The sequence below is a fragment of the Saccoglossus kowalevskii genome, chromosome 4 (assembly GCF_978046115.1).
Source record: "Saccoglossus kowalevskii chromosome 4, keSacKowa6.1, whole genome shotgun sequence".
Taxonomy (NCBI): Eukaryota; Metazoa; Hemichordata; class Enteropneusta; family Harrimaniidae; genus Saccoglossus; species Saccoglossus kowalevskii.
Window position 1 is genome coordinate 23,705,007 of NC_140644.1, and position 72,089 is coordinate 23,777,095.

The 72,089-nt window shown below is 35.2% G+C and overlaps 3 protein-coding genes, 1 long non-coding RNA gene and 1 pseudogene across 5 annotated transcripts in view; 1 reads left to right on the forward strand and 4 right to left on the reverse strand.

Annotated features, from left to right (window-relative positions):
• LOC102804702 (uncharacterized) overlaps positions 1-3,793 on the forward strand; it is a 9,908-nt gene extending 6,115 nt beyond the window's left edge. The window contains exons 2-3 of the long non-coding RNA XR_438266.3: positions 3,315-3,419; positions 3,744-3,793. This is a non-coding gene — a long non-coding RNA (uncharacterized LOC102804702). The remainder of the gene's footprint in view (positions 1-3,314; positions 3,420-3,743) is intronic.
• Positions 3,794-12,687: 8,894 nt separating this feature from the next.
• LOC144361706 (uncharacterized) lies at positions 12,688-15,161 on the reverse strand (annotated as a pseudogene).
• A 19,453-nt stretch (positions 15,162-34,614) lies between these two features.
• Positions 34,615-44,580, reverse strand: LOC144346466 (carbohydrate sulfotransferase 8-like). Of its 2 annotated transcripts, none has more exons than XM_085498555.1 (5): positions 44,493-44,580; positions 41,577-41,663; positions 38,719-38,812; positions 38,176-38,273; positions 34,615-37,878 (listed from the first exon to the last, which is right to left on the reverse strand). In XM_085498555.1, the coding sequence occupies exons 2-5, from the start codon at positions 41,586-41,588 to the stop codon at positions 37,066-37,068; spliced, it is 1,017 nt and encodes a 338-aa protein (XP_085354681.1). In that variant the 5' UTR covers positions 41,589-41,663; positions 44,493-44,580; the 3' UTR covers positions 34,615-37,065. The 2 variants fall into 2 exon arrangements, with proteins under 2 accessions (XP_085354681.1, XP_085354680.1); XM_085498554.1 differs by lacking the exon at positions 44,493-44,580 and adding an exon at positions 43,886-44,117.
• Positions 44,581-62,722: 18,142 nt separating this feature from the next.
• Positions 62,723-65,039, reverse strand: LOC146747201 (uncharacterized protein C17orf113-like). The gene is made up of 3 exons (XM_085498334.1): positions 64,808-65,039; positions 63,877-64,292; positions 62,723-63,742 (listed from the first exon to the last, which is right to left on the reverse strand). The coding sequence occupies exons 1-3, from the start codon at positions 65,037-65,039 to the stop codon at positions 62,723-62,725; spliced, it is 1,668 nt and encodes a 555-aa protein (XP_085354460.1).
• A 6,560-nt stretch (positions 65,040-71,599) lies between these two features.
• LOC146747202 (carbohydrate sulfotransferase 13-like) overlaps positions 71,600-72,089 on the reverse strand; it is a 12,108-nt gene continuing 11,618 nt past the window's right edge. Inside the window, exon 5 of the mRNA XM_085498335.1 lies at positions 71,600-72,089. This exon is cut by the window's right edge and continues 584 nt beyond it. Coding sequence (XP_085354461.1) covers positions 71,867-72,089 — 223 coding nt within the window. The 3' untranslated portion in view covers positions 71,600-71,866.

The following is a 72,089-nucleotide window of genomic DNA, read 5'->3' on the forward strand; positions in this document are numbered from 1 at the left end:
TTTTGAAAAAAATGATCTGCGACATGTACCACGAATTAGTCACAAGATTACTAAGTAAACATAGGTGTTGTTTTGAATAAAAATGAGTTTTGTATAAAAACCGTAGGGGTTTTGTAAAAAAAGAAAGCTTAAAAATCAAGGCAGCATCAGCACCGTCAATGCCTCGGGAGTGTTAGAAAATGGATCGCATATTTGTGTACAATTACATCAATTTACATTTTTTTTGTTATTTCACCCATAGACAAGGAATTTAAAAGCCTTTTATTTTTCATTGCGAGGAGTTATCAAAAAATGCTTCAAGGGTTTTATTCTGTGCCAATACGTTATCAATGTTTGTGAATTTTTTTAGGTTAATTTCTGGACGCACAACTCACTTGAATGACCTCTATGGCGTCAGATTTATTCTGCCTGAAAACGCCAAAAAAACAAAACATTTGTCACGTTGCGCTAATTTTGGACATTTGAAGATTGACTGATTTTTACAACAAAACACAAAATCCAAAACTATAAAGTTTTGGGCCCGTATTCGTCCTCCAAAAAGAAGCGAAGTTGTTTCAGTACACAGCGGCCCCGCATAACGTTGAACAGTTAGAGAGATAAATGACGTCATCTCATTATATATTCAAATCATGTTTACTTGCGAAGCGTGGTCTGTAAAACAAACGCTTGCCTAGTAACCGGAGAAAGAGTTCGACATGCCTAAACGCCAACCCCTAGTGCTAATTAACTCAACAACATCCGACGTTATGTCTTGTTCTAGCTGACACTCGGCTTCCACCACAACTTCGGAAACGGGGTTCTTGTACGAACCTTTGTCGATGGGTGGCCCGGCGGCAATCCTACATAAGACACTAGTTTTTTCAAACCTCGCCGACCTCTCCCAACTGCTCGTCCGACCAATACAGATTTTCGGTTGATATTAAATTGTCTGCCCGACTTTTTGGAAGATGGAAATTGATCATGTTTTGCTGACAAAATTTTACCCCCTTGGTTTGAATACTCAAACTTGAAGTGTGAACCCCATTGTACTGTCGGCAATGCGTTTCTGTTATAGGTAAAGTTTCGCTTCCTCTGAACTGCGTTTTGAGTTTTTCCTTGGGTTCTTCTTTTTGTGTCATGATAAATCTTCGAAACAACGAAAAGATGCAGCAGTAGTAGTAGAACTAGAGATTTTGTTTCTGTTTGTTCGCAGTGATTGATCAGGAGCCGGAGTAGCCCTGAGTACAGTCCTGTAGGTTGGCCTTCTTCGGCTGATAATTCGGCCCCCACAGTCCTGAGAAGTTGCATAGACCAAAAACTATATAGTCTTTGCATAGACCGAGGATTCGACACGATTGTGAAGGAATGCATCGGGCGATTTAGAGGCACTCAGCTTTGCAGTTAAAAATTAAGCAGGTCGATACGTCCAACTATCATAAATTTGTAGGCGGGTCTCAAATCCTCGGTCTAAGTGACTTCTCAGGACTGTGTGCGGAAGGATCAGCGGAAGAAGGCCAAACTACAGGACTGTACTCAGGGCTAGAAGCCGGAGTTGATATGACCGCGTCGTCTTCAGTGTGCACTGTTTCCGTCGTGAAGGGATTATGCAAATTACGGAATAAGTCAATGTTATTGTTTGCGTCCAGACTTTTATCTCAAAAACAAAGTATGCCGTTATAAAAGTAGTTTTTCATATTTAAAAAAAAAGTATTCTAGATGTGTTTCAGTTTTAATTTTAATACAATTATGAGCCCAATAACTTTACAAAAGTAATAACTCTTCATTAACAAAAAAAGCAAAATTCACGAAAATAACTCTACCGCATCCTTAAAAGACCTTAGGAGGGGAGGGGGAGCATAAAACCAAAAAATAACTACAGAAAAGGCTGCAGGAAAGAGGGAAATCTATGCTACTAAAGATAGTAAATAAAAGCAAAGATGTGGAGTACTCGCTCAATAAACGCCCTTATAAGATAGGAAAAGAGGTTTTGAATCTAGGCGGTTTGAACTCTTTGAAAACTAAGTTGGATTTAAAATATCTTTCATATCTTATAGACCAGGAAAGCTTTACACCCGAAGCACAGTCTGTGCTTATGAAAACAAAAGAAACTTTGATTTTTGCTTAAATTTGTGTTGGATTTTGATATTTTACAGAGCAAAATATGCATATTTAAAATTTAAAAAAACAAAAAAAAACTATTTATTTTTCATCATTTATTTTAATTTATATATCAGCATTTTCCCAAATTTAACTTTTTTGATTTGCTGAACACAACCTGTCACTGCTCTTTGTACTAATTGCTGTGTTGTCTTTCCGTCTACTGTTATAATTGGATAAATCCAGTAAATATCTTATACAATGGTGCCTTCAAATAAAATAAAATGATATCAGCAGCACATGGACTTGGGATGTGTTTGAAACTGTATAATTGGGGTTCTAGCCGCATTGCATAATCTGTTAGTTATTTGGCAACTTTAACCTCAAAATATTTAGCCTATAACATTTTTTGCATCAACAAATTTATAGGCAATATAGGTAATAGTTATTATTAAGAACACATTTGTACGATTAACTTTTTTATCTTTTGTTATTTTTTAAAAATATATGCATGAGCGAGTGTGTGAATTCTGGAAAACATAGTGACCCCCCCATTCGCACAATCAAAAACAGGGTAACCCCCTACTGATCCACCGACCCCCCTAGGCCGAAGTAACTGACCAATCCCTTAGACTCGTGAATAAACAATCAGTGTTCTCCAATAATAATGCAGGAGGTGAGAGACGCCATTCATTATTAATTTCACCCCATCGCCAGATATGGATGGTCAAGATGGCCGCCAATACCTAATTTGCATATCGTTTTCATTGAACTTGAGTTGGTATTGTTCGCCTTTACAATTGCACTGGAGTGCCATGAATAAAACGAAAAACAGGCAAAATGTGTACTTGCTTTGTTTAATTCCACTTATGTTCACTCTGAAATAGACACGACTTTGTCATTCACACTCAAGAGAGACTGAATGGTGAAAACTGGACAGAAATGCTGAGATGCATAATTGTCAAGCAACAAAGAAATTCGTCTTTAAAAATGCATTTTTGTATGGCCTCTATTGCAGTGTTTCGCCATTTGTATATCTTGTATGTGTGTGATTTATGCATCAACTCGATATTGTATATATGTACGTTGGTTTGTACTATCCATAAACTTGTTTGGAACAGTGCAACTTGTTTTTAATTTTAGATTTATAAACAAATGTTCCCTTGTCAACAAATGAAAAAATGTACATGAGACACAGTACTTAAACCTTGTTTTATTTTTATATTATATATTATTAGGTGATAGCGAGGACCCAGCATCTGTTAGTGTTAATCCTACAGCTGATCTGAAAGAAGATCCTGATTAAAACACAATTTTGCTAACGTTGGACCAAGAGCATTTGGGTGAGTAACAAATCAGAAGTTAATAGTTTTCATATTTTGATGAATTATTTTTACTGGAAATATAGCCAGTTTAATGTTGCTAGCTGTGAAATAAATTATTAAAATGGGGATGGTCATAACTTTGGCTATTCCGCTTGACTCCATTTGTATCGTAGGCTACGACCGGTATTGTCATTGATGGTACATGTTGGAACATTAACAAAATATTTATTGCTATGCTACCTAAGTGAAAAGTTCATATAATTACATCCTTATACGGGAAATACGTTGATTGACGCTCCATTATAAAAACATTCAAAGTTAATTTATACCCCTTTCTTTAAGGAACTCATGGGAATGACAGCCACTAGTTCATCACCACAGACTGCCAAAAACACCATTGCTACAGAAGGGAAGATCAGTGACATAACTTTCACTATTGCACCGTCTCAACCTACAACATCCACACATAGCACTTACAGCAACAACACCTATTGAATTAGAACATTCAACACTGTCCATACCCATGGAGATTCCAACGGCTCTCATGCCCACATAACAACCTACAGCATCTGTGCCCACAGAGCAACCTACAGCATCAGTGCCCACAGAGCAACCTACATCTGCATCTATGGAGCAGCTGACAACTTCAATTTCTACAAAGCAACCAACAGCTTCCACACAAAGTAGAAAATCATCAAGAAAACCAAAGAAGTCTGCCAAGCTTCAGCAAATAGAGAGAGAAGGTTAACAACGCAGACTTGTGCGAAAGCTTACGGAACTTAAAAGAAGTGGTGACATAGATGACTATATCAGTACATACAGGCCAAGAAAAAAAAGCAAGACTACAATCAGTTTCTGACCTTGCCAAACTGGAGTATAGCCACCCGGACATTTACAACAGACTCATAAAGTTGTATTTTGTGATGAAGACAATATTAATACTGTGATCTCTTTTCTGGCAACACATTTCCCTAATGTCACAAATATTCAAATGGCAGAGAATGTTATAGCTTTTATAATTGATGAATGTAATATTCCTGCAGACAGATATTAATTTTGTTGTGTATTTTTTTGTATATAACTAAATAAACTCAAGACGTCAGAAACATAAAAGTTGATTTGTGTTTTAAAAGAAAACGCTCTCCCAATATACCTCCATCTATAGTTTTGACTGCGGGTTTGACAGATTTTCAACATTGTAAGAAACTAACCCAAAAATGTGCTGTAGAAAATCAATATCTCCATATTTTCTTTCAATATAATTAATAAAGTCTGGAGAGTTGATTGCACATAATCAAAAATAAAATTATTATCTGGTTCTGCAATTTTGAAAAATCAGGATCATATGCTTGTTTTATATCACGCAGAAACCATGCCCAGCTGAGTCATGTCCAAGAACCGAGGAAATATATTACCATATCTAAGAAAACAAGTAACCTGTAGAATGCTGTGTGTGTAATATTTTTATATTGATTTTTGTTGCATTGATTTTTGTTGCATTTGCAGCAAATAGTTACCAAACAATGAGAAATGTATATAGGATTGAATATACTGGATTTATGGCTGCACATGCATAGTTCAAGCTAACCCGGTACAGTGGTGTGTGTACAAAGACGCGTTGGGTTGACAGATGTTTCCTACCACACAGTCCTGCTTACAACTTTAATAATTAATTAAAATTACCTTTCTGTGATCTTTGGATAGGGTGGTAGGGGCGTTGTATAATTTGTTTTCCTGAAGACACAGAATACACAGGAGAAAGGATGTTGGGCGGGGGGTATATCGTTGGATAGGAATCGGTGTCATATAATTTGTGACATAGATATTCACTAAAAAGCTTTCAGACATTATATGTGGACCTAAATTTCACTGTACTGTGTGAAGTCCGATAGAATATAGGGGAAATGGCATTTTCCCCGGAATTTATTTTTGGTGGAAAAGTGTTTTCAGTGAAGATGAAGTATTCAACAGTACTAGAGAGGGCTTTTCAGAATCAAGAGGTATATTTGAGTATGAAAATTATAGTTTACATTACTAGTTACATATACGAGTACAAGTACGATTAATGAAGAAACCATGAGTTTTAAATGTAACATTTTATTTGCAAGTAGAAAAATAAAAATGTTTTATAACTGTTAAAAATTTCAAAACACATGAATTATAAATAAAAAAATAAGATTGTAAACAACAGTGTTGGTATATTTAGGAAAACATGTTACATAATGTCATAATGGAACTTGTGCTTATTTAAAAACAAATAATGAATAAAAACATTATAAAATTGATGATCACATAAGTTTTCAAATAAAACATTCATATTAAGATTTCAATAACCTTGTGAAAAGAACTTTTTCTTAAAATTATCCTAAGGGAAAAAAAATAGTACAAAGCATTTTGAGTAGTAATTGGACAGTTTGATAAATGTTAGGTGCAACTTCAAGAAAAGTTTCTGGTCAAACTGGTTTTTCAAAAATGATGCAGTTTTGTTGTTGTTTAACAAATAACAAATAAGTACGTTCAATCACAGAAATAAATAGATCGTTGTATGCTCAGAATTTGTCAAGGATCTCATTTTACTTTTTAAAATCAACATAAACCATTTTTATTAGTGTTGATGATGACCAGAAACAATATTTTTGTGGTACCTTATATGACATCACAATGAAGACTTCAATAAGTCTATAGAGGGAATCTTAAATCATAAGATTTGTAGTGATGGCCAACCTAATATATAATTGTTGGCAAGTTACATAGCATACTAATAAATTTCAATAAATAAAATATAAACGATTTCTAGTAAAAGTAAAACTACTCCTTATATATATTCTATGGCAAGTTATGAAACCATAAGAGAAAACTTAATAAAACTGTGGATGGAATCTTTGTAAATTTTAAAATACAAAATATTTCTTGTAATGGTAAAACTAGGACAACCTGATAATTTGTTTGGCAAGTTACGAAACATAATAGAAGACATAAAACTGTGGATGGAATCTTCGTAAATTTTAAAATACAAAATATTTCTTGTAATGGTAAAACTAGGACAACCTGATAATTTTTTTTGGCAAGTTACGAAACATAATGGAAGATTTACGGAATGTCAGAAAACGCTAAAAATCTATAAAAACAGATTGTTGAAAAATTGGATAAAACTGATTATGCATGTTTGTAATACTGGTATTTTATGATGTAAATACTCGTTTGAACACTAATGCGTCAATTTTGAAAATTACAATGAAATTGTGCTGGTAGGGCATTCAATATGGCAGTTTCTAAGGTAGCCGGGGAGGTTAAAGCTATAGGCTGTCAACAATAACCTGACATCTGGTAAAAACAATGTGCAATTTTCCATCTTGCTTCCAGGCATACAAACAAGCATATCTGCCTTGGCATAGACTGAAGATGGATTTTCAGTTGTATACTCTCTTGAGCAGTTTGGACATTCATTTGCCTTCAGTTTTTTTGTTTTTACACATGAATTATTTGTAACAAGGGTATATCATCACACTATCCAAACCAATTGCACTGCACTGCACTGCATTCTTTCTTTTGGAATATCTTCTGTCATATCCGGATCAAGAGCATTTGTCGAAAGGTGAATTGAACTGCACTGCAAAGTGGCGTTTTGACTTTAAAAAGGAAAAGAAATAGCAAACTGCCGTTAATGAACTTGGAGTTAATATTTTCCCTGTGCCAGACAAATTGGGCTAAAAAGGGCATGGTCGGGGGAAAAATGGAACTGGCATTAATGAACTTCGAATTACGATTTTCATAATTCTCTCTTCACAGATCGTACTGTCAACGTTTCATTGGAACACATTTTTAATTTTCACCACTGGACAATGCATGACAGAATTAGGTTTTTGTCTTGATCCTACTGTGGAATTTATTCATTTTGGAGATATAACCAAGCTAAAATTACCATTGGGCAACACCTGCTAAAATCAGATATCCATTCCAGTGGTTAATTCATACGATCCTTTTAAAAACATGTATGGAATTCGGTATTCTAAACACTGCAGGTTTTGGAAGTGTATAGAGACGAAACCAGAGGTAAATGTTTTTCGGTTTATATAGTAACCTCTGTATTTTCATAATAGATAGATGAAAACAGTTAAATGTTGTTCCACAGTTTTTTTTAATTACTACAATTATATAGTATAAATCGGCAGGGATAGAAGAGGTTTCATGGGATCATTGTTTTTATTGACCAAAGATGCAGACCGGTCAAATTCATTTATGTCTGTAAATTAGTGGATGAAACTCGCACACAACTCTGACATGGCGGATAAAACATGTTGTTGAAAGTATTCTTGACGAATTGAATATAAATGTAAGAGTGGCAGTTGTCAAAGCATGTCACATCTTCATAGCCATATATACAACACAGATACAATCCATTGTTTACTTACATTAAATTTAATAGCGTCTGCCAACTTGAGTGGACATTTTGTAACCCACATTTTATGTGCAAGTTCTTTCATTTTCAATCCAAATGTGCATCATGATATAATGTGCAAATAAATTAGTTTTCAAATAAAGCATTTGTCTTTCTTTCTGGCATTAAACACACTGTGAGCTTTTCAATTTAAGGTGGGTGTGTAGGTCTGTTCAACAGAAATCTATAGAACTGTTGATATTTCAATGTAATTTGGTATACATATGCATTCTACAGACCCGGTTACGTTTTGGGCTAAATCTGTAAATTAGCTAATTTGCATATTGTTTGTTCATTAAATTGGGATTACCTCATGAACAACGCAACAGATTTTGATCAAATGTGATAAGGATGTACATTGATGTAATCTTTATGCCATGTTAGTATTGGGGGATTTGCATATATGTAAATTAGCTAATTTGGATAATGTGGCTCTTATGGTGTAATTTCATGAACCTGTTACTAAATGTTGCCCAGATTTTGTAATGTATTCTGGATAAATGACAGACCTGCTTATTTTCAACAATTAATACTGGTCCTGTAATTGTTCCAATACGCGGGAGCCCCTTCTAAGCTTTCTTCGATTATAATTGTGTAGCATATAGTAAATCCTGAGAATTGTGACAAATCAATATTATTATAGAAAACCAGCAACACATTATACCGTATTTATCCTGGTAAAAGCCTGGGGTCCTGAACGTTCAAATTGTCACTACAATGTGGAATGGGCCTTGAACACACAAGAGCATGTTTGCATTTTAGTAACATGGAATTGTCAGAAAAGACTCATGGTAAAGTAAAGTCATTGACAGCCCCATATAAGTTGTTTATTTACGTATCACTATGCATATTCCATTTGTATATACAATACAAATGTAGATACATGTGATTTTTTTTAATAAGACCTTTAGTGTTTTATAGATGTATTAAGTGGTTCACCAATCAAAATAACATTTAAAGTTTTAACTACTTGAATCTGATTCATGATACATGCTAGAACTGAAATTGTATTTCACATCATTTTAGTGTATTCATGGTAAAAATAGTGTTTACCTCAATGGTGTATTTCCAGTCAAGTGTGTATTGGCTACAATTGTATAAAATGCCTTGTTTATACTGAGTCATGACATGTGCTGTTGGTAAATGATGTCAACAGAAGGGATATGGTAATGTACAATATAACGAAAAATGGTAAAAACGGAACAATTGGTCAGAATGAAAACATTGTATTTTTTTATGTACAAAACTCAATACTGTGAATTGTCACACGCAACGTAATATTACCGCAATTGGTATAGTACAGGTGTGATGGTTCAAATACCAAAATGGCAACAGTAACAGAAAAACTTCCCTGGCGGCGATGATAAAACACGAACACGAAGCCAACAGATGAGGTTTCAACTGGTACTGGTATTATTATACTCTGCAAACATCAAGTACAATAACGCGGTAAAACTCCACTACTCCAATAACGAGATACTTAAACTCCAATACAATTCAACGAGATCTCCGATCTGAACTCAGTGCTGAACAACTCCCCTATATATACCCCCACTGTCTATAAATAGACCATTATATCAGCATACATAATGAGTCTGGAATTTACTATAAATTTCTAGAATGTTCCATTATCCTTCTATTGCCTCCTACAGTGTTCTATTACCTATTCAACCAGTTTCTAAACAAAATCTAGAATATTCCACCCAGACACAGTACGGTTCTAGAACATTCTCAGTGACACGGGAGTGGTAAATAAGTCGTATGCGACATGAATTAAATTCCTATTGATAATAACTATACACGCATAGATTAGTAAGCACATATTGCATGGTCATGAGGGCACTAGTTTGAATCTACCCCCGAGTCAAGTAATAACAGGTATGGTACCCCACAACTCTGACGGCAGCCAGCCAGGTCGTAGAAGTAGTAGTTCCTATCAATTATCGTTGCACAACACATTTAATTTGTCCTATAAGAATACGTGAAAAGTTGTCCAGTATCAGCAATTATTTATGCACATAACTAAGGAGTCCAGTATCTCATGCAGATGATTGACAAGACTGAGATTCCTGGTAATATGAAAACAATTCAGTAAACACCAGCATGACAGTGGTTTAACGCCCCCAAATTGTGATAGCAACCACACTGAAAACAGTGGCTCATGTAATGTAATGTAGTGTCAATGTTCTCTTTTACTGCTATATTTATGTCTTGACCATATTCATTATTCTCTGCACTGAGATAAACATTTCATCTAATTGTTCATATATATCCCCCGGAAGTTCAACTCTAATGGCTGGAATTTGAAGATGATAGTCTTCTTCCTCTGGGACTGGTGCATGTGGGTCAATTCCCGTTGTAGCATAATCAAGAGTTACCACTTTCATTGTATCCTGTACTGCACGTTCATCACTCCGTTGACCCAAATGGACTCCATCCTCTTTCTGTTCGTAGACCATGCATATTGTACGCTGCTGCGAACTCATCTAGTGAACGGTTAATTCCATTTACATAAACATAGTGCAAACAAGAGGTCAGACTCACTGTTTACATCCAAGAGACTTTGGTTTTCTAATTATATTGAAATTCAAGCCATGTTCCATGCTTTCCCCATATAGTAAATATTGTTGACTTAATTGCATTTATCTTTTTATCACTTTTATGCAAGCTGACTGTGTTTATGACCATGGGAAGGCATTGGATAGAAGCAATTCTGACAGAACTACCCAGTATTTGATAGGATCTCATGATGTGCAAATTTTTACATTATCATGTGTCTTGTAATACAGCATTTCACCTTTGAAAAAGGAATCTTAGACAGGTACCAGGCTACATAAAAGCATTCTATGTTACCTACTGCAATATTGATTTGCCCGGAGTGGACACAGGCAAATTGACTGCCCCAATATTTCTGAGACTTGTAAAGACAATTATTTTAACTAGTACATCTGTGTGCATTTGACCAGTCATACATAATAACTAGTGAAAGACTTATTATTTTGTCCAAGGCATTTTTAATACAAGTTTATGAAAAAAGCCTATTAGTAATAACAAAAACACCAGGAAATAACAGAAATGCCTCAAATATTACTAAAAAGCAATATATAAATAAAACAGGGACATATAAAAAGTGATTTCTACGTCTGAACAATAATGAGAATGTCAAAGCCATTTAATCAATATAATGTCATCACTGGTTTAAACAAAATGAAATATCAACCTAAACTATTTTATTGAAGATGAGTACAAAGATTTTTATACATGAACAAAACAAAAATACATCCACAAAACTAACTGATTTGCATCAGTAACCACTATGTCCGATGTTTTTGCAAAATCTGCTCTGGCATGTTTGGAAAATTGTTAAAACTTTGTGATTTAATTATGTTTAAAAATGTATGCCAGATTGTTAAATTTCATCAACATTTTGAAAGAACTGAATGTATCATGCAACCTATTGTGTCTTACTTTAGTTTTAAAAATAGTAAAAGTCTGTAAAAATGTATCTGAAAATTTGTAAAAAAAAAAAATGAATAAATAGCCACCAGTCGGATATTTTCAATCAAGTAGCCAGAGGTGACAAAATAACATGCAACTTATGACAGAATTGATCAAACATATCGAGAAAAAACAATTGCCTGAACAGACGATATGCATGCACGCACACACACATGTACACTTCTTACTGTCGTTTTAATGACACACATTGAGATTAACTTTTAATATAGTTATCATATGAACTCAATTAAAATGTGTTTGTAAATAGGGTTGCTTTTTAATTGAAGTTTAATTAAACTCAATTACAATGCAATACAACATAAACTTAATTAAAAAGCAATTCTAATTAAATATCCCGTGACTGAACATAGAAATGTTTGCGAAGCTTAGGTTTAGTAATGGGGGAAGGTATGGTACAATTATATTAATATAAATTTGATTAAATATTGAATATTATTACATTATGAAAATAGTCAGGGTCGTCACAACATTAGTACCACACACATACACACAACCCAAAACATCAATTCTGACAGTCAAACAATGAATAACTTTATTCATGGTGATGACATGGTTTTGTTCATAAAAAATAACATTACCATAAAGTTAATTACTGATTGTTTTTCTTTTAACATCAAGAGATCATTAAAGATTCAAACAAAGTGAGATCAAACCATATTAAGGGAGCAAATCATTGTAAATCAGGCATTGTAACTAAATTTAGTCTCGAAAAGGCATTCTTTTCATTTGATGTTGATTAATCAAATTACCTCGTTTGGTTTGTGTGAATTGTTTCCCATTATGTCGCCACCTTTGACAAAATCAGACTAGGTAAGCTGTTCAAAGAAAGACAGAAACTATAAATTATGTGCATCAAAGTATCATAAATGTAATGCAGCAATCTTTGGAAATTTCACAGGAATCCATTCACAGCATGAGAACTGTTCCTGGAAATGAGGTGTATAAATAAACAAAGGTAAGTGAGGCATCTGGAATAATGCAAATTAAACTGCAGTAAGAGTCCTTGTTCTGAAAAGGAAATATTTATATGGAAATAAAAAAAATAAGAGATGTTGCATTCAGTGTCATGGGGATTCATTTGCAGGTCTTGTTGTGGATAGGTGTACAAATTGCATAAAATTGTTCTAGGATTTATTTGTTGATTTGTTCTGTGCTGTAAAATTATAAATTTATGTGAATACAAATTTGCACAGAATTGATTTCATTTAATACAGAAATACCAGGGGTAAGTGAATTTGTTTTCAAAGGCTTAAAAGCTGAAGAAATAAAAAATTGTGTACATTAACAAACATCTTTTGGTAGTCATAAAAAGTAAAAAAAAAAAATTAGTCATTCTTTGTTAATAGATTTGTCATACAAATCCAACATACGGTCCACTCTTCTCATTTTATCCTTGTGATGTTCCTCCATCAAATTAAATAACCTTTTGCTTTTGGCTTCCGTATTGGTAATTGCAGCTAACATTTTGTCTTGTGTGGATATTCTGTCTAATTTAGATTTATATTTTTTAGGGGCAGTTATTGTTGTACGCGTATTTCCATTTATATTTTCGTTTGGTATTAAGGATATATCCGCATTAACACTAGTTGGCGCTATTGAATCAAAAGTGTGTTTGGGCGTTTTACGGTCAGCTCCAGTTTTTTTGTTGTTATCGATTACTTCCATGTAATTTTTTTTAAAAATTTTTCCCATTTATCCCTTGCTTGTGTCATTGAGACCATGATCTCATGTTTTGCCATATCAGAAATTATTTCATGCCATAATTTTTCATGTCTTACAGACGCTTTAAATTTATCTTCCTTCCCTGATCTCAATGACACAATCAGTTTTTCTTCTGGCTCTGTCCAAATATGATTTTCAGTTGGTGTTGCTGGCATTGGTGGTGGTGGTGTTGCTGCAACAGATGGAACTTGTGTTGGTGGCGGTGTTAAATCTTCACCTGATGTAGCTTATAGCTGACTGACTACAGCCTGTTTCACGCTTTCATCTGTTAAATATTTTGAAATATGAAATAAAGTTAATTTATTTTTGTATATAAGCCATTATTATACATCCGACAACAGAAACAATATAAAACTTTTTCTTTATTTTAACTTAGGACACAGAAAAAATGTAGCACATACCAGGTAATTGAAATAAAATCTTGACATCGACACAAATGCCTCTGCTGTTATTTCAGACTTTTTATGTCTCACTAAATTAGCTCTTTACATTAGCACCCAACTTATAAACAATCAAGTTTTTAGAAAATCCAAATGAAGTGCTGGTCGACAATCTTTGATTGGATTGTGACACAGACCAAATTTCATTGATGAGCGGAATAAAAGGTAGAGTTGAGTAGAGTCGAGAACAAGGTGGAGTGGAGTAAATGGTAGAATACAGTGGAGAAGAGCAGAGTGGAGCAGAGAAAACTAATCTAAACTAGAGAATGGATTAGAGTACAGTACTAGACAGATAAATTGTCCAACCCAAAAAGATATACTCACCTCAAATCATGGATCTTACATATTTACTTGTTACCAAAACTTAAATTGATACATAATCAAGTATAAGTGTGTTTTTTTATGAAATAATTGAAATATTACATGTGGACATGAAACAATAAATGAGTCTGATATCTCGTGCATACTATTAACATCCCAATAGCTGCACACTTAGTGGTCTGATCCGTACATTCACTGTACGCAAACGTGTCAAGCAACTGTGTGTGTATAACGGTTTGGCGATCCACATGCAATTTGTGTTCGAGGATGTTTATATGGACACCTGTGTAAATCCGTCTCCCGTATTATTGTATCCATTGCGTACTGCAAAAGGAGCCTATAAACAACATGTATAATAAGCGCAACAATACGAATCACCGAGCACAACTCACTGACAAGGAGAAAATAGTGATACAACGTACAGTACGTAAATTTATTCTATGTACAAACAGGCATACATGACGCAGTACTTATCACAATGGAAAGCCGATTTATGTGCACTAACATGCTCAGTACAACCATGTTACAACATTAGTATAGGAAATCCCTGCCCATCCGCACGCCCGAGACGGATAACTTTCGAATCGGGCTAGTTAAAATTTCCCTGTCCGGTGGTCGGGTAACATTTTACCACATTCTTCCGCCGAAATTAAAATAAAAACAAGTGATTAGCTAAAACAACGATAACAAATACCATTGCCGTCGCACATCGCGACTTGCCGACACGCATTCTCAATCCACATCGAGGAATCCATTGATCTATTAACATAATAATAGATACGTGACCTCGGGTCAGGTCTTATCTCCCATGGTGCAGTGAGACTACTGGTGACCCCTGACCAGTTCTATCGTTGTGTAGTTGTTTACAAAGTTCTCGTTTCGCGCACGTCATGTACTACGGTGTGTACTGGTATAGTTTTTGGTGGGATAGACCCCCCAACAAAGAAACAGAAGTTAAGCACCGATCGAATTGCGGCAAATAAGGAGTATGATCATTCAAAACGACGTATACTGGAAGACTGAGTTCAAGGAATGGCTCGTCACCGATGACACAGGCAATCATTACTAGTACGGTGTATTGCCGTATATGCCTGGCTATTATCAAACTTTTGAAAGTTACCAGCCCCGATGCCTGGTGTATGTAATCCGAACAAATTTCCTATACAGGCAACATTTGAATTGTGCCCAACACTATATAAAGAATACGAGTCATACGTTTATGGTGTATTTAATCTAATCGCTCAGACCGTAAAGACGAAGAACAATATTATTTAATGTCTAATAAACTTACCTGTCTCTTACGTTCACTTCGTTTGACATCTTGTAGTTTTCTTTTTTTTTAAATTGCACAAAATCTAAATAATGTCGAGTATGTAATATTACACCAAACTGAATGTACATATAATCATCGAATAAAGGATAATTTGATTTGTTTACCATATTACGTCATTAATCTTAACCAATAGGGGGGTCGCAATGGTTGTTAATTATTATTTTTTAAATAATAATCTCGCGAATTGATCATACAGCAGACGACTATAGTAAACTTTCGGCGGTTCACACGACAATCAGACAAAAATGGAAATGATCATCGAAAAAAGGATAATTTGATTGGTTAACCGCGTTACGTCATAAATCATGTGACCCCCTATTGGTCAAATATTTTAAAAAAATAATAATCTCGTGATTTGAACACACAGAAGACGACTGATGTACACTTTCTGCGGTTCACGCAACAACTTGTTCATACAGTTTATATTCACAAAAACACACAGCAAGGTAAGTTTGACTTATTAATGCGTTGGAAATACACACACAGAAACTATTTAAACACCATATGTATTAACATACGAATGTGTGAATATATTGTTTTCGAGTGCATATTGATCTTGGGGAAAAAACAATATTCAATATTATTACTGTGTGACGCGTAACAAATGTATTTATAAAAAAAAAACGATTTCCTTTCATCACCTGAAATAATAGGAGGATAGTATTCATGATATCAATGACAATAAACGTTAAATATATAAGCGTTTTTTTTTTACTAACATTGTACATGACTCAAATTATTTGAAAATGTATATTTACAATACAATACGTCGATGTTTGATACAACATAATTTCGTTTTCAGTGTCAAAATACACAAACATAAAATGCTTGGTTAATTAAAAATAAAAAAATACCCCGGAAATTACCAAAAATCTGCAATGAGATGCTAATTTTAAACACCGCGGAAAACTCGTGCACTCTGCGATGTCATCTTGGTTAACTTAATCGGAAACCCCCTCTTCAGCTAGCATGCACCGGTAGCGATATCGCAAACTACGTTGTATGGCCGTGATCGGCGACCTCTGGTACTAAGTAACTCTATGAATGAGGTATTTCCAGAGGTCAGGGTTCGTTAAATTTGCATCGACCTGTCTCGTCTGTAGTTGAATGAAACCTGCCTCGATTTACAATAGTTCCCCTTCCAATGTGACTTCATTTCGAATTTGTTTCACCGGCATTTGGGTGATTGAGTAGTAAAAACTGCGAATAGCCGTTGTGTAGTAAAATATTAGGGCCCATTTCTGTTTGAGGGAAGGTAAATTTAGACTCAACCCACCCAATGGCGATCGCTATGTTTATATAACTGTATGAATATGTCATCGGCTTTACATAATACATTGTGTCCCTCCCTCAATGGAATTGATAACACGACGCCATGACAGTTTTCACGCAATATTGAGACTTCGCCGACGATTTTTCGGCAGTTTCCCTCGAATTGTAAATATTTTTATTTTATTTTTTTACCTGACGATTTGACATCAGCAAATTACGGTGTATGGTGTATTTCGATGAGTTTCTGTTACACATACATATGAAGCGAATGATTCGTTTTAAAACTTTTTTTACAAAATGGCGATTATCTCAGTTTCATTTTTTACTCAAAATTTCAACTTTAAAACTATTTAACTTCTAGACGGGTCATTTGCAGGGGTCATTATTCAGGTCTATCCTAAGTAAATGGCTTCGTATGGTTTCACTGTCTTCACTGGAACAGAAACAATAGAGCGGCCAATTAGCGGCTCAATTCCTTTGATACTTTATATATACCTTTGGAGGACCAATCTCGGATTTGGTCATTTGGTGATATCTTCAGTCCTCATTTTTTACCATATTTTGTACAAATTCATATTTTCGTTATTAAAATAAAATATATAATAGATTAGTTGAAATATACGCATTCATAATAATGTTATTATATTTATTGTGTAGGTATAAGTGAAGGAAATGCTAAGAAAAAATACATTGCCATGTGAACCTTCCATGGAAAAAAAAGCAAAGACAGTGGAGAGGAGCAGTGAGACAAAAAAGTAAATTACTAATATATCAAATATTATTATACATAGTCCAACAATATTTTCAATTAGGCTGGCCTCAACACACGCTATACTGATATATTTTTTTTTAGTCCGAATTTTCCAGGATATCGTTTGCACTTTTATATTCCTTGTTGACTGGATGCGACTTTTGCGACCCAATGTTTATCCAGTTCATAAAGTATTTTATCATACACCTTATAGGTATAATTACAATTTTACGACGGCATGACCTCAAACACACGATGTAATTTAGAATGACGCGTTTTGTTTTTATTGATGAAAGCTGGACGCGCTGGGCCAGGAAATTGTTGCCCTGATATGAGGGCGCGCTTCCCACGGCGTTACGAATCCGGGCTAATGTGATGAGGTGTATAGTAATCGTTTTTAAGCTTGCCCATATTGACCTTAGTTCCAAAAACCGGAAAGTGGGACAGATTTTGAATCATTGAAATACGGCATGTATACACTCACAACCCCTCATCAAGTGAAGAACTGTGATACACTGTATTAATAACGAGGAGATAACCATAGAGGGCGTAGGCGTAGTTTTGGACAGTTCGCGTCAATGCAAAAGATTTTACAAATTCGTTTTTAATATTAATTATCATATCACAATAAAATTTCAGTGGCCAGTATAATTAATGCAATATCTTCATTTAGCAAATATATGCTTCATAAGTATTTCCCTAACTTTTATGAATTATAATGTATCCAAATTATTATTTCAGATGATCAACGAAAGAAATAATCAAAGCCTGTCTTTGAGTGATTTGACATCGAACGTACTTAAATTAGTAATTCCCCAGCCAGTAACACAAGAAGTTTTCGAAGACGCTAAAAGGCTAGCTATATTTATGGTAGATTCACTCACAGTCAGGTGGCGCACAAGTTATAATAATTTACTAAATGGGGACCGCCATTTTGAATGCGGCATGGAACTAAAATAAAAGACATTATTTTTTTTTCATGCCGTATTCAAGAAGGCGGCCTCCATGTATTAAATATTGCCTTTATTTTATTATAACTTGTGCGCCAGCTGACTGTGGGTTCACTGGTATTTTATTACACACTAAATCCACATTTCATTTAATTTTATGTTCATGATATGTTCGTGTTAGGCTCAGGTTACTAATATAAAAAAAAAAAACTTACTCATAGGGATAATTATTTTTACCCAAAGTAGAGCAGAATATTCTGAAATGTATGACACTTTAGTAACAGTTAAATAATAACACATGTTTGTTAGGGTATCTAGTAGACATCCACCATGCACAATCGCATCTGCCATGATACATCACTCACACTCACTCTCTCCCAAAAAAACAACACTATTCGAAGTATGCAATATTATTTTTTTTGTATTATAACAAGTTTCACATTACTCAATAGCAGACATACATTGTTTGCTGAAAAGAAAGCGAAATACACACAGTAAATGTTAATTTCGATGGATACTCTTTATAGTAACCGTGTTTAGGGCAATGTGAATCAATCAGTCAATTTATAGAGTATAACATTTTCTGAATGAATTGAGGAATTCTTAAATGCCATTAGTTTAACAACTTGCCATATAAAAATGTCAGAGTGTTGTGGAAGTAACTGAAATTACTTTCTCACAAACGTACCACATCTTATATTCACAAGTCACACAGCTTAGAGCGTTTTCGGTTAGCATCGGCGTTGAACATCCCGCAGCAATCCCGGCTGCGACGTTTCAGTGGCGGCTTTGCCGTAAATTTTTTCTTCATATAAAGCAACCTCTTAAAACCTTGAAAGCAACAGCGGCCGGGGCAGCACCAGTGTAGCTAACGACAATTTGTTATGCGTAGTATGGTAATCGTTGCGCAGTAGTTTTCAGTGATTACATCCATGTGATATACCCATGTAATATCCACTTTGCGGGCAATATACTGTGTAACATCCATTTTTAATCAGTGTCATGTGACCGAATCTCAACCAAACACAACATGCGTACCATCAGTGAGATGTGATAAATTATCATAGCCTGTGGAAATAGACGAAATCTATTATTGTCTGTCATTATTGATTGTTGTCGTCATTTTGAACATTACGCTGGTAAATAATTATTATTATTTGAAACTAAAAACTATGGTGAAACAATCAAATTCCTGAAATATTCAAATTCGAGACTTCCCATGAGAGGACTATTGCGTAATGATTAAAGATACACAATAATTTGAACTCCTGTGCACTGAAGATATTGGAGGCATTAAGTACAAATACTATAATATTAAAAACACATTTCCAATACACAAAGGAAATATTTGGTTTATTGCATGCAACATCATTGAAATATGTCTCATTTTGTCCATTGTTCTTATATTACATTACAGTTATGCATATTAAGAAACACATGAAATTAATTAATATGCATGGATTTCAACCCTGAAGTAATCAGATTTGTGGATTATTTAAAAGCACCTATGTCTGTGGAGCGCCTATAAATTAGGTAATTAGTAAGTACAAAATGTAACCCTAAGCTGAACATGTAAATGGATTATCCCTAAGTATCTACATGTGTATGTACCAAGTTTTATTGAAATCTGTTTAGTGGTTCTTGAGAATAGGTGAAATGCTTAAAATTTGCTAATTATTATGCATTATCATTATTACCATCAGCATTATCTCAGAGCATCCATGTACCAAATTTCATTGAAATCTAGTTAATTAATATTAAAATTATGCACAGAATTTTAAACAAAACTAGTCAAAATCTGATAATTAGTTCTTGAGATATTAGTGGAACACACATACTAACCGCAAAGACTTGTTTTATATGTGCTTCACACATGGAAGTCAACAATAATATAGTACAGAAATTACAGATGTAGATTACAGATTATATTACTACATGTACATACTAATAATTAAACTGGTAATCAAGGACTATTGTTAAGAGAAATCTGTCATGTGAATAAACATTATAATTATCGTCATGAATTAATACTTTCTTCTCATTAAACACCAAGTGTCTCTCTATAACCTGTTTTGCAAATCCGGAAACAATCTTGCATGTTGTTCCTTCACAGTAGTGAACAAAGCTTTCTGCCTGCAGTGTAGATTTAAATGGAATAAAAACTTGATAATTCGACAACTCGTATGGTCTACAATGGTATTCAGTTATGCTGGTGGTATTTGCATTTTCTTCTTATTGATTTCGAATCATCCAGTCACTAATTGATGGATATATTTCATGCTCTGAATTATTCATGATTCGCAGTGCTGCAACAAATTTGGCATACTTTATTTGCAATGTATAAATACATAGTAATTTGTGTTAAATTGTTGCTCTGAATATATGAAAATACAGATTGTAGACCAGATTTGATCACTGTAGATGGATACATATTTACTTTTATTCTAAAAGAATCGATGTTAAAGGGATATTCACTGACTTTTTGAGGAAACAATACATACTACTATGAATGAAATGTATACATATACATTCAAGCTGTATTTTCAAACATGGGGTCAACAAATGTTCATATAACAAGTTGCATGCTGTTGATGACACTGTTCAATATACATTGATGAAAATGTACAAGGGTTGACATTTGTGGTAAATGAAAGTTGCAACTTGTTGACTTTGGTATCATGGCTTTTAGTTATATTTCTAAACACTGCAATCCTGGCATCTATTTACTGTTTTACATTCAAATTCACTGAAGGTTCTTGTGTTTTGCCAATTGCTACTAGAAGTTGGGTATCAAATAAATAATGCTTGTGGGAGAACCTGGGCCTTTAACTTCTGCATTGTTTAAAGAAAATGCCAATATTTGTGAATTCGGAGAATTGTGCCAGTATGAAACAGTTTTCTGAAAGATTTTTATCAGATCAGATGAAATGATACACAAGCAAGTTTTGCTTTCAAATTCACTAAATGTCTGAGAGTTTGATTTCGTATCGATATTTTGTGTGAGATGCAAACATGTTTACAATGGCAAGTGAGCTTATCTCATGGAAACCATCATTAAATATGCAAATGAAATATGAACTTAATTAACGTAATTATTTACCTCTCCATGATCATTATATGAAAAAGAATATCCTTGATTCAACAATTCCATATCACAAGACACTGACTTAAAATTCTTTACTTTTCAGTGATTCCACATTTCCGGGCAAGTAATCTTGGATGTTCTGCAAAAACATCCCACTTTTGGATGGCACTTTCCAATAAGAACTGGTCACTTTCTTTTTTAAGACACTGATAGTGGCCTTGTATTCATGCTGTTCTGGTGGTGGGTGTGAAAAACAATGTTAGAAGGCGTGTCGTTTCATAACACCAACAGTTAAGCTGGTATATGTTTACTGGAGACATGTAATTGAGTTTGGTTACAAAAAATGCATAAATATGAGAAACTTCAAATATAAATATCAAGTTTGTGATCATAACTACTTTGGAAATTTAGAATCAATGTAATAAATCTGATTTTCGATAATACTAGATTCACTCTCAATTACTGACTATACACTACAAATTCATTCAAAAACATTTTACCTGGTCACACGAGTTACCTTGTTTCATTAATTTGGATATCCAATTTTATTGCATATATTATGTAGGTAAAAGCAATAAACGACTTGCAGTATTCTTGCTTTTTGGGCCAAATTACTATCGGCATAAATAACATTACCCCTAAATGTAATTGGACTGTGTCGTTAACAACGAGTAAATGAGTAAACAACAATAGAAATGAACTGTGTGTCATGACTTACTTTGTTAATGTATTACTTACTTTCCATTAGATCCACATTTGCCGCCTAACAATAACATTCGCAAATCTTCATATTTTGCAAAAGATGTACTGATATCCGTGGTGGGAGCCTCTCTATTGCTATATAGATAAGCTAATCACACACTCCCATTCCATGATTCATACCTTTAAAAGATAAGCTTGTATTAAAAATGATGCATATTTGAATGCGTGTACAATTTGTATTAGCTAAAAAAAACAGCATCAATGCACCATTTGTTTCAAAATCCAGAAAAAATATCAAGTTTAGTCTAAAATCATTGTTGAAAAAATTCAGTTTCACCCAACTACTCGTATTCTTTACCTTTCTGTACAGTAATTCAGTGGAGAAGTTCTTCAATATCAACTGCCAGATGTAACTTCACTAGCTATCAAATACACAAGCCTTTCCATCAGCGATCATACATCCGCAATATGATGTTTGTAAATTGCTGGTGAGTAGGCAATTCTTGTAACCTATAAAAACAGATATTTAAGATTAGATAGCAAATTGCTACAACAAATCAGTGAATAAATAAACATTACCAACCAAAGACTGGAACAAGCCATTGTTCCCCAGCATGAACCTGAGAGCAGAACTTGTTCTAATAAAGTGGTATACAATACTGACACTCGGAAAAAAATGCTTCAATGTGGATACCACCCCCCTCATGAAAAACAAAATGTCTTACAGTTGAATGTGCCCCCACATTAAGAACCATAGCCACACAGCAAGTGGCACATTTTTGCATACATAGCACTTTAAACTTTTCATGTTTGCCTGCAAGCATTGTGCATACACCATTAATAGGGCAAATAATTATGATTCAAGTGATTTTATTTAGTGTGATTTTTAAACACAAACACATTACATGTACACAACAGCTGGGCAACAAAGTATTGGAACAGCCAATTGGAAACATTTCTGGCAGCTTAGCAAAAGACTTTCCGTTTTAACTTTAGTGTTCACCACCCCATAAATTCTCAACTGTACCTTCTGCAGAATGAATCAGTCACACACGTGCAAACAGAATTAGAGTAGTATGCTAAGCAGCAATTAATGTTGCCAATTGGCTGGTCCAATACTTCGTAGCCCAGCTGTAACAGAAGACTAAATACACAGATAATAACATTTGCTAAAATGACATGCAACTAATTAAAATGTTTTACAGTATTTGTGAAAAACAGCAAAGGTCGTGGTTGGAATTTTTATTTAACGGTTTTAACCCTTTCAACACAATTTTCCTGTGAAAATTTACAACAAAATTTGTCTACATTTTTGTTATTTTTCACATTATTTTGGACCAATACAGAATAGAATTGTTATATACTGGTCTTAACACAATTTTGTGAAATGATCTCACACAAAACTATTTTTTATAAAGTGACAATAGATTAAAAATGTATTGTCTTGTAATTCTGTTAACACATTTTTTTGAGGAGAAATGAAAAATTTGTAACTCCTGGAAACACCCATTTAAAAAAGTAAGTTCTTAGCAACTTCACAATACATACAAAACTGCAAAATATTCACTGTTATCACAATGTGTTTTTGCCAAATTTAGCTGTGTTATACATTTTTTCATTAGTTTGTAATTTTTATATACATCTTTACATACATCTTTTTCGTAAACATGACGGTTTAAAAAAGGAAGTGACTGCATAATCCCAGAATTACTTTTTTTGGTGGTGGTGGTGGTGGTGGTGGTCGTTTATCCTAGGCATATACATTGATACCTGGACCATACTGTGCACATGTAGGATTGTTCTGTCCATTTTTGCCCCTCTGTTGACAAAATATATTTTCTACAAGATTACTGTTGCATCTTGCTGCAACTACACCACTACCTGGGTGTCTGTTCATTGATACTTTACAGATTTCACGAAATCCTATTATCATAGAATAGATATCAAATTTTGCGTTGTCTGAGAGTAATGTCTTATTTCTCTCAGGTATTCTGAGATCAGTTAGTTCATTAACCTAATGCTCCCATTCAAGAAAGTACTCCAGACTACTTTCATTTTCAGCTAAACGCAGATCATTCATTGAACATACTGTGAACTTTAATCCTAATATCACCGATGTACAGAAATTCGCATTAACAAGGTATCTGCTATGTATTAGCCAAGGCCAACTCGGACAGTGCGGAAGGGGCGTGTAGTTTCACCTCCATCAGTCTGTCGTTTGATGGCATTAAATACAATCCCATAGTACTTAAACTTTCCCCTATAAAATTGTATGAAAGTCAATATTTCATATATTTTCAAAATGTCTAATTACATAGATAATTGACAATGAAAGAGTCTGTATTTGCAGAAAATTTGTTAAAGACATGGTATGTGTAGGTGGTTCATTACTATGTTTTCAATTGACAGTGTAATCAAAAATCTTATCCCAACAAAAATGGTAGAAAATATTTATTATTCCATGAGACAATGCTGCAATATTTTCACTGTATTTTCTTCTTTTCACTGTAATTCACAGAGATCATTGGATACTAGTCATAGTAAACATTAAGACAAACTACAGAATGAAAAAGTAAGTTGCACAATTTTTTTTAGCTCCGCTGTCATAGAAGATGAGGACACCCTTTTTTTTTACCTTGGTCCTCAGGCTTTTTGGACAGACCTGATTTATTTATTTATTTCACCAGTTACATAGGAAATGAAATAAATACTAATGTACAGAAATGCATATATAAACAAAATATTGCTTTGTAGGAATGCAACTGGTGAGGGGCACGGAAATAGTTCGGTATTGAACTAGTCTAGTCCATGTCCCCGCCTAGCGGAGATACATGAATGATGAAAATACATTTTTTCCCAATATCTTTTATGTCCTCGGACCGTGTATGACTTTACCTTTCGAGAGGAGGATAGTAAAAAAATTAATATTTTTTTGGTAAATGAATATTTATTTGGAGAAAAAAATGTCCATTACCTTGCCATAACAAGGCTTTCATTGATTTTACTTTCACTGGAGTCAATGTATTTTAAGCTTTCCAAGCCTCCAGAATTATGAAATTTGGGTTTTCAGATAAACTATTGATTCATTCGTTTCATCATTACAACAAATAGCAGGATATTGGGGTTCAGTTTCTTTTGAAAGCTGGTGGCACTGCACAAAAATAGGTGGACTCGGGCCAATGGGTTAGCGTGAGATATTTTCGAAGAGATGTGTTGTCAATAACTTTTTCTGATTGCGTTCTCTTGGTACCAAAATGCTTGTACAGTTGGATCATTATTAGCACCACCACGATGTCTGTGATTACTAAAATGTGCCTTCAATGGGTGTTGACAAAGTTTCTCACTCAAAAAATATTGCACTCCATGATTTAAAAGATACTTTGTTGTTTCCACAAATGATTTAACTGAAAAATATGAAACATGAAATCAAATTATGCCAGATTAGTATCAGATTCAATTGTGGAAATGGCAAATACAGGACCGTGAGCAACAAAGCCGGTCAACAGAGCCCTTTGAATGTTTGCAGCCAGTTAGTTAAAATATAATGTGCCTTAACAAAGAATGTAGAGAAGAATTTGACAATTTATGATGAAACTGGTCACTATGGACCTTTTCTTATTGAAGCTGTTACAATATTAGAAACCTAACACACAAAACATAATGTTACTGTAGGCATACTTGTAATCTTTAAACCCTCTATGGTTTGTCTGCTTATAAACATAGCACTTCTGAGGTTTGGTAAAATTTCAAGGCTGTTGGGAAATCCTTCCAACTAGCGAAATAATTTAAGAAATCGTGCTCAGGTCACTATAAAAAAGCATGAACAAATTTTATTTATAATTATTTGTTGAAAAAAACAAGCAGATGAATGTCACCAATCCTGTTTCTGGTTTTTCATCAACTACTGGATAACGTAACTGTGAAACAGACAAAATGTTGGGAGGTGTGATTATTTTTTTTTTATTTATTTATTTATAAATTATGTTTTTCATTAATGATGACGGCATAAAGTTGAGTTCGTTCAGTCATAATGAAATTTAAATCTCACCTTAAGTCTTGGGTTATTTATATTTCTATATGCAAGATTGTTTTTTTTTTCTTAGATATTCTTCTTTGCATCTAACGTTCAAACAAAAAAATTGTACATATATCGCACAAATTTGGCAGTCTCTCTAGTATCAGGTGGTCCATGTGTCTCTATGGCATTGGCCACAGTTTTACTCAGCACCCGTGAAAAGTAGAAGGTTCAAATAGTAAATACTGTTAGTTAAAGTTATGACTTTAATATCTATATTTTTTATCAGAAGGGCACCTGCCTGCATAAATATTAAATTAGTCTGCACATGGTGGTTCGTATTTTGTGCATGAAAAATGCAAGTGCACTTCAACATATTTTCATTCACCTAGCTTTCACATATGTAACAGGTGTCCTGGTCTCACAACGAGCTTGGGTTCCGTCATTGATGAAGAATTTTTATCAAATTTTGCAAATGATCATACAAACACTGGCAAATGTTGGAATTTCCAACATAAACATACCCGAGCAGCATGATTAACTCTCATAATTGAGAATGATGTAATGTTGATATGATCATATTCAATTTTATGGAGTAAATTGATGTCTCTGGACTGGTCATCAATCACTAATTTTGGCCGCCATAATATAGGATTTCCATTCTGTTAAAAATGTAATACCCATTAATATTCCATTAACTGACAGGAAAATGTATCTACCTTCACAGCTCCACCATCATTTTGATTAGAAAACAAGCAGCCCCTCAGCTGAGATAGGTCTGCTATTAGAAATGCACATTTCAAATAAGAATTGAAGTTGTTACCATAAAATAAAAAAAAAATCGGAGAGGTCCACATGTACCGATAGTACCTATATATGTAATATATGTAATAAGTTGGAAAATACAGTGAGGTCGGAAATTAAGCGATCGTTTAAAAAGTGGTAAGTTGGGCGAAATGATTACTGTAGTTCAAGTGATATCAGCGTATTTCTAATTTAGTTTTTAACTCAAAAAATATTTATTTACTCACTGTTTACTATAGCTAGAGCGCCGTACATGTTTTCACTTTCAGGTTAGTTCTTCTGCCGATTTCTCGCAACCAACAACGTGATTTTTTTATCTGGGATTTCGAGAAACATAACATGAATCGTTATGGCATTCATACGCACAACATTTCGTCATGTTCCAACTTTTAAGTAGTCAGTTAACAAGGTCTTTCATAGTAGCATTTCTATGGGATTGACGTACCAGCATGAATGGCTTCAATTGTCAGTGTTCACTGATGACATCATCTGACTGGCCCTCTAGAGGCGAAATGACGCCAGGAAAAGCGGACGTTTGTCGTCTGCTTCACAGGCCGTTTTATACCCGATATTTAGGGCATTTCGCAGCACATACAAGTTGTTTTTATCGACAGAATTCATTCATAGATCTCAAATTTCATGTACAGAGTGTCAAAAGCCACACCTCTGCTCCCCTTTAATAATGATTGGACCATGTACCGCAATCTTTCCATTAATTCAACCGCTTCATTAATTCGTCCACCTAATTTAATCATTTACATTCAAAAAAAAAATATTGATATACGGAAATACACAATTTATTTACCGCTCGGTTAAAAAAATATCTGGTTGAAAGTTCAACTTGCCTATCAATCGCACTGTATTGTGGGTAATGAAAATTGTGACTCTGAAAACTTTAAAATAAATGATGAAAACCAAACAAACATGTATTATCACAAATATAATGAAGAATTTTGTAAGAAAGTGTCTTACACATACCAAGGCAAGTTGTGGGATATCAATGACTTTGCTCGACCTGTAACAATGAAATTTTATATTTTTGTTCTAAAAAATTGACCACTTGGGAAAATTATTATTGTTTTCTACTCTAATTGATAGAAGGAATGTGGTACTTGGTTGAGAACAGTAACTCTATTTTAACACTTACTGTTAAAGTTGAAGAATGCTGCGTTCCTAGTAATGTTTGTCCATTAAATTGTGTTGGGAAAATATTTGTGATCTGAATTAAATCTCCAGGTTGAATCTCCATCTCAGAGTTTTCTCGTCACAGTGCAGTTTTCACTATTTTAGTTTTGTCTTTCAGAGCAACATGCCTCAAAGAAATTTCTTCTCCACAACTGTATTATATTGCGTAATAACATCACTCTTGTATTATTGATATCTGTAAAAGTTTTGGCAGACTTCCCGTATAACGGTCATCTACAGGTATAAATGATGATGGAACCTCCAACTGTGGTTGAAGATCAGCAGATGAAAAATATTTTCATCATGTATGTTATAAACTTTTTGTTTGATGGTTTGATGATATTTTATATTGTAAATTGAAACCATTTTTACAGTTGGAAAAAGGCGAGGAAGGTTGTTTGATATGCTTTGATTAGATGCAATTAGACGGGTCTTTAATAAACAAAAATATCATCATTACTTAGGAAACCAACTCTGGCTCGATTTAGTAGTTCTGCATAGCTTGGAACTTTGCATTGTCTGACATTTTCACAAAACATGTTTTGAATAGTTTCCATAAAAGATGACTGTTGCAAACATATGAATGTTTCACTGGTTTGAACTGAAAGAAATCTCCAACAACAATGATTTTGTAGTTTCCAAATGGCAAATCATTATCTGCAATTTCACACAATCTACGATGAATGAAGGTGAGCAAAATGTCGCTCACCATGCTAATTTCATCAATAATAATAGTATGTACACCAACAAAATGATTTCTAGTACGTGATAATGATGCTGATGATAATGAATTATGTGTAACTGGTATTCGTAAAAAGTTATGAATAGTAAAGCCATGAATAATTCTTGCTGCAATGCCAGTAGGAGCACAAGTAAGCACTGGCGACACGCCCTGCACATGAGCAAGAAAAAGCTGTAGGTAGGTAATTAAAAGGGAGGTAAGATGGGTTTTTCCAACACCTGCACCACCTGTTATAAACAAATGAAGTCTTTTTGAGAGAAGAGACTGATAATGTTGTTGGACAATTGAGAAAACTCTTGATTGAGATACAGATAAGCTTGTTAATTTTTGTTGAAATTCTTCAGCAGACATCTCACAAACTTGTTAGGAATTAGTATGAAGTTCTGTGTTATTACAGCAAGTGAGTAATGAATTTCCATCGTCTGTTATATGAGGAGCAACATCACAATACAATTGTGAGTGGTTGTAGCAAAAAAACCGGATTTGTGTTATTATTGTTATCTACTGTACTAGGAGTAACAGTGAAACTTAATTCTTCATGTGACAAACGAATGCGTCTCAGCGCATTTTCCATATCTTCAATCATTGACAAATGTCTGTAATTGAATGTAGTATCTAGGTGATCGTATTTTTTACAAAAGCATCACGGGCATTGCAACAAGGTGCAATGAGAGTGGATTCATTGTGATGAGGAAGTAATAATAACAAAAGTGAGTAATAATAATCATCACTGAAAGTGGAAAAGCGAGGAAATCTTGATACTGCTGTTTTTGAGCGTTCTTTAATCCAGATATTAAAAGTATGCAGAAGGAAACGTTTCAATCTAATTTACCCTCATGTTTAGGTGCTGCACATCTTTCATACCATGAAGCAAAAAAAAGTGAAGTGTGCATAAAATCGGGTCAGTTATGATAATAATCAATGATGTTTGACTGAAATACATCAGTGCTGTCATCTGAAAGTAAGGAAGTTTGTGAAAGGGGTTTTAATATGCGGTAACGTCTGAGGGGATTATGTGTGTTCAAATGTACAACAGTTCGAGAACTTTGAATGAGATGTAAATTACTCAAGCGAAATGCAGTCTCTTGTGCACTCATTCGACGATGACGTAGGACTCAATATCCAATTCGTAGAATTTTTTGAATGTAAGAGATGGTTTGGCTGATGTGATGCCATTGATAAGACTGGCTAAATGAGTTCGCAATTCATTAGGTTCAGATTTACAAAGATATGCACATACATAGTATGCTGATCCAATACCATTATTAATCAGCTGAATATCCACGTTTGCTCTCCAGTTGGATTAACAATTGGATTATACGTGTAACCGATTGAAATAATTAGAACTTAATGATTTCATACGATTAGGAGTAGGTTCTAACTGAGTATGTATTGTAAGTCAATAGACCCAGAATACGATAGCTAGTACATGTTAGTGTATGTATACCAGCTGGTGTTTATTGATACTTGAGAACCCACTATCAGTTGGTGAGAGTGACAGTTAATTAGTGTTATGGCTAGTGTGTGTGAACTTCAGTTAAAACTACAGGGAAAGTAAGAATTAGGTCAAAGCCAATTATGTGGTAATTAGCAAATATTTAATGTTTGAAGTTTAGCCGTAGTATATCATAGATTATTTGTGATTTTTATTAGGAGTTTTTGAGCATTGCTTAATCGCTTCCAGAATTACTGTGTTTGCAGTAAGTTTCCTATACAGAGTACTATAGCTTTCTTGGTAGCTATGGGGGTAACCGTGGAGACCAAATTGAAGATGAAGATGAAATCACTTATTACAAGCAAGTTAATGGCTACTTAGTACTAATTAGGGCAGACATTAATTAAAATAGCTTAATAAGGAATTGAGGTGATTAATATTAATTAGTTGCGAAATTAAGAAGTTAACTAATTAGACATATGATAATAGTGTATTGACGTAGGTTTCTTTATTTTTTATTTTTATTGTTATTGATAATCACGCACAATTATCCAGTTTTTCAAAGTTATAAGCACATTCCAGGCAATTTCCCCACTTTTTCAGAAACAATGGGCTGAGCTGTGTTTCACTCCATATAGGGATTGGGGAATTTTAGAATCATTAATATCTGTCGAAAAGTACACCGTCATTATCAGATGATGGACTCCTTGTAGTTCCCAGAGTGTCGACAGTGTTTTGGGACAGCTCTGTGGGAAGCAGTTGCATTCCTGCTTAAACCAGGAGTTAGCTGGGATGTGGTTCTCATATTCAGAGAGCATATGAGAAGTGGAACTCAGAGAACTGTGTGTTCGGGAAATCGGACCGGAATCAACGTTTCCAGCTGTATTTCAAGATTTCCCATGCAACGGGAGTGAGTGAATCTCACCCTGAACTTTTGGTGACTCTGTGGTGACATCAGTTCTCATCCTTTACAAGAACAGCTGACTGGTGACATCTGATGGCAGTTGTAACTATGTTGATATAGGGTACAGTAATTCTACCTCTCAACTTTCTACTTTCAAACTGTCTGCTGAATAACACTTGTACTGTGAGTTGGGATTGGTAGTCAAGTAGTGTCCCACTGTACAGAGAACTATTTTTGAATTATGACGATTGATTATGACTATTCAGAATTTCTATGAATGAACTTTTGATAACATTGTTGTTAAACAGCGCCCTCAACGCTGTACCTGAATAATCTGTGGACACACGCCCGTTGTTGAATAGCGCCCTCAACGATGTACCTGGGTAATCACACCCAGGCCACGCCCGATTTCGTCGTGCAGCGCCCCCAACGGTGCATTGTGTCAAATCTCAGGAACTGCACACAGAAGCTGACTGTGAGTGAACTGTGACCTGATGTGAACATCGATGCTGAATTGTTGACGTATTCATGTGTTTGTTACTTATTCACACTTGTGTTTTTGATCGATTGATGGTTATTTTTCATTTATTGTGGATAACATTGGCTTTGTTTAGGGACAAAATATCTGATTGTATTATTCATTGAGGGACCGATTAGCACATTTAAACTCAAACTCTAATTAGCTAAGGTTAGGTTTTCTCTCTTTCTTTGATATCAGGATATCAGGATATCAGGATATTTCTCTTTCAGGATATCCTATCTCACATATTTATATGCATATACTAATTATTGTACCTTCATTCATTTACTGAAGTAGATTGCATTAAAGATTGTGGAGTTAAAGTGCCTGTGTGTGCCGCCTAGTTTTGTTGCCCCTGCTTCCGGCCTTGGTGACTATATCGATGAACCACATGTATCTTTCCTGTGCCGAGCTCCAAAATTTATCTTTCCCGTACACATTTGTCCCACTGAATCAATGATCTGTGAGGCTTTGTGAACGGTGTTGTTACATACGCATTAAAGTTGTATTGTCTCTTATTTTAATTTGAAAGCCTTTGAAAATGTGTCAATTTGCTATATCAACCAATTAAACAAGCGCGGTGTTCGCGAGAAATCGCATTTCGAGACTATAAATCCCATGATGCAATGCTGCTTAGTGTGCTGCTTCGGGTGAGTGCGCAGTCACGTGGACCTAGGGAGTACTACATTTTGCTGTCGGCCATTGTATTGTGCATGTCTTGCGGGAAAATCTAATCTGATTCAAAATTCACGTGCAACTGCAATTATGAAGAGAAGCAGGCCACCATTTAATAAAACTGATTCGGCGAAGAAAAGACGTCGGAGTGAAAACCAAAAAAACAACCGGCAAAGTCTAGTGCAAATTGGAAATTTGATTGATGGGAGTCGTTACGGCTTCAGTATGCAAGCCAGGGAAGTGGATGTCATGTCGTCGATCACCGCGACGTTGCTAAGTATCTACTTGATTGGAACGTTTTTATTGTACTTTTTAATGTTTTTATTTTTGGTTTACAATATGAAGAACGCTTCCGAGGAAAGCTCAGCTGATGTTTTGTAGAGTACAGTGTGATTTTAGCCGACGTCAGTCAGTATCACTCGTAGCCGATTTTTTTTTTCAATCGATGGCGACATGTTATTTTTTTTCTTGATTTTTGTCTTAGATTCATGTTGTCTACACCGGTTCATCCTCATGCAGATTGTCTCGCGTTCGACGTAGAAGCGTCAACAATTTCACGACAAAGGTAAATATATCATCAGGCAAGGAAATAGTGTTTGTTAGGAAGGGATTGTACCCAGCTGTTTTGTTTTTTGAATAGGACGATTCACAACAATTCTAAACTACCGGATATGTTTTGTTTCCCGAGTTACACATGTGATGGGCTTCCATGCAATTTTTCCGTGCATTGCAGGAGTACAATTGAAAATAAACATGCGCTATAATTTGTTCACATTCGTGGTCATTTTGGAAGGCGAGGAGTTGAATGATGTTGTGTACAATGCAATACATTGTAGTATAAATGGCCGATGTGATTGACGTATCGCCGAAGGATCCCGACATGTACCGAAGTTCCCACTCTCCAACATCCGGGAACTAAAATTGTCTGATCTGAATCTGGGAAAAAGCGCAAGCCTTAGCTACTGTGCCTTCACTAGTTCATTCAGATATTCCACCTGACGTGAGAATATACTCACCCAAGTACAGCTAAAGAAAGGCAAGACTCTGCCTTCACTTTAACGTGTTTTATTTTACTGACCATTTATTTATTTATTTATTTCAGTGACGATTATGAATGTCTGTCTGGAATTGGGAATTTAAAAGAATTTCCTCAAGGGCAAGTATTAAAGTAATTGTCCATTCACTTGAGATATTTGACGAGTTAATAAATTATAATTTGTTGATGTAGTTTGATGTTACAGCTTGGAATTTTTTGTAGGGATTCCGCCAGTATATGTACAAGAAAGACAGCACCTGAGAACCTGTCTTATGATGAAGATTTTTGCCATTATGTTTCTGAGTAAGTTCCCATATTAAAAGTATTATTTATTAGTTTTTTAGAGTCTGTTCTTTAAATTTATTTTCAGTTAATGGTGTGTTTTATAACTGTTGAGTTTTTCTTTGATTGTACTTATTTTCACTATTTTTACTGGAGGCATTTTCTGCTAAATCAAATTATTTTCTTTACATTATGTGCGAGCATGAAGCTGAGAACGAAATCAGTCCTTATGGATATTTTCCAAAACGAAAAATTGCCAGTTGTGGCGCTGTTCAATACTTCTTATGCAGCAAGATTACCCCCTGCATGTGTGACGCATATAAATTGGATTGTTCAGGATTACTTCAAAGTTGAGTTCCTGTTATTTGCACCGGCTCTTCGCTCGGCATTTCGCGTTCCTCAGCAGCACGCACAGAGCCTTAGACTGGTTTATTCTGCAGAAAATTCATTGCTATTAAATATTCATGAGCACATATTATAATGAAGTGGGCGCGGAAATACGTGCATAATGAGGTCAACATGGTAAAGGTCACACTGCAGACCCAACATGGCGGCACGTTGAAATTCGAGTTTGTCGTAGTCGTCGTTTCTTATTCATCACAATGTAGATAGAAATGTAACTCGTACTGTCGTAGAATTGAAAAAAATCGGCTGCTACAATCAGCCGACGTCTTCTCGGTCAGAGGTCAGTTGAAGAGACGTTGTGATTGGCTTAGATGATTGTCAGTTAGAACACTCATTAACATAATTACCCGTTGAAAAATCGACGGGTTCCTACAGTGTCGATAGAGGGCCATGCAGAATAAACCAGTCTGGGTGATTTCGCAGTCACAGGGATTTCGCGCTAACACCTCCATTTCGCGATTTTTTTAATTTTATATAAACTACAAAAACAAATTAATCGCCCCGACTGCGCCAGTCTAACAGAGCCCATATAAATACGTGTTACAGTGATGCGCGTCTTAACAACGTGGAACATATTGTGACGTAGCTCCACCGATGATAGACTATTTTTCGTACTTTGCGAGATTCCACGTTATGCGTGAAATCGAACGTAAAAACAGGACAAACAAAGGTCATCGTAGTGGCAACTAATGTTTTTTTGACTTAAAATTAAAATACAGTAATAAAATGCATGATTATCACAAAATATAAAAATCAAAATTTGTGATGGCGCATAATACCAGCCAACAGCAAGCAAATACATTAAATCATCACACTAGTTTTGTCCCAGCAGTTTTGGGAACTAAAAGACGGAAAACACTATGGCGAACAGGTTAATTTACAAAATACAAAATAACGGGCAACGAAACTAAAAAATTCACCGTCCGATCGATAGACAACAGACTTAGCCAAGCGACCGCATCTTCTGATTCAGTTCAGCGCTCGCTGTGACTTCTCTCCCGTGACTGCTATTCAAATCAGATAATACAGATCTTCGTCCAGACTGTTCACGTGTTGAAAAAAAAGGTTTTGAAAAAAACACTAGCAAATGACCTTCCGTGAATAGTAGGACAATGTATGGTAATGAGGTAATGTGACTCCTCCCAAAACTTAATAATGAATATGTAAACCATGACGTCACTTTGGCGCGGCTTTGTCACGCCTTGAAACACTGTTTCCTATTGAATTCTGGAGCATTATTTCGTACTGAATTACGTCTCAATACTGCAAATCAATGCTATATGTCATGAGTTATGGCCAATTTATTGTTAGTATTAATAATTAATGTATACGTCCATTGAAAAAAATGTTGATGGAAAAAACAATGACAAATCACACGTTTCTTGTAGAGTAATGTTTTCTACCAGAATGTCACGTGTATATTTTTACATTTTGAAATAATTGCATGCCTGGAATTTAAATTATCTTTTACATGTACATTCGCATTTGTGACTTCACGTTACAAATGTTTGTTTCAGACTTCAGCTGTCGAAGCTTTGCATGTTTGGTAGTTGTATATAGTTGACTAACACGTTGGAGATTGTTTTGCATAAATTAATTGCAAATTAATGTCATATTATTTTACTATTACTTGGCGGCCAAATACACAAGACTATTTATAGCATTTTATTTTTTCATCGTTTGTCTATTTAACTGTGGCAATTCTTGAAGATAACAGCAGTTTTCATGAAGCAAATATTTGTTTTAATGCTCTATATCTACCTAGGAATTGGAGCAGGGATTAGGAATTCACAGAAAGAGTAACATTTGTTCTAACAAATTGTGTAGACTTTGGCAGTGTGTAAAATGCTTATGGGAAAATGTCTTCTGAGCACGTCTAACACACTTTTGACGCATATTTTGGGAAGTTGCTCTGTGTCACTGACAATGTGAAATTCTATAATTAACCTGAATATTCAATTAAAAATGGCAGCCAAAATACTGTTTAATGTCGTGTGAAAATAAGTGATCACATTTGCTTGTCATTCATTCGAAGTCACTTGTATCATTTACTTAGCAGCAAATACAAAATAAACTGAAATATAAACAAAATGAAATAAGTTGATATTGGTTTATGTGATTGAAAGGATCGAAGTCAAAACAATTATCTGATATTAATATTACTAGAGAAATTTACGGGGAGGTGGTAAATCTATTTCCGGACAGTTGGAGTCCATCATTTCAACTTGGTATCCAGTGTGTGTTGCTACGATAAGGTGTGACAAGTGACACATGCTACAACCGGCATTCTGTGAGACTTGTATGAACTGCTCTGCGGTCTCCTGCTTCCAGCAGTGCCCTCCAGAATACCATCGTTCCTCAGCAAGCAATACTCCTGTATTTCTTCGTTGTTGTGTTACAGAAGCCATTGACTGTCGTCCATTAATACATCCTGGAACTGCTAGTTATCACCAATGCACACTTCCCTAAGCATTCCCCTATTTTATGTGCTTTATTTCTTGTAATTATTTTGAGAAATTATTAGGGCGAAAACAGTGCATTGATCAATTCTTTGGTATTTTTTCCCGTGAGACTATTTCTGAAAGTTTAATGACTCAGAAATGGAGAATGTTGACTGATTTTTTACAACTTCAGAGAGATTCATGAATAAATACCATTTGCACGACACTTTCAAGCAACACATAAATTTGGAATATTATGAAAATCTGCGTAAGTAGTTTTCCGGGTTTCAGAAAGGACGATTACTATGCCACATATTAATATTCAATTGTTTCAAAATATTAAGTATACCAGTGCACATGAATGAGGGGTCAGAGATGTTGTTTATTTAGTCCAATTTTAAATTTTGTTTACACCTAATAACACCGTGAAACGTATGAATTATCTAATGTGAAAATACTATTCATTTTTCATTAGAATTTATAAATTAATAATGCCGCAGACATTTTCAGCAGTTTACAACCTTTGTACACTCTTTTGTATTGTAATTACGTTTTGTTAATATGCGTTATTATTTGTGTAACATACATATTTGTGTAACATATAATATGTGAATACTGTATCAATATTATTTCAATTATTGCTGCTTATTGTGGTAACAACGTGTTCACTATCACAAAAAGTAGGTCTTAAAATAGTTCTTGTGGAAAAGAATATCCAAACAACTTAAAGTCCATTTTATATAATTCATATAGTTTAATTATGTCATCTGGTGGAATTTGTGAAAAGTATTTTAAATAAATATTTTCATCAGAACTGTTAGTTGCATGAGTACTGAACTCAGGGAAAGATAAATTGGTAACGCCAATGGATTGGAGAAAATAATTTGATTCCTCTACAATATTTTCGAAGTGACCAATGAAATCGTACGAACGTTCGCACAATGCACATATTTTATGCTGGAAATCCCAATGGACGTTAAAACTAGTCTTGTTTTCAGAGTTTAACAGAAAACGAACGAATTCAGGAAACTTAACGCGCAGGTTACGGGTGCTACCATATTTCTTAGTAGTTGCATTGGAACGATAAAGAGATATTATTTTTCGTCCTGTCTTTTCAAAATCATCTTTGTCTGGTATTTCAAATTTATTTCTGTATGCAGACAATAGTCGCTGAAAAGGGTGACGAACAAATAAAAATGAAGTGTAGTTTTGCATTTTATGTTCTATTGGAGAAATAGTTGAATAATTATGGGCATGCACTTCAAAGTGGTGAATACCAAGTGTACTGTTGCGAACTCCTGATAAAACTAAAAATACGCGTTTCCAATTAGTGCAACCAACTTTTGGAATATAACAGTATAGGATATTATAATCGTCATTGATGATAGAAGTATTCGCCTCCTTGGATTGGTGGTAGTATCTATTATCTGATTTCATATCTGTGCAAATCCCACGGAGAAGCTCTTTACGTTTTCTCTGTATTTTGTCCATTTCTCTACTCTGTATGAACAAAATAACACATTCATTTTAGGGAATATAATTTACACAAATCCAATGATGTGTGATTGCCTTTAGTTGTGTGCATGTGAGTATTATATGTAGTAAATGATTACTTCAACGAAATTTGAACAAGTTTTTGTATATTCATGCTGCACTTTCACGCTATATTGCACAGACCATGCTATAACAAGTGTATACGCTATAGATGATTATAGATCACGCCATATAATACACATTATGGACACACATATACAAAGAGCTGCCAAATATATCTGATACTGATAAACGAAAACGTACCATTCCGTCGCCAGCGACGATTTGTGATTTGTTAACTATACTATTTTCGTAAGCGTGTTCCTGTGAATCGGGAACCGTTTTCGGCAGCTTGTACTTCCCTAAAAAAACAGGCATATGAAATGTTCGCATTCAACGTAGAAGTAGTATAGATTTGTAATTGACGTAATTTATATACGTGCTTTTCAATAACGTGCATTCATTCTTCACGTTGGCCTAATTTGTTATGCTGCATATATCAAGTTTCAAACATAGTTTTGTGTTGATATAATTTATGACTTTTTTTTGCAAGCTCATCACCCTTGTGATTTAAGTCAAAGGTAAGATAACGACAAAGTTGTTTGATAATACTAAATTAAATCAGATATCATACATCACTTTATGCGTACTAATTTCAGACATCGCCCTCAATTTTATAATACCGTAACTTCATGAATCAATAAATCAATCAATCAATCATCACGTGGTATGGCGACATATTCAATACGACATTTGTCTTGTATGACCACAATGTATTGATTAGTTGAATAGTCTCGTAGTAGTTACCTGTGTATCCGGTAATTAGATATACAGCTAACACCATACAAATAAACAGGACCAACATTGTTTGTAGTTTACCTTTACACCATTCCATGTTTGTCTATACATTAAAATATAAAATATAATCTTACACTATAAAAAGTGATTTTTTAACAGATTTAGATTAACAGATATAAACCCTTATTTGTGCTCGGCAAAAATTGAATGAGGGCGCTAGCTACATGTACATTGCAATTAACAATTCTGACTAAACTCTAGAGGGAGCTTCCAGCATACCGCAGTTGAATGTAATTGTGTTGGTACTAGCCCTGGATATACGGCGTTATTTCCTTGCCATGGATTCTGGTTGCGTGGTTAGCTTGTCAATAAAGTTTTAGTATGGTCATTGAGTTTTCCCAATGTTAGCCATGTTATTAGCAAACTATACTACGCTGTGAAGCCTGGCATTTTTATGCACGATTCCTTGATTTATGAAGCTGTTTATGTCACAGTCGGTGGCATGCATTTTCTGACGTCCAGTGAATTGTTGGGATTGTGACGTTTGTTGCACACACGTTTCAGCAATTAGCTTGGTAATTCCTAATGTATAATGCAATGTGTTCAGGTTTCTGTGGTAGTATATGGCAATGTGTTAGCTCAAGGTGTGTAAGCAAAGTTTAAAATCTTTCTGTTATTCCATAGAATTTCCAGGGCTGCTAGCTAAATATATATAAATATGTTTCGAGAAGATGGTACTGTCCTTTGACATATTTATCTGTGTAAATTTTCCATGTAGACAAGTTTTTCAGTCGATAGGCAGTGGCGGATCTAGAGGGGGGGGCAGGACGATTCATATCATCTGGATTACACATAGCTTCTCTGCGATTTACGCTCTGTAATTTTAAGCGAAGCTTGGCGCCCCTACACATTATCTGGATCCGCCACTGTCGATAGGTATGCTTGTTTCTATGCTACTACTACTACTACTACTACAGTTATTGCTTTTCTGCAAGATTGGGCACATGACAAATTTAACTACCTGTCAATAAAATCATCTAAAAACATGTGCTCTGATTGAGAAATATGTGCGTTCGTGTTTGGCTCGATTGATCACAGTGTACCACAGTAGTTTTGTGTGTATGTTATAATCAATCATTATATTGGAATCAAGCTAATAGTTCTTGGCTGGAAGACCTGGTAGATATATAATCTGAGAAGTTACTAAGCTTTAAATAGGTAATTGTGCAAGTCTCCAACGTTGAATTGGGATATTTTATCTTGGGAATATACTTATTAACATGAGTTGTCTTTCCACATATTATTTACTCTGAAACTAATCAATGAGGGTTAGGGGATAATATTGGTGGAATGTGGCAACACTGTCCACTTAAATAAAAAGCGATAAACAACAAAGTCAATTTTGTATCATCGTACACAGCAATACACCAAGTTTACACATGAATTATTTGAAAATTGGCATAGAATGGGTCGAAACCATACGTTGCCTGGGAATGTTGTTATTTTTTTAGTAATTAGTAATTAGATACAGAAATATAATTCATATATATGCTTTTCTCAGACTAAATTGTAGTGCGTTTGGAGATTGAATGAGTGTTTCAGGGTCATAAAACAATTGGTAACAATGAACGACGACTTTTCTGGAATCGTATGCAATAATGATCAGATCAATGTCGATCTCAATTTTTGGAGGTTTTGATGAATGTATTCTGTTAAGCGGCTATATCACAATCAAGTGTACAAAAAAAATTATGTGTTACGGTGAAACTAGAAAAGAACTATTATATTTTTATGAAATCTCGTGAACTTTTCAGAGCACTTGCAAGACAATCTTCGAAATAAAACAAAAATGAAAAGAATCTGACCGAAATTGACCAAATTACGGCTTATTTTAGTGCCCACAATAGTACAAATTTCACGTTACGAGTGTTCACTCGCATTTTTATCATATTTTCAAGCTAATTATTTATTTAAATTGGGTCCTACAATGTTTTTGAATAATACTGCATTGAAGATATGTATATCAAATATTGTTTACACCAAAGTAGCGTGTAGCTATGGTGATGATTCAAAAAATATGAAAAAATGTATGAAAACACCCCATTGTTCCACTTTCTGGGCATTTAATGGCTTCCTATATAAAAGTAGCTGTAAACAAAGCAAATTAAACATTCAGCTACACAATATTTTGTGATAATAAAGAGATTATACCCATAAATGATAAAAATATGGAACAGTGCAATCTTTTAAAACGTATTTTTAAATATCACCAATATGATATTGACTAAAGATTTCTTTAAAATCATGTAGTTTACGTACCCCCGTATTGAAAAATAAAATAACACACGTTAGATAAAAACATTGTAATTATATTAGGCACCCATGCCATAGTCTGCATGGATAAAATGAGTCTTCCACCCAAATTACCTTTATTGCTAGAACAATGAATAAGTCCAAATGTAGTGTACGTCCCCTATGTACCTGGTATATCAACTCATCCCTTCTGCCCCAGCAACAGCTTTATTAGTAGAAAACAAGTTTGTACTGATTGTGTGTAGCATTTATGGAAGCACTGGTAAAAAAACATGCCTTTAAGGAGCTAATATTAAAATATGTCAATAATACAAAATGCGTGACAATTAAATTGGACTGTTATGTTCTTCAAATGTCCACATTATTCCCCATTCACCATTGGTACTTAGTCAACAAAATGTAAAATTGGTTAAGCAGATGAAACAAATTCATCATATCTCTAAGTATGTATAAAGGGGTACGTACACTACATATTAAAACCCTACTTCCAAGAACCTTAGTTACACATTAATATTAGTACTATTCATGCTATAGTTTATGGTATGGATACGAACCTTAACTTTCATAATATAAAAGCAAATGATTTTTCCATTTTCACCATTTGTGGCGCTGTTACTCAGCTTTACCGTGACCTTTGAAATCTGAAAAATTTGGAAGGAGGTAAGCTTCTATTTCTATCATTCAGAATCAATTTACAAATACTGCACTTTTATGCAAAGATGAACACCTATTAGGTCTTTTTCATGTTCAACCACACACATAAACTTAGGTGAAAAACAGCCACACAAAAAGGACGGACAACACACAGGTGGGTTCGAACTCATAAAGTTTCATATTACAACTGTTTCAATTAGTAAAATGCAACTTTTTAAATCCTATGTATTGAGAGATCATAATCAGCATTTGTGTTTTTTCAGAACTAAAATTAAATAAAATTATGGAACGTAGATCTTCAAGAATATGCGAGTTCAGAGACAGTGCTAATAACGTGCAAAAACCCTTTGAAAAAAAGGCGTCAGAGAGAAAATTTAAAACAAGATCCAGAAAGGTTGGCAGCTGTAAGAGAGAAGGAACGAGAGCGTCTAAGACAGAAAAAGAATACCTAGATAGTCATCCAAAACTCAAGCAGTAGCAAAGGGAGTTGACGAAACATGCAAGAGAATGCTGATCTGAACAGCAGGTCGAGAGCAGCAACTGTACGTGAGAAGCAGTACCGGGAAATTTTACGGAAAAAAGAGGCTGAATTAAAAATACAAGAGCAGAGATTAAAGCGTAGAAGTGAGGTACATGGAGTACAGAGGTGGAGAATGAGAATTAAGATGGGGAAGTGTGAGAAGAAAACCCAGTCTAAAAGTAATAACCAGTCACCTTTCTTATCGCCGTCTACAGAGATACGTACCATGAAGAAAGCTAAATGTGCCTAACCAAAAACTCCAGAGAAAAAAGCTAGAGTGATCCAAAAGCTTACAGAGTCACCAAGTTTTAAAAGCATCCTTGAAGGAGGAGGTGTCATTTTAAAAAAACAAAGCAAAGAAAAAATTACAAATTGGGAAAGCTGTGATTACATCCCTGAACAAGAACCTACAGGAAGTGAAAATGAAGAGCATATTCTGGTTTAAAAAACATAGTGCTGATCTCTACCAAAAAAATGCGAGGAAAATTACGTGATCAACTTAAAGTGAGGTGGAGCATACCACAGGAAAAATGGTGGATGCTATCCAGAAGGAAGGACAGTGTGCGTGAACAAGTGAAGGAGTTTTATTTGAGTCCTGGTATCAGCAGGGAGGTGCCTAAAAAGAAAGCTGTTGTCAAGATCAAGGTTGGGGGCACCACATGGTGATGACACTACAGGATGCCTTTGAAGTTTCCAAGAAAGTCAACCCAAATGTGAAGATTCGATTCACCACTACCCTACCCCTACATTATGCTTAATGTACGTAGGTACCCCTATGGGTATTGTTGAATTGCAAATGATATGGGTTGATCTGTTTAGCTGCCAAACTTCTGTTATTTTCTGCCTTGGTTTTACTGACAATGTTTTTATTGTGAACTATTGTTGATATAAAAGGTTTTAAGCTTGATGTGAGTCTTTTTTATTTAACAAACGCTAGCCACAGAAAGATAAACTTGATATTTTTTTTCACAAACAGATGATAGCAAATGACCATATTATATATATTATTGACTTGTTGATACATTCTAATCCAAATTTGCTTTCAGAAATTCAATATTTAAATATTATAAACATCATGTACATTGTATGTAGAGTATGTGCCCAGTTACTGCTTTATAATAGAAAAATGTCTGTAAGATTATAATGGGACCTTGTTGTGCTCTAATATTTCAGAATATCATACTACAGATATGTGGCATAAGTAACAAAACCTTGGTTTACTCTTACTACAACCTTTATTTTTGACCCCAAGTGACACCCTTTTGTACAGTTGATTGTGAGTATAGCCGTAAGGGCATTAACACAAAATACAGTCATTTAACAAGATGTACAATACAACAGAAGGATTTTGAGTGTAAAACGGTCATAGTCAAATCGCGTACTCCACTAAACAGAATGCTACTGATGTGAATTAAAAAAAAATATGGCCATGACTTCTACGAGAAAAGAGACAAATAATTGAAACTACTAAAATATTGGTTATAAAAAGTGATACTGTAGCTGCAGTTCTGTAGCTCGCGAAAATAATAAAAAACGACTGTTTACCGCCCGGTAAAATAGGGTAACTCGCATAGGATTGAATTGTAGCTCCCTGGTTTCGCGTTAACACCGCGACGAACGAAATAACCGACAGCGAAACCAAGCGAGCTACAGAACTGCAGCTAGTGATAGTGAATATTACTTCTTAACTGTTAAGTAAACATTTGTTAGAAATCCAAACTTTGCCCTGAAAAATTCCCATCGCACATACTGATCTCCAAGTCGAACAGTTCCAGAATCAACAAGTTTCCGTTGCCGTTTTTTTTTTCGCTGAATCACTGACTGTAGGTCGACCACGTTTACCGGGCATGACGAACACAAAAAACATACACACGATAAAAACAAAAAATGGCGGTGAGCCTCGCTTTCACATTAGCTCGCGACTCCCTAGGTCAATCGATTTCAATAACAAAGCTGAGTAGCTGACGTTCGGCTCTTTGTTTACGGGTGGGCCACCGAAAAATAAAATTCTCTCCAGTCGCTGTCTGTTTCGGGCTGATTTCTCGCTATCCGCGCATTTTCACAAGCCCAGATACCTCTCAATAGACTCTAAATAGTGAGTTCTAACAACATTACAAAGACTGAATCAAGATACCCTACCCCAACGGTGATGCTCTATTCTACTCGTTTCGAAAAAGGTGTTTGTGTTTCTTGAAATATAACAGGGGTACAACATTCATATTCACACACGATGACGATGTTACTTCTATATTGTTCTGTGGGCTAGTCGTTTGACCATAAATGTTACAAAACTTACCGGGAAACGTTTCTCGCCGAGTTAGCAATTTCTACGCCGACTCGGCAACGCACGCAGTTAAAAAGGTATGACGGTATGAACGTGTATTAATTATTACCAAACTACGAGTTAATAAATAAATATTTTCTACGGTAGCCCATAGTGACAATCGCGAATATGTAACCAATTGCAACCGACTTAGCAACGTCCGCGATATGTAAGCAATGTTCACGCCGATATAGCAATTTTATCGGCAACTGCCACAGTATGCAAGCAATTTTCTTGTTCACTCAGCAACTTTCAGCGCCGACTGCTCATCTTTCTGCGCCGATATGTAACCATTTTTCTCGCAAACAAATTCTCAGATAAAATGTTAGTAGCAGATTATATAACCGATTATTAATCAATAAATTATTAGCTAAGTAATTCAATTAGTGATAATGACTGGAAAGTGGTTAATAATTTAATTACCTTTATAATTGCTTTAGTGGTAGAAATCATTGTCAAAACATAAAATCCAATAACTGGTAACCAACTAAGAGACCACAAGCCACATAACTGTTTTAATGTTGAATGCAAATTTGCAGAAAATAGTAGATTGTCATCACAAGTTACTAAACTACCCCGAAACCGTAGCTCTATTGATATTTTAGTTTCCTTTTTATCAAAATTGACCACACATTATTAACGATAAGAAAAGTACTTTGATTTGAGAATGGGTGAACTAAACATGATATGTCGTCTGCATACATTACAAGTTGAACAAAATTATGTCATTATTTTTTTGTTTCACGCAAGCAAATATGTTATTACAGATGCCCCTTTAATGAGAATAGGTTGAATGATAACTTATCCATCGTCAACTGAAAATATACCACACACTTTGTACACTTGACTAATCAAGAACATAATAAGGCAAATAAACAAAAACATGAAATAAGACAAATCATTTTGCTTACAAAATAACAATAGATAGTTGCAGTTAAATAGTCCCAGGTGGAAAAGAAAAAAAATAGTCCACCAGAAGTAAAACATCTCGTCATAGAGTAAACGTTTTTGAATTTTCCATTGCCGTCTCCAACAAGCAACATGGCTGGTATTTGTAATAGAATACACGCATTTTTCCATGAGAATATTTGCTTGAAGTCCCTTTTCTTTACCAAAAGTAATTTCATTTGGCGTGTGACGGAGAGAGTTAATTATCTGAAACAGCAAGATTCGTCTTTTGACCTTCCAAACTATTGACAATGTTTTCAATTTACGTGATACGGTTTTTAACATCAAAACTGTATCAGGAAATTTTTAAAATTTCACGTGAATCGATCTTGGTTTGCCTTCAACTCTAGGTTGACCCGCTCGAGTACGGTAAGTCTTTTATACTATGCACCTCTTCACTATAGTCTATGGTCTTTTTTATCGTTGACACATCTGTCTGAACAAAAGATGTCTGGTCACCATTTTAGACTTCGCCTTCCGCACACACTGAGTTATTTTCTTCACATTGGGTAACCGCTTTCTTTTACCAATTTACTCTTGCTCTTAACCGCTTAAAGTTTTACAAACGACTGTGTCTGACTTCTAATACCCGAAAATGCCGCTTAATAAAATAGCTGCAACACTTGCAAAAGCGACGGTAGCTAACAATGGCCGCTTGCATGTGACTAACAATTCAATACGATAACAATTAATTGCATGCGAAATTAATGCAGTGGTCAAGGTGGTTACACTGCATGAAAAATTGAATTTCTGTTGTAACCGCTTGCCGGATTAGCAACGTGTTTTGCAGTAAATCCGTTGTTTACATTTGGGTGTGTAACCGTCGAAACTGAAACGACGTAAATTTAGAAGTTGTGCGTTTGATAAATAAATAAGTAAATAGAAGAACTGATATACTACGTTGCCCGTTGTATCTTTTCAGCGTAAATTGATGGGCAACTCTGAGTTTGTCGTTGTTTTACGTTCAACTTATTATGCGGAAATCACGCATCTTGAACTGCTGCACTACTGGCTTGACATGGTAGAAATCATTCACTTTTCATATAAACCTGCTTAGGTGGCCAGGTCGAAACGCTATAGAAATATATTTCTAACTAATCCGTTTATAATTTATTACATACGCATTCGTAGTGACTAATAATAATAATATTACTTCTATTATTGCTCCCTCGCCGATCTCATATCCAGTTAAACTTTACAATTCATGCGAAGCTAAAATAAATCCTTATCGTGGCTTACACGATTGAATGGTTGTGTGCCCTCTGTAAATTGTGTATGTTTGTCCATGGAATTAACACTTTAGCGACTATTGACATTTTGTGAAGTGGCCTTGGACATTCCATGGATAATGTGTGAGTTTAACCTCAGACTAGTAATACAGTAACAACAGACTCGCAACGCGGCGTTTTCTTTTGAAGTAATGCGTGCCACGTTTGTTTAGGTTATCAGTTCTTATCCTACCGAGTAAACGTTGCTGAGCAACAACATTTTCATTATATTTCACAAAATAACGCGAGATCTATTCATATTACAATCAACTATCGCGAGACATAAAGACAGGAAGTGGCATAGACGACAGTAGTTGACAGTGAACTTCGAAAATGGCATTTACGGAAAAATTTGGCGAATCTGAGGACGATAATTACGAGTGGGAAGCTATTTTAGGAGAACATTTTGACGAAGATAATGACAATTTTTCTGTAGAACTTTGCAACCCCTGATCGATTTCGTGTTTTTCATTTCCTGAAATTAAGAATAAAAAGAAATATACTGGGCTATTTTTATACAAAACTATGACGTACGGAAGTCAAACAAAATCAATGAAACTCGAAATAGCAACAATACTGACACACAATAGAAAATTGAAACAGTCACTGAACAACGCGTAAATCGCGTACTATGAAGTCGAACGCGACAAAAAAAATCACACCTCCAGTTTTTACCGTTACCGGATCACGCTGATACGCTGAGAAAATTAATATGTACATGACACTAGCTATCTGATGTTTCGGCATCCCGGAACACGAGAACAAAACGGGTAACACACAAAGAAGTATGATCGTTCAAAACGCAGCGATATGCTCTCTCTGAAAAAATATTGGAAACCTTCTGCAAAATCCTCAACAGCGAGAAATATCGTTTCAAAGTTGCTCATTATATATTCAAAAACTATTTGAGGTAAGCACTAACACATTCAGTTACTTGTAACTCCCCTGATTCTTGGTCGATTCTTAAAATTCCTACACAGCTGCAAAGGTCAAAATGTCCAGAACGCAACTCCCGTTTTTTAAAAAAATATCCGCATCCGTTTTACGAAGAAATACGCAATTTCCGAAGAAGCGCGAAGTGTGCAGAATATCCAGTGTTCGGTAAACTTCGACGGTGTCTATGCCAATGCTACAGAGCCTGGCACACATAGCATATACAATTAAGCCGATTAACACATTAAACAATAGGCGTTGCGAGTCTGTTGTATTACTAGTCTGAGGTTTAACCCACACCTTCGCTAATCCTACGAGCACGAAATATGTTTTGAGGTTAACCTGAATTTGAGATTTACTGGATTCCGGCAGAGCAAAATCCCGGCGGACATGTGTTTAGATAATGTACTTTTTAAGTTACTGCTAACACATTAAAATAGAACAGGATCGACAAAAAAACGTTGATGTAGATCTAAAAGGTCACCGATTTCAATCTTTATTTTAAATTACAAATAGTGCTATTAGGGCTTTATAAATCATATAAAATGATATATAGCTAAAAAAAAAGGTGGTTTAACAATTAACGGATTATGGTAAGCTCACATTAAATGGCGTTGTCTCCATGCGATGTACTGTCTGGGAGTTTATTGCATTACTGCATTACTGTACTGCCTAAGTGCATACTTTGTGGTATTCTCATGATAACCTTATTATTATACAGAATAAGTATGTACATGGTTTGTTGTGGAGGTTGATGGATTCCTGTACTACCTGAGTACATACTTTGTGGTATTCTCATGATAACCTTAGTGTTATACATCTTTTCCCTGCTTGTAGTAATAATTTAATGAGCTATAACAGTCTAACTAGCAAAGAACTTTCGCACTGTACAACATTTTCATTCATCTGTATGGTGTTTTACGGATGGGTAAATTCTGTTGGTTTGGATGTCATACAGATCTGTTCAAAATTCACAAACATTATAATGAATAATTACAAAACTATTAGAAAACATTATTGATCAAGTTATAACTGTCTGATAATGTTGGTATTTTTTATTAATAAACGTATAATAAAGATTTGTGTAATGTCATATTTGAAACTGGTAGATTTTTAATAGTATTTTTTTATTATTATTTTTATTATTCTGAGCAATACACATTGGTTGTGCAAAAACAAAAATGTAGTCATATATTTGTTGATGGATGAATGCTGAGAAAGATGACAATCTGATCTTCAAATGGGCCTTCGAACGGAACATTTTTCCAATCCATTTTTTTTAGTGTTTTTATTTATTAAATTTGTAATACCGGTAAACATTTTTTTGAAAATCTCACATACAACCTCTTTGGCAACAATTAATTTCTTTTTTAAAATGATGACAAGCATTCACTATGGACAGTCCTTATTGGGTATTTGTAATGCAAACTATGTTTTTTTGTAAACAAATAAGCGATTAAAAAAAAGTTGTGGAAGATAATGGTTGTGTTCATGCACAGCTCCTTGACACGGGCTAAGAGGTGAAATTCCTTAGCCGTTGTTAAGAAAACGTGCGTGAACGTTTGGCACGGGCTAAGGAATGCTGTTAAATACTGTTAAAATCTGATTTTAAGACTAGGCTCAGACCTTTAGCACGGGCTAACGAAATGTGTGTGAACGCTTAGCCCAGGGCTAAGCACCCTCTGTGGCGACCTTTGGGTGTGAATATTATGAATTAGTGATCAAATATATGCAACTTTTTATTTATAAATGGCAACCGAGCTCAGACCCAATAAAGACACAGCCGCGAAGACGCATGATTTTAAAGAAAAACATGTTCAAATCTAAGAAACAAAAAGTTAATTAGTTAAACAAGTTTTAGAGGAATGTTGCTTTGTCCTATGTTTGTATAACGACTTTCCCGGAAGTAGTAAGACTGGGGTGAAGAAAAAAAACATGTCAGTTTGCAATAGAAAGGAATATTATTTTTGTTAACAACACACTAGTTGACAATGGAGCCTATTATATACAGGACTCGAAATTAGCGGTGGTCTTGCGTCAACTTGAAACAAAAACTTATGCTAATGGCCATGTGGTTGTTGATCAGGGCAAAGACGAATCATGTATTTGTGATCGTCTGCTCGTTTCTTTGACATTTAAATTTGTTATTATGAGTGGGTTATTCAAGTTCGGTTTTACTAGAGCTGGGACAGCATCCAGACAACACCAACAGGGTCGTACTGAACAAGGTGTTGAATCAGATATCCGCTCAAAGGAGGCAAATGATCGTGATCTTGACGCTGTAAGTGAAACTCGAACCACTAGTGAAATTCTACTTACCGGGAATGCGTCAGCAACACCCCCGGCAAAGAAGAAAAAAGTTGTTCCTATTTGGAAAACTGGGCGACCATGGCTTATTTTTGATAATGAAAATAACGTTATGTTCTGTCAATGGTGTCGGGATTTTGGCCGAGATAACATTGAAAATGCATTTCGCTGGGGAAGCAGTAACTTTCGTCTGTCATCTGTCACATCGCACGAGAAAAGTGGTGGTTCAGGTAAGGTTGCATCACTTTGACATCCAGAAGTTACATCACATGAATTATCAGTCTCTTTATCGTTTTGTTGAGTTTCAGCTTTATCACTATCAGTCGGCTCAACATACTTTTTCACATGTGACGTGTTACGTTTGTATTTTACACCTGTTGGAGACTGGATAGTCGCTTGGCTACCAATTTTGTCTATCACTTTGTATGGCATTTCTTCATACGGTGTGGATAATTTGTTTCTTTGCCTCTGATGTAGTAATACTTTGTCTCCTGGCTGGATGCTGCTTTCTCTTACATTTCTATGCGCATCCAGATAATCTTTTGATTTCTGTTTTAGTTCAGTGTCTCTATCTCTTATCATTCTGTCATCTTCTCTCAACCTGTTTTCTCCTGTTTCTGGCAGCTTTGTTCTTAACTTTCTTTTGAACATTGCTTCGGCTGGGGACATTCCTGTTATCGTGTGCGGTGTAGACCGATATGCTAGAAGGAACTTATTTAACTCCTTGTGCAGATTGCGTTTCTGAAGCTGTGCTATTTTCAACACTTTCTACCTCACCATTTGCCTGAGGCCATAAGAGGGTTGTATGTTTATGTCTTATGCCACACTCTGAAATGAACTGAGGACCGTTGTCCGATTTCAAACCAATCGGATACCCATGTGAAGAAAAGTGAGCATCGATACGTTCGATTATCTTCTCTGATGTTACATGAAATCCACCTCAAAATATCTACTGTAATAATCAACGATAACAAGTATGTATTCACCATTTGGCAGTGGCCCCAATAAATCTAATGCCACTTCTTGCCAAGGACCTGTAGGTAGTTGGGTAGGTATAATCGGTTCACTAACAGATGACTGTGTCACCAACTGACATTCATGGCAAGACTTGCATCTTAGCTCTGCATCTTGATCAATGCGTGGCCACCAAACTTTTGTGCGCAAGCGTTGCTTCGTCTTTACGATTCCTTGGTGCCCCTCATGTCCCAAGTCTATAACTCGCTTCCTCAGACTCTTAGGAATGACTAATCGAGTGTCTCTGAGTACCAGTTTTCCTAACACAGTAAGCTCATTTCTAACTGACTTGTAAGCAGCAGGGCAATTATTCCAATTTCCCAATGCTATGCATTCTCTAAGCTCAGTAATTTCCTCATCCTGTTTAGATGCTCGTTCTATTAATCTTATTGGTATCGCATGTGGTGCCGCATATTCTGCTACATAACGAATGTATTCCTCCGTGTCATCACTATGTTCACTCTTATTATTGTCAACTAGTCTAGACAGTGCATCTGCGATGTTCTTCGACCCAGGTATGTATTCCACAGTAAAGTTGTAGGGCTGTAAACGTAGAACCCAACGTTCAATTCGCGCAGACTTGTGTGAATATATCATCTTTAGCGGCTGGTGGTGGTCTGTTAACAGTTTAAATTCAATACCACATAAGTATAAATTGAATCTCTCACAAGCCCAAACTATGGCAAGGGCCTCCCTTTCTGTTTGAGAGTACCTTCTTTCTACATCTGACAGACTTCTACTGGCATAACACACAACTCTATTTTCACCGTTCTGTTTCTGTATCAAGATTGCGCCTAGTCCTACTGGACTAGCATCTGTAATCACTGTAGTTTCAGCATTCTGATCAAAGTAGGCTAAAGTCCGTGCATTAGCTAACTCATCTTTCAAGCGGTCAAATGATTGTTGTTGTTCAGTTTGCCATTCAAATTTGGTTCCTTTGCGTGTTAATTTGCGGAGTGGCTCGGCTATTGTGGCTAAGTTTGGTATATATCGGGCAGAGAAATTTACTAATCCCAGAAAACTTCTCACTTCTGTTGAATTCTCTGGTGCTCGAGCATTTAAGACTTCTACTTTTTCTGTAGTTGGACGGATACCATGTCTAGTCAGCATACTTCCCATGAATTCTAACTGAGACATTTGAAACACGCATTTCGCCGCATTCAGTGTCAGACCCTTTTCTTCAAAGCATTTCAGAACTTCAATTAATCTTTGGTCATGGGTTTCATTGTCAGGAGCATGTGTCACCACATCGTCAGATATATTTACGGCTCCATCACATCCAGTCAATACTTGTTGTATGATGTGTTGGTACAGTTCTGGGGCAGAACTAATGCCAAACATCAGCTGTTTATATCGGAACAAACCGTTATGTGTAGCAAATGTTGTGATACTTCTAGACGATTCCTCCAACTCGATCTGATGAAACCCCACTTGAGGTCTAACTTTGTAAAGACCGTGCTTTGGTTCATGCTTTCTAATATTTCATCTACGGTAGGTATCGGATGTCTTTCTCTATCACACCTAATTTAATCAATTCAGTCAGCTTGTCCTCTATTTTGCTTCTGAGGCTGAATGGTGTTCTCCGTGGTCTCTGTGCCACCGGTGGTATGTCTGGATCAATGTGGATCTTCGCCTGGTAATCTTTCAATTTTCCTAACCCATTACTTAGGAAATTTATTATGCACATTTTGTGTGTCACTCATGTTTGCCTGCAGTCCAAGCTTCAACACTCCGAGCTCTTGTGCTGTTTTTCGTCCCAACAGTGAACGACCTTTGCCTTTAAACACGATAAATTCAGCATTTGTCATATTATTGGCAACTTGAGCAGTGGCTTGGAATTTACCAAGGACTTCCAATGGCTTATCTGCTCCATAAGAATACAGCGACTGTGTTGACCTCTCAGCTTTACAGACAATTCCTTTTTGTTGCAAGATAGACCATGTTGTTTCACAAATCACATTACTTGTTGCTCCAGAATCAATGAGCATGTCTGAAATAACTACTCCACCCACCGTGACACTAATCACACCGGTGTCGTTTGAGTTATTTTCTTAACTCATAGTCAACCATTTGTCTGTACACAATACAATTTCTCTTTGTCTGAATTTCCCTGTGTACCAACTTTCTCTGCGTTACCTTTGGTATGTTTCTTAGTCTTGCATACTACTGCAAAATGTCCTGTTAGATGACATTTGTTACAGTTCGCAGATCTTGCTGGGCATTCCCTATCCCTGGCGAAATGTCCCTCTTTACCACAACGATAACATTTCTTTTTCTCTCTCTCTCTTCCTGGCTTCTTTTGTGACCTTTGACCTTTATGGACTTGGTTGACTTCACGTTTAAATTCACCTTCCATAGAAGTAGTTGATGTTCAATTAAAGACTAAGGCCCGTGCTGTATCTTGCACCACTTTTAGGGTTTGGGATTTTCCCTTTTCTAGGAGCTTACGGCGCAACAATGACGACTTGCATTTATTTATAACTTGATCTCTGATTTGTTCATCAGTATCTGTGAACTCACAATTTTGTGCCTGACGTTGCAGTCTTGAAATGAACTAATCTATAGTTTCACCCTCCTCTTGTTTCATTTGACGAAACACATGTCTCTCATATATTGCATTTAGCTGAGGTATGAAATACGCGTTCAATTTTCGTAATGCTTTTTCGTAATTACCTGCATCATCTTGTTGTCCTTCGGGCAAGTTTCCAGGTCCGGGATCACCAAGTGTCTCAAATAAGTCCTGTACGTCCATGCCAGCACAGTGTAACAGCAAGGCTCTCTTTTGGTTGTCATCTTTGACACCCTTTCCGACGATATAGAACTCAAACGCTTTCTTCCACCTTTTCCATCTAGTCGATACGCTAGTGGGGTCACTTTTGCAATCAAACGGCGGAATTCTACCAATATCAATATTTGAAGCCATCTCAAATTAAACTTGTGACTTCGATCCCGTCCTCGTCGCCAATTGAACGATCGCGGCCGATATTTAAATGCCGGATGCGTCGGATTTAACACAAAAAACAGATTCAACTAAGTTATGCAGCCATCTTTATTTATCGACTCACGTCGTCTTACAATATGCAAATGAGATGTGACCCAGAGGTCAAGATACGTTTAGTCAATACACTACAACAGGCGTCTATTTTTATTCACTATATTTCAGAAGTCCACAGAGAAGAACTGAAACGTGTGATTAATAACGAGTTATTTTCTATTTTAATTGACTCTGCCACAGATGTGGCAACTATTGACGAGGAAATAATGTATCTACGCGTGTTTGACGATGGAAGACCCACAACCAAATATTTCTCCTTGCAAGCACTGGAGCGTGCTGATAGTAAAGGAATTTTAACGTCAATGGACGCGACTTTTGACAAAGAGTTTCAAATAGACGCACAGACTTGGAAAGAAAAACTTGTGTGCTTCGGTGCAGACGGGGTTGCCGTCAATTTTGGTCAGAGGCAGGGTGTTAGTGCGAAATTACGTGGATATCCCTCATCTTGTGTTGCCCACAGTTTGGAACTGGCTATTAAACACGCACTCAAACAATGTAAATACTTCAAAGAAAATTAGGATTTTCTCGTAAATATTTACAAGTTTTATAAGAACTCGCCATTAAATTGGTCAAATTTACAGTTAGCTGGAGAAACCACTAATGGGAATGTATACAAACCCTCTAACGTCCTGGGCACAAGATGGATTGGTCACCATGAACGTGCAATTATAAATATTACTAAGAACTATTCAGCTATGTTCAGTCAAGTGATGCAAAAAATAAAGCAAAGGGATTTTGCAGAAAATTACAGTCTTACAGATTTATTAAATCTCTTTATGTGATGATGGACATATATACTGTATTATCACGTTTGTCATTAATGTTTCAAAAGAATGACAGTTCAGTTGAAACAGTGGATACTTGTTTTCAAGCTGCACTAAGCAACTTAAGGGAGCTACGAGAAAATCCTGGGCCACGGGAAATGGAATTTAATAATCATATCACAATTGACAAAGATGATATAAAGTTTTTGGATGTAACATGTAGAGATGAACGAGGTGGAACACTAACTCAGCAAGAATGTGATGAAATGGTGAACAGAGATAAGATGACATTAATACAAAACACTATTGATCAACTGGAAGTTAGGTTTACATCTTTCAGTGACAACCAGGTGTTAAATGGCTGCAAAGTAATTAATCAGAGAAATTGGCCCATTGATAACGTTGGTGATCTCCTGGAGTATGGCCAAATAGAAATACAGCAACTTGCAACACATTTCCAGGATTTGCTCATTAGGCGGAATTGTAAAATAAATGATATCCCATTGGAATAGAGGCAACTGAAACTGATTCTCAGAGACACTGCAATAACACAGCCACATTTAACTTACCTAGACTTCTGGCAGAGACTTCTTAGACACATACCAGAAGAGTTTGTTAATATACTCACCCTTGTGAAGATTATGCTTCTTATTCCAATTCACACTAGTGAGTGTGAGCGAGGGTTTTCAATAATGGGTAAAATTAAAACTGACTGGAAATCCAGTCTCACAACAGAAAAACTGAATGAACTATTAAGAATAAAACTGTTAGGGCAACCATTGCATACATTTAACCCACAACCTGCTATTATGACTTGGTGGAATGCAGGTAGACGTACACGAAGTCCAGATATTAGGTTATATGGACCACGTGCACAAAATGAAAGTGATACTGACACTGATACTGATTTGTAACATTACATTTTTACTTAATAAATGACATACCCCGAAGTATTGACTCATTTTATTAATTTTATACTGGACCACATACATCCTGGTTTGAACCACCAAAATATTGGGGTGGTGGTCCATATGGACCACCAGATTTAAAAGTTAAGTTCGAGCCCTGATATATATATATATATAGTAATTTTCAATTAAGTAGTGAATATTCAATGGTGTCAATAATTTTTGGGCATTATATATATATTTTGCAATAAATACTTGGGTTGTATTTGATGAGTTTTGTTAAAAAAAATAACTAAAACATAAATAAATGCTGAAGACTGCTAATGGCAATAGGGCAGCCTACCTGACCTTGTTATTAATCATGCAAACATTTGAATGGCCTAGCTCGACAATGGTATCTTCTTGATTATGTAAGGACCATCTCCCTTGGATAACTAGGGTGTTTTGAATGTCACATGGATTAAGATCTTGTTAACAAAATTGTACCTTAATTTTGTACCAGTGAATTTCTCCCCAGTGATGTGTGATTGAACATCAAGCTTAGTCCATGGACAGGTAATGACCCAAAATAATTTTTATTATCACAAATACCTTGTGGGTGTTTATTGTATATCCATAGAGAATCAACATGTACGACTCTCGACATGAGTTGAGAGAGCTACAGCATGTTAGTGTTTTGACAACTATCTGTTAAGATGTAACTCATACCTTAAAGAATTGCAAGCAATTTTCTATTGCAAACACACTAGAAGAAACACTATCCTTTTTGCTGTGGGCTAGGTATAAATACAATAGAACATTTTATGTCCTGTTGATCTTTAATATACCTTAATTGATAAAACAACAACAACAACAAATGAAAATTAAAAATGTTAGTAGTAATACAAATGGAATACATTCTAATAAATTAAAAAAAAAAACAATTAATCATTGGGTATCTGATGCAAATGCAAGGTTTGGTACTTATGGAGGGCATAGAATTGTCTCTATATCTGAATATTTCTTTACAGTTTCACTAAGTTCAAAAGATTTTTAGAAATTTGGGCATGAAGGGTTACGTTTCAGATTAGAACATGCTACATACAAGGTTCAAACTCTGCAAATACGCTTCAGAAATTCTCAAATTTTAAAAGTTAAGAAAAGTTTTGAACAATAGATTACTATTATTGAATAATGATATTTAGTTCAACTATAGGGAATTGCTTATCATTTTTCGATATTTAGGATTTGATATCAAAAATATTACACAGTTTATAATATAGTATAACTCAAATGTAAACTTACTGCCCCAAAGTTTCAAATACTTGTCTGTGACTGTTATTCAGGCAGTTAGCATTTGAATAAAATATCCGTGCTCTGAAAGTTGAGAAAATACAAATACAGTATGGAAAATTTACACCAATAAGCAACTATATACTCAGTATGTAGAACCATGTACCCTAACTATAGTGGCTCAATTTTATTTTTATTTTTGTTAGGATAGTTTTTGTTTGAATGATAGGATTACATTTTACATTTCGATTCCGCAAATGCATCGAAAACAATCTATTCCCGTTCCCAAGAACTAATTCTTGTTTTCGTTAATATATATAATATAACTTGTTAACATATAATATAAACTTGAACTTTTTTATATTAAAAATCATAATTTTGGCATGTTCTTAATATAGTTGTTAGAATATCATACTAAACAGTACCTCATATGGTCAATGAATGAATACGATAACTGCGAATAATAAAAAAAATCATGCATTTTAAAATTAATATATAGATAGAGAAACTGTGCAAATACGAAAATTGAACTTTCTTTCCATCCTAAGTACTTACTTATATTTTTTTTATAATTTCCACAAGTAGTGCAAAAAGACAAATCATTATGATAATGAAGTTACTACAGTTACAACAAATTGAGACATATGTCTCAAAAAAAGACCAAGTCTTCATTTTTGAAGCTGTAAAATGTTAGGCATCAGACAGTTTAGGCTTACTTACTCAATGATTGGTCTACCAATCAAACAAATAATAGAAAAAAAATTATAAAAAATACCAGTATGGATGGTACATGCATTCATCTTTAACAGTTTTATAGAAACAGACAGGCACTTGCCAATTATAAACAAGTGGTTTCAAATGGCATGCGCATGTAGAATATGCTGCCCTCGGGGCAGATAACGTCAATATAATCACAGGCTACCATCTCTATATCAAATCTGATCATGTTCGTCAATACAAGGAATCAGTATCCTGGCAATACGTCGTATCGTAAATTTTGTTGACATGGTCAGCTGGTCATTGCTAAGCAGCCGAGAATGTAAATATACACTGGATGATCGTCTGACTTGGGCGAACTTGTCAGTTGATTTGTGAAATAAAGCAGGTCAACAAAATGACATGTACTCATATTGACTAATACACTGTTTCGCAACAGACGAAATAACCTAACAGAAATAAAAAAATGACAACCACGTATGTTTATAACAGCAGTGAAAGCGAAGGCTCATGGGTAAAAGCGTGTCATTGTTTACAAACAAGCTAAGTCCATCTGACACATGCGCAGGTGACGAATCCACCGCTTTAATATGTTGTGCCGGTAAGTCATCAGTGAAGAATGACTTATTTTCATTCATAAATGCGGCTGACCAGTCATCAGTACTTAAATAACTTATGTCATTAACTGACAAAATTAACCTTGTTGCACTTACAGAGCACAGTTTTATCGGGTGTATGGGAAACGAAGACCCTGGAAAACGAAGACCTAAGACCCTGGAAAACGAAGACCCCGGAATGTTCCTATGACGCCAATGATACACAAATTCGCCCAATATCAGGCATTTACTTTCATTGTGAACTCGTTAACGAACTTCCCGTACGAATTTCATTGCGAATTCTTCATAATAAATTATTTTCATACACATTTGCGGATATAATCAATGTAAAACCCAGTAGTATGACTAATTTCATCTTGGTTTCATTTAATATATAGCGGTGTCTGAACGAACCGACCCCGTTTTGATGTTCAACGTACTAACAACACTGTGTGAAATTTTAGAACTATCCCACATGCGGTTCAGACGCTATTTCAAATTGAAGTTTCAAAAAAGTGCTTCGAAAGAAACGGAGATAATGGCCGGTTTGCATAATCGGCACGTCGTTGTGGGAACATGCCAAATTGTGGTCATTTTCACAGTCGCTGTTACAATATTTACCAGCTCACATGATAACTATGACATTATGAAGGATAACTGACAAATTAGATAAATGTACGGATAATATGAGAATAGTCGCACTTGAAAGTGCGTTCCGAGAAGTATCATTCAGTTGCACTCTGAATGTTCCCGTTATATTGACGTAATCAATGCACGAACAAACAGGGGCGGTACTTGCATATATTATATGTTGTGCGAAAGTGACCTCGAAGCCAGGGTACAACGCATTTACATTCTCATCCATAATATCGAAGACACTGCTTCAAATCGGAAAATTTATTAGGTTATTTATATTACAACTAGTGTTACAAAACCGCGGTAAACTGTGCACAAAATCACAACACGCGACCCCTACCACCGGAAATAGTACTGTTATGAAACTTTTGACTCTTATTTAATTTACTTATCATCTGTCAATCAGGAACCGCTAAGTGGCGTGAATATGCAAATCATCCCTCAAACATAAACAAAACGTAAACAGCGCTTCATAATAATAGTTTAACTGTTGGTTTTAATGATTATTTTTAAATTATTTTTAACAAAATATAGATATGAAATCCATCGTACAGGAAAGCCAAAAAAAGCAAAAACGGTCAAAAATGAGAAAAAAACTGCATCTTATCCTTAAATGTATTTGGTTGTCTGTATGAAATTGTAATCTATTAATAAAGTGCGTGAATAAAATGTGTAACTATACATGCGAATATATTCAAAGTGCAAGTACTTCTAATAAGCACCAAATACCAGTATACGTATTGGAACCGGGAAGGTATTTCTATTGTCTTCGAGGGGCTACAATTGAATTACATCCTCGTGTTGGATTAAATATGTTTGTAGTGAAATTAAGTACATCACGCTATTATATGAGTTCGCAGTAGAATTATGCATGTCGTTATTATACGAGTACGTAAATAAATCATTACGTATTCACCATAACTAAATGAGGTCGGGGTGGAATTGCAAATTCAATCATGTGTCAGTAAAGTTAACTTCGTAGTTCCATTGGACACGTTTTAATCAGTAACGTGACAATATACATTTTTATTCTGACATAATTTAATCATGCCATTTAATGACGATGGCCAATATCGACGTAATTCCATGCGATCGGAGCGTACGTAATTTCATTTGGTCACTATTTAATAACGTCACGCAATTTATTTAAGAACTCATTTAATAATATGACGTAATTGATTTTTACATATGTTACATATGTTTAGTGAAATGTAATTATACATATACGTATTATTTCGCATTCAAAATACGCACGTTGTGAGTTCACAGCGAAAATAAGTACTTCACGTTGTAATTTCACAATTAAAAGTAGTTAGTTTAATTTATTATGAAGAATTTCGTACGGGAAGTTAGTTCACAATGAAAGCAAATGCCCGATATTGGGCGAATTCGTGTATCATTGGCGTCATAGGAACATTCCATGGTCTTCGTTTTCCATGGTCTTCGTTTTCCAGGGTCTTCGTTTCCCAGAGTCTTCGTTTTCCAGGGTCTTCATTTTCCATACGTTGTAATTTCACAATTAAAAGTAGTTAGTTTAATTTATTATGAAGAATTTCGTACGGGAAGTTAGTTCACAATGAAAGTAAATGCCCGATATTGGGCGAATTCGTGTATCATTGTCGTCATAGGAACATTCCAGGGTCTTCGTTTTCCATGGTCTTCGTTTTCCAGAGTCTTCGTTTTCCATACGTTGTAATTTCACAATTAAAAGTAGTTAGTTTAATTTATTATGAAGAATTTCGTACGGGAAGTTAGTTCACAATGAAAGTAAATGCCCGATATTGGGCGAATTCGTGTATCATTTCGTCATAGGAACATTCCAGGGTCTTCGTTTTCCATGGTCTTCGTTTTCCAGGGTCTTCGTTTTTCAGGGTCTTAGGTCTTCGGTCTTCGTTTTCCAGGGTCTTCGTTTTCCATACACCCCAGTTTTATCACAGTATTAAACAATCACCACATCATAAATCATTCTACTAATTACATCAAACTATCTGTGGATGCCATGAACACACTCCAGTTCAATTACGAAGAAAACATATAACATGAACTAGTAAAAGCCATTTCATTAAAGGAAATGATGGAACACCCATAATGCCTTTGGACAGGATGCCATTTCCAATGCTGGGCTATGTGATCAGATGTTTCAACTGTGCTTCTGCAACGGAGGTAATTATGTATATCTTGTAACATTCTTACATTGCAGAAGATAGTTAGAAGTGTTCATACGATAAAGACAATTTAAGGTAAATACAATACAAAATACACTTAATATGCTTACTATTTCAATATTTTTGTTGAAATTCCCATAGATATATCACCAGTGTTTGATGACTATACATGCCAATTTAGAAGAACAATTTGTACAGTTATATAGGGGACCATGTTGCAGTGGGATAGCAGTTAAAGACATACATCCGTTAAATGTACGAATTGGTATTTACTCGACTTACTTAATTGAATTGAAGTTTGTTTATTCACTGTAAGTTGAATATAAGTATCTGTTTTGTTTAATTGTGGTGTGCTTATAATACTGTTTTCAATTTATTTGGGCAACGGTTAATATACCATCAATCAGCATTTGAAGACTGGAAATTATAGCTGAAAAGAGTGATTGCAAAGCTGACACCTCTTTACAGGTTGATTTCTATTGCTGGATGTCAAAGATATAACCTTTTACAAGTATATCTACCAACGATCCAGTCAGTAAATTGTACCTGTCTTACCTGTTTATATCTTCATATCTTTTAACATTTTCGCTTTTTTTATGTGGACATTAATTATAATATTCCATGTATCCGTATAGGTCATACCCCTGGGAAAAAAATATTAAACACTTGTGGTAGTTTTGACTCCCGTGTGCGAAGCACAAAAATGGAGTCTTTCCAGTTAGTGTGCTTGTCTGTGTGTGTGTGTGTGCCTGTACCATCGATATCTCAAGAACCGCTGTTCGGATTTCAATGAAACTTCGTATAAAGCTTGTCTGGGGCAATGCGCAGTTAGTGGTTGACACAGCATTCCCACTGTCTTTTTTAACTGAGGGTATATGTACCCTCTATACAGAAAACTGGAGGTATAACACACATTTTGGGGGTACACCTGTACCCTCTACATCAAAAATTGGGGGTATTTCTAGGAGCGCCAGTATTATTCATCTGCACTGGGAGTGGTTGTTGTAGCACAGAATAAAGATTATACACAAGATTTCACAGAATTTATTTATTTTGCAATTCTCATTTTTAGACAAATTTACACACGGTCTTCATGAAATTTTATAGCTGCTAATCTGACAACCTCATCCTGATTGTATCCTGGTTGCTTGGATGCATACTCAATTATCATTCTATGTTCAACACTGTCAGTAGTTCTTCTACTCGTGGCAGCATTATGATGCCTATTTTGTAACGAAAAACCACGCTCACAGGGAACAGATGTGAGAGGACAAGTAACAAGGATACTGGCAAGAATTTGAAAATCATGAAAATTATCATATTCATTTACAATCAATAAACAGAAGTCTTGTAAGCTCAAATCTCTGTTAACATTTACTAAATGTTTAAACTGCAAAAATACATCCCTGCTTCTCTGAGCATTGATGGACATTTCGTCATCCCCTCCATATTTTACAATGCACCTTTCTAAACTATCATTTCCATGGTTTCTAATGCCTACTTCATGCATGGGCAATAATTTTGGATTTAATACAACATTTAGGTCATTTAGAATACCCAACTCATCATCAGGAAATCTGTTGTCAATTTCACTTAGCAGATTATTAACATACTTTATTTTCAAACGATGCAACACCAAGCTGTCTTGCAAACTAGTGGAATACCTTGGAATTCCTCATTCTCATCAATCATTTGGATACAAGTCGACAAAGTTGGGGGGTCATTGTCACGATAAGAATTAATTAGATTTCTAGTTGCCTTAATCACAGTTTTCAGTTGGTGTATATCCAAAACATTTTTCTGGAATGTTTTAGAAACTTGATCCAGATTTTTCAAAATGTCTTTCAATAAGCACAGTGCTGCAATGAATTTAAAAGTTTTGATTTTTTTTAATATGCCCTTGGCTTTGTTACCTCCCTCGCTGTTTGGCGAGGAAGCTACCTCATGCTCAAGTCCTAATACCAGGGCAGAATACGACTCGTAGCAAGCATCGACAGCATCAGACATGGATAACCATCTGATCTGGCTGGGCCTTTTAAAGCGTTTCACTTTTTTGCCAAGTAATGCCTGCAACTCTTTTATCTTCACATATCTTGGAGCAGAGTAATTGTAGAAATTGTATATGGCAATTAATATTTCATTAATGGAATGCAAATAAGGTATACGTTTTGATGCCCAATATGAAACTAGAGCAAGCCTATGAGCTGCACACCAGATATGAACTATTTTGGGATTTAAAGCTTTTAGCCTGACCCCCACACCTGTTAATCTTCCTGTCATAACTGAAGCACCATCGCTCCCAAAACCACTGACTTTATTTATATTATAGCCGATTTCCTGCAACCACTCAACAATACAATTGTACACAGTATCTGCCTTCCCATCATGAATACTAATATTGGCAGCAAATTCAATTTGTATTTTCCCATTGTGAATAATTTTGCAAAACATTATCAGTTTTTTGTTTGTGGCAATGTCTAGAGACTCGTCAACCATTATCCCCAAAAATGGACTGTCTTTGATGCGCACAATAGCCATTTCTTTCAAAACTTTAGCCATATATTCCTGCATTGTCGCTGGGGCTTGGTGGTTGGTGTATATACCCTTTCTATCTGTGAAATGAGATGATCCATTTGCAATCTGGTAAGAAGAAAAAATACAGTATATTTAATTATATGAAGAATAAAGTACTGTGCAAAAGTAACACTCAATTATAATCAATTGGCAATGTCTTACTGAAAGTGACAAAAAACAGAAAATATACTAGTTCTCACCTGCAAGTCAATGAGTGGCAGAAATTTATTATTGGCTATATTCTGCTCTGCCATCCAGGCAGCTGTTCTTAATTGTGATTCAAGCATTGGCATATATTGCTTCTGTACAGTCACTTTAGCTGCTGCCATAAACCTCTGCTGAGTAACTGTTTTCTTGGCCAAGACATGGTCATCACTGTTCATATGTCTAGTAAGTGCAGACCGCTGATAATTTGATGTGCCTTTAACAAATGCATTAGATTTAAGACTGTTTCTGGCACCACTGGCAAGTTTACAAGTACCACAAAACATTAATGCATGATCAGAATTGTGTTGTAGCCAATCAAATTCCATCAACCATTTCTGTTGAAATCTTTTCTTGAATTTGGGCTTGTCCTTGTCTTGTGTGTAGCCAGATTCTTTCTCTCTGGTGCTATCTGCAAGGTATGAAATTATTAGTTAAGCACACCAGTGACTAAAATGTTAAAACAAGTCAACTACACTGCCAGCTGGCCACCTGCTTCTGTGACAAGCAAATTAAATTTAAATTTTATGTGGTATTCCAATCATCGCACAATATGTTGGTACCTTAACAACAAACAATTAAAAATTAAGGTAAAAAAAAGTTATAGTCACTGGGAGTCTAGTTTTTAAATAAAAAATACCAATGCAATGTCAGTGATTCATAAGTATAAATTGTAATAAAATATACAAAACAGTAAAATATTAATTTAAAAAAAAACACTACCTACAGAATAAAATTTCGTTTAATACTGCATCATATAATATATAACGGTATACAATTTCAGAGTCACTGGAAGTGGTACTAGTATTTTATCAAAACAAACATTTCATATTAAAATGAAGGCAGGCTTTTCTATTTTAATTCACATTTTAATTTATTTGCCTAAACAATTACAAAATAACTTTTGACCTGCAGTATAGGTTTTACCTGTCGTCACATGGTGTTCACAGACTTCGGTTTCAGAGGCTACTACTTGGCCCTCCACGAGCTTGTGATTAAAATCCACAGCATCTGCCTGCTCCGGGTAAACATCTTCGGGCGTGACTGCCTGTTTTTCGTTTTGAACACAAAACTGTCCATGGTGCGTACCGCTACCTGCCGTAAAATAATTAAATATTGTGTTAATACGATCATGCTGACCCTCGGCTCTGTCGGCCATGGTAGAATTCCAGCACGTGACAGTTCAGAGTTGGCAATTATTTTGCACGAAAAAAACCATTAAAATTAACTACAGTAAAATTCTACTGTTACAGTGTACGAGACAGTAAAACTCAAACATGTGTTACGGCTTGGATTCCCACATTGTCACTACAATAAACGCATTATGCAAGCAAATATCAATGAATACGTTGTTCAAAATTACAGAGATTACTTTAAAAACAGCGAAAATAATTTGAAAACAGAATACATACCAGTTATACAGTTGATATGTTAGAGTTAAACGTGTAAGGTCCTCGCTAACTGCAAGCAACTACGAGCTAATATGCCGCCATTTTCTTCTACAATGACCCTCGTTTACGATGACGTCACTGATGTTTTATCACGTAAACGGTCGTTTGATTGGCGATTTTTCCATCATCATTACAAAATTAACCAATCATTTTTTCTGTTACAAAAAACTACACCTACTGTTTGGCTTTTCCATCTTGCGTTCAACACCCGACGTTTTACGTAACTTACAAGCCGGTTGTCAAATGTCCGCGCGGAGTTCAATGATTTTCAGGCTAAATTAACGTTGACGTAGACCTATGAAAAACGTACGCGCAAAATAATTTTATACGTAAATGGAACGTAGATGAGTTGAGATTTGGCGCACACTATTTTATTTATACGTGAATTACGTACTGCAGTACGTGAATGGGAATGCTGTTGACATCCATGCATATTAATGAGCTCTTCTGTCTAATACTGTAATAATAATAATAATACCAAGAGCTATGTTATTTTTATTTACATACATTCTGGCGTCACGTACCAAGTTAATGTTGTCAAAAGTATGTCGACCATGTATACAGTATCTATGATCAGTGCGAATTATGTTACCGAGTACAGCCTTGAATCTGACGGAAAGAACTTTGGTTAACATCTTATAATCAGAGCATAGTTGACTTAGTTGAATTCTTTAACAAAATATTTATATCCATTTTTAGGTAGCAGAGTAATAAAAGCGGTAATTCTTCATCCGTGGTCGAAGAATTGACACTTGCCCCCGACTCTAAGTTTCGTTTTGTGGGTGCAACTGAACTGCACAACCATAAAATTGGATATACAGTACAATTGACAACCTGTTGTATTCATTACGAATCAGGCGACGTATGGGGAAAATGTTTCATTTTGTCAACACATGAAACTTGTAAAACTAGACGTTTGAATCGGAGACCACTGGTTCTGTGATTACTGCATTGATAAAATAAAATTCATAGTCTAGGACTAGGTTTTTCAATCATCTGTGAAAAGTCAACAAATATCAACACAAACTATGTTAGCAAAATTTGTTTAATAAAAGATATAAAAGCAAATTATTGCAAAAAGATTTATTTATACAATATAAATATAAGACAGATATCTGTCAGATTTTTCCCAAAGTACCTCTGCCTCCCACTGACTGCCAGTTCATGTTATACTTATTTTGGCATAAAAACCAATAATTAGCCAGGTAGTTTGAATCTTTATATTATCTACAACAACATCAGTTATAATTATTGGCTTTTAAAAGAGGGTGTAAATAACCCAGTTCTGCAAAACCAAACATCAAAATGTACAAACTTGAGCATCAAACAAGTTGTTTGGATCTGGTCTTAACCGTACTGGTATTGTGTCGTCAGTATCAATTTTCCTATAACCCAGGAATACCCAGAAACCACGACTTTAAAGAACAGTGCATGTATTGTTGAGCCCTGGTTATCATCTGATAACGTCAAATCAGAAAAGTCGCTAAATAGAGACTCTCGAGTGATTGTAATTTGAAGATACATTGATAAGAGAACGACTCCAGGTCAGAAACTTCACCTGTGAAGTCCCACTTTCAAAAAAGTACATATTCTTTATTATCAATAAAAACCAGTCAGTGTTCAAAGGACGTTATCTTCATGTCATTTGACAATAAAATCTGTGATCTGACGTTTGTATCACTCCATCTTCACGTTTTTTTTTGGGGGGGGTTCAATTTGATGACTTTGCAACATGAGATTGTCCAGTAATACTCTCAACGACTTCCAGAACTGTTACGGCAAATTCCTATAATAAAAAATAAATAAATCACTGTTAATTTATTCAAAGGTGGGGTGTTAATTGTTGGGTTGGGAGGGCATCCATTTTTAAGGTCAATTTATAAAATTGCCTAGGATATCAGGGAGTGATAATTCCCCTTGTTTTTGGTGCTAGATGTACCTTTTATAAAAATTTAATGAAGTAGGTCAACACCCCTTAATTGTGTCTAATAGTAAATCCTGTTTTACTGTCAAGGTCTGGATGATTCACACAATGCAAATTGCTGACCAAGATATGTATTTACAACTCCTTACCTTGTTGTACATAGCAGGTGGTTTATAAGCATTTATTGTCAATAAAGTTCTTGTTGATAGGTTGCCCAGAGTCGGATTAAATGCTGCATTTTGAGGTAACACTATGTATTGAGTTAATAAATCAATATACTGGTAAATTATTTTGTACTTTAACAACTATGAAGAACACTACAGTGCTATCGATACTTTGACAACATTTTGGATTGTGCCCCGAGTGGGAATATGGATTAACATAAAGCGACTATACTGTCTAGAGGACACACCTCGAAGTATGCACATACCGTAATAAACTTAAAATACATCATCCAGAGTCTGCGATGCTCAGAATCAAATAAATTGGCTATATTTATTGTTTTCAGGTTACAAGCTTTATTTTTACATATTTAAACATGGTGGGCTATAGTTTATCTGTGCAACCCTGCAAAAATGCAGCTAAACAGTTACTTATGGTGATACAATGACAGATTTATAATAATAGAATCTAAATCTAAGCTTATTGTTCTTTATGTCAAGTTGAGTCATTATTAAACTGAAAGGATACTCTCCAGCGTAGTGCATGTCATGGTGAGAGGAATCATTATCATATGGATTTAAGATATTCCTGGTCTTCATATCAAACACTAGATGATATTTGAATGTGTTCACAGTTTTCCTCAAATCAGCTATGTAAGTGTTGGGTTAGCCACATTTCAATTCAGATAGAACCCTATCCTTGGAATAGCCTAGAAAATAAATAGAAGATGTTAAATTAAAACATACGGTAACAGTTAATTTTCAACTGTTTAGTTCAAAACTGCAACAATGTCATCAACTGATACAACTATGATCATACAGCTGTCAGTTATAGCAGTTACAACACATGCATCTGCCTTATAAACTCTCTAGTTGGACTATGCCAAAATGCATTCTATTTCAATAGGTATAAAAAATGATTTAATACATTGCACAGCTCAACCTAAAACATTTAGTTTTTTACATTTTGTCTTATAAATGTTCACATCTTTAATTCCAATTCATTCGCTCGTTTTATGTTAGTCCCAGGAATTGATGGTTGACAATATACAGATGTTTACAAACTTGGTAAATTGAAAGATTGAAAAATTTCTGTAAATTTTCAGATGCCACTAAACTATAGAGGGAGTCTCATCTACAAAGTACCTTAATTGGAAAGAAAACATAGAACAAATTTGTAAAACTATATCACCTAAAATTGGTATTTTGTATAAAATTCATCATTTTGTCCCACGATCTATTCTTATCCTGCTTTACAACTCTCATTTTACAACATATTACTTACTGTATAGAAATATGGGGTAACACCTACAAAACCTTTTTCAACAAAATTCTACTACTCCAGATAACGTTTTAAAATTTTAGTGCCCCCACGGCCCTCCTGTTTAAAAAACTAAATATTTTAGATATCTACCGGTATAAACTCAGTAAGTTCCACACTGTCACACGCAACGTAATATTACCGTAATTGGTAATTACCGTAATATTACGTAATATTACCGTAATTGGTAATTGGTACAGGTGTGATGGTTCAAATACCAAAATGGCAACAGTAACAGAAAGACTTCCCTGGCGGCGATGATAAAACACGAACACGGAGCCAACTGGTACTGGTATTATTATACTCTGCAAACATCAAGTACAATAACGCGGTAAAACTCCACTACTCCAATAACTAGATACTTAAACTCCAATACAATTCAACGAGATCTCCGATCTGAACTCAGTGCTGAACAAGTCCCCTATATATACCCACACTGTCTATAAATATACCATTACATCAGCATACATAATGAGTCTGGAATTTACTATAAATTTCTAGAATGTTCCATTACCTTCTATTGCCTCCTACAGTGTTCTATTACCTATTCAACCAGTTCTAAACAAAATCTAGAATATTTCACCCAGACACAGTACGGTTCTAGAACATTCTCAGTGACACGGAAGTGACACATAAGTCGTATGCGACACACATCTGTCTGTTTTTTATCTTAATAAGAATTCATTTGCCCATAATGTTGACCGCTACTTGAAACCTTTTCCTCATAACTATGCAACTTGTCAAGCTACTAGTTCCAATTATTATATTCCAAGAATGAATTTTACTACTAATCAACACAGTATCACCTATACAGCAGCAAACAACTGGAACTCACTTCCTGATTCCATAAAAATTATCAAAAGCAGATACATATTTAAAAATACGTTAAAACCGTTTCTCATGAATGTGTCATGTCATTTTTAAAAGTCAATATATAATTATATTTCATTTATCTTTAATTAAGTTAAATGTGCTATGAATTTAATTAATAACATCAGTATTATGGGGCCACAGACTAGACTAGTTTGTATGAACTATATCTGTGGTCCTCACTAGAATTACTATTATTATTATTGTGTATATTATTTATTGTATATTTTCTTGTGAAATAAAAACAACCATGCATAATATTATCTGTTGGTATGCATCAACCATCTAAATCAGTGAGCAAATGTAAATGATGATCGGTGGCGTTGGTAAAAACAACGATACTATACTGCATATAAATACAAACGTCACTAAATATGGAAAAACGAAAACTTACCATTAACAAAAAGGGAGGATGCAGTCAAAATTGTACGAAAACTGAGAAGAACGCACCTGAACAAGCAAAGCGAAGTCAACGAAGCGATGTGTACACAATGGCTGCCGCGAGTGAAATGAACCGATCATGCTTTGCGACGTGACTCACACCACCTTGATAAGGATGTATTGCCAACAAACATAGATGATATTTGTTTTGCCAACTCACACATGAGAATATATTGCCAACTCGCATAGATGAGAATGTATTACCAACTTACACAGATGAGAATGTATTGCCAACTCACATAGATGAAAATGTATTGCAAACAATTCACATAGATAAGAATGTATTGCCAACTCACACAGATGGGGATATGAGAATGTACTGCCAACTCACACAGTTGAGGATGTATTGCCAACTCACATAGATGAGAATGTATTGCCAACTCACACAGGAGAGAATGTATAACCAACGCATACAGACGAGAATATATTCCAAATAGTTCATACAGGTAAGAATGTATTACCGACACACACACACATGTCATTATGTAGTTCATGTGTTTATTTTATTTAATTGACAGTGACGGATGGATGGATGGATATGTTCATCTGCACCACCTAACATGTGTTGTTTGAGCAACATGACTTTACTGGATATGATATAGCTGCTTTGTAAGTTACAAACACATGAACAAATTATTGAATGATTTTTTTTCTTCGACAAATATGAATTTGCATATACCTGAACTTAGATCAGCTGTTGAGCAACCAGGGGTTATTCACAAAACTGGTAGAAAAAGTTGTCATGGTTGCTTGGCATTTGTGAAAGAAAACCCTCTCCAATAATATTATTGTTCACCGTTGGGCGTTGTTCCTAAGAAGGAACAAAAGTGAATTCAAACTGATTCATCATTTGCCTTGACCACAGGGTACCTTCATTAGTGATGGCCTTCCACCTGAACCAACTACAGTTTACTATGCACGAGTGGCATGGATGATGCGGTTCAGGCAATCATACAGTTACGTCAGGGTAGCATCATGCCCAAAACAAATTTGTTCTGCATTCACGATTCACGAGTCAGGTAATTTAGAAAAACATTATTGTTTATTCAGCTAACGAAATATGTTACATTTTATGCTTATCATTTTATTTTGTAATAACTTTTTATTTTAACCGAATAGTGAGGATTTGTGAATATAATGGCCACAACTAGGGTATCCAAGTTGGGGTAACCCAGTTGTGATCTTTTTTTTCTTCAGCCAAAGACAGGTGTATTTCATTGTGTACATGGGTTCCAGCAGAGAAGATTGCATTAGTTTGTTAATACATTTTAAGTTCAGTGTAATTGGGTTATTGTTTCACAATACATTTGAAAAAAGACCGACTGACGTCCAGGGAACTTAATGGAACCTGTGCTTGAACTTGGCTTGGTAGATTCCATTTAATAGTCCACATGATTGTGTAGCACTAGAAACACCATCGATAATAATGTCACAGTCGGTATAAAGACCCAGGGAACTAGTAGCTTCAAGTAGCTACATTATGCAGACACAGCCATTTAATAGTATACTTAATTTAAAGCTCTTTATGTAAGGGTTAATTTTTTTTATAATGTATCTAGAAATTTATTTTGAACACGCAATACATTATAAATATATGGTATACTGTTTTATGGAGTGAATTTTAGAGGTTAATTCATATTGTAAACATACAAATTATCATGAATTCAAATACAACATTGACAGATATCTATTGTGTGCCCGGGGTAATATACAGAGTGACAATTCTGGTTCACAGATTGGAGAGAAGCGTTTTCGGAGTAAACATTTTAGATTATATTTAAAAAAAAAAGAAATAAAAACCTAGCAGGACGATAGGTCTTAAAATAGTTCTTGTGGAAAAGAATATCCAAACAATTTAAAGTCCCATTTATATAATTCATATAGTTTAATTATGTCATCTGGTGGAATTTGTGAGAAGTATTTTAAATAGATATTTTCATCAGAACTGTTAGTTGCATGAGTACTGTACGCATCTGGGAAGGATAAATTAGTAACGCCAATGGAACGAAGAAGATAATTTGATTCTTCTACAATATTTTCG

Bases quoted from the DNA above. Each gene is read 5' to 3' on its own strand.
- LOC144346466 (XM_085498555.1), bottom strand. The intron at 38,274-38,718 runs GTAACTACTACG...CTGTTTTTTTAG, and splicing joins TCTAATTACCGGATACACAG to GGAAGTACAAGCTGCCGAAA. The intron at 37,879-38,175 runs GTACGTTTTCGT...TTGTTCATACAG, and splicing joins TCGTCGCTGGCGACGGAATG to AGTAGAGAAATGGACAAAAT.
- LOC146747201 (XM_085498334.1), bottom strand. From the start codon at position 65,039: ATGGCCGACAGAGCCGAGGGTCAGCATGATCGTATTAACACAATATTT. The intron at 64,293-64,807 runs GTAAAACCTATA...CATACCTTGCAG, and splicing joins TGAACACCATGTGACGACAG to ATAGCACCAGAGAGAAAGAA. The intron at 63,743-63,876 runs GTGAGAACTAGT...TCTTCTTACCAG, and splicing joins TGCCACTCATTGACTTGCAG to ATTGCAAATGGATCATCTCA.